At 35.1% G+C, this 71867-nt stretch overlaps 3 protein-coding genes across 4 annotated transcripts; 2 read left to right on the plus strand and 1 right to left on the minus strand.

Moving 5' to 3' along the window:
* Window positions 1-2009: 2009 nt before the first annotated feature.
* On the plus strand, window positions 2010-46684 carry CEP290 (centrosomal protein 290). Of its 2 annotated transcripts, XM_066549628.1 has the most exons (53): window positions 2010-2059; window positions 2585-2710; window positions 2849-2926; window positions 3384-3453; window positions 3648-3694; window positions 3980-4123; window positions 4314-4367; window positions 5036-5188; window positions 5527-5709; window positions 6067-6156; window positions 6232-6354; window positions 8188-8311; window positions 8843-9015; window positions 9433-9595; window positions 10242-10342; window positions 10435-10522; window positions 10992-11104; window positions 11828-11912; window positions 13056-13198; window positions 13371-13535; window positions 14456-14605; window positions 15628-15743; window positions 17217-17319; window positions 18617-18847; window positions 19985-20158; window positions 21350-21461; window positions 22241-22446; window positions 23940-24091; window positions 25058-25169; window positions 25932-26387; window positions 27460-27624; window positions 27848-27955; window positions 28034-28168; window positions 28843-29106; window positions 30213-30320; window positions 30903-31093; window positions 31835-32048; window positions 32238-32375; window positions 32485-32706; window positions 33259-33375; window positions 34771-34916; window positions 35767-35922; window positions 36507-36630; window positions 38858-38986; window positions 39266-39352; window positions 40288-40452; window positions 40776-40898; window positions 41195-41355; window positions 43007-43148; window positions 44790-44863; window positions 45009-45100; window positions 45508-45611; window positions 45896-46684. In XM_066549628.1, the coding sequence occupies exons 2-53, from the start codon at window positions 2609-2611 to the stop codon at window positions 46079-46081; spliced, it is 7362 nt and encodes a 2453-aa protein (XP_066405725.1). In that variant the 5' UTR covers window positions 2010-2059; window positions 2585-2608; the 3' UTR covers window positions 46082-46684. The 2 variants fall into 2 exon arrangements, with proteins under 2 accessions (XP_066405725.1, XP_066405724.1); XM_066549627.1 differs by lacking the exons at window positions 2010-2059; window positions 2585-2710; window positions 2849-2926; ... (5 more) ...; window positions 5527-5709; window positions 6067-6156 and having other exon boundaries at window positions 6279-6354; window positions 45009-45112.
* Window positions 46679-53246, minus strand: RLIG1 (RNA 5'-phosphate and 3'-OH ligase 1). The gene is made up of 7 exons (XM_066549629.1): window positions 53118-53246; window positions 51266-51383; window positions 50513-50608; window positions 50008-50124; window positions 49450-49644; window positions 48187-48356; window positions 46679-47630 (listed from the first exon to the last, which is right to left on the minus strand). The coding sequence occupies exons 1-7, from the start codon at window positions 53205-53207 to the stop codon at window positions 47442-47444; spliced, it is 975 nt and encodes a 324-aa protein (XP_066405726.1). The 5' UTR covers window positions 53208-53246; the 3' UTR covers window positions 46679-47441.
* Window positions 53247-55547: 2301 nt separating this feature from the next.
* C5H12orf50 (chromosome 5 C12orf50 homolog) lies at window positions 55548-66768 on the plus strand (the record flags this gene model as incomplete). The annotated part of the gene is made up of 8 exons (XM_066550703.1): window positions 55548-55680; window positions 57762-57938; window positions 59133-59210; window positions 59304-59417; window positions 60704-60823; window positions 63753-63950; window positions 66047-66138; window positions 66709-66768. Coding segments are annotated over 8 exons (972 nt in total), but the record flags the coding sequence as incomplete, so codon positions are not given.
* Between the last annotated feature and the right edge of the window lie 5099 nt (window positions 66769-71867).

Consider the following 71867-nt stretch of genomic DNA (forward strand, 5'->3'; position numbering starts at 1 on the left):
GCCTCCGGCCGGAGCGGCTCCCCCGGGAGCAGCCGGGCTAGGGGCGGCGGCAGGCCGGCCGCGGGTCCCGGGCAGGCGCGTCCGGCGCAGGCTGAGCCCGGGGATAGGGCGACCCGGTTTGCTCTCGGCTGCTGCCTCTGCTGCGCCTCCTTGGGAAGGCGGCTGCAGAATAAGGCAGGTTGTTAGTTCAGCAGAGCTGGAATGAAACGGGGACAAAATTGTCTCAGCAGCATCCTGGAGGGATCCTGGGCTGACACTGTATCCTGTGTCTGGGATATGCCAAAGAGGAGAGAATAGGAACCTGCGAAGTTCCTCTCTTGGTTGGGGCTTTGTAACTAAGATCTTGTGCTTCTCAGAGCTACTCCGGGTAAATGCAATTTGAAAGTCAAAAGTAGCTTACACTGGGTTACGGCATGTAATAAATGCGGAGTTAGCAGAGCACATCTCCCGCGTGGCTGTGGTGCTTCTTGATGCTCCGTCCCCCTCGTGTGCAGGGGACTCTATGCTGCCCATTACACACACCCTGGTGGGAAAAGATCTGCTCTTCCCAGTGGTGCGTGACCTCCCTGTGATGGCAAGGTGTCACCACATGAACTTGGCTGCCTCTGCGTGGTTTCCTGTAGTCAGACCAGGGCATTGATGTTCTGGTAGTACTTGAGCATACCCTCCAGACTTCCTTTTCCATCTGAGACTGCTGAACTTTACGACATCTGAACGTTTTATGTGTGCTTTATACCCTGAGTAAGTCCAGAAAATCTTGTGGTAACTAATACCAAATCCCCATCTATTTCACACATTTTGTAGACCCATGAGTTCAGCGTCTCACCACACAGATCATCTGTTTACTAAAACCACGGGTTTTACTTGACAACAACAGACGAGTGAAGATTGAAAAAAAAAAAAAACCAACAACTTTTAAATTAAATAAATTTTCTCACGGTATGTACATACTGTGGACCATACTCTGTGCATGGGTTGTGCCCCCCTACCTTACTGTAGCTGGTCTCCCAACAAGTTGGATTCAGTTGTTTATGTACAATCCAGTTATGTTTTATCCTTTTGGATAAAATTTTAGGACTGATATTTTCTTAGGTCATTATTTTTTAAGTTAAGGGAAAAAGATACATGAGAGATGGAAGGTGGGAAAGTATTGACAGTAGTAAGTTTGTGTATTTGCTTTCAGAATAGTTTTGATTGTTGAGCATTTAAAACTTCTAAATTTTACATCTCATTGCTTAAGAAAAAATAAATATGTTTAAGAACTCTGATCCTTAAAAAAGTATGTTGCTGAAATCAAGTAGTATTTAGTTAACTGAGTAAGTCAAAGTGCCAGCATTCTCTTTGTGTTATCCTTTGCCATTACAACAAAACAGAAAAGCAATAATGCATATATTGCGAAGTCATGGATTGAATGTAATGCCTGTTTTATGGTTAGCAAACATTGAAGAAATATAGTAAATATAGGGGACCTTTCAAGTAGTTCACATATTCAGAAAGGATGAAGATCATTTTTATCCTTCCTTAAGCATACAGTTGTATTTCTGAGTCTGAAAGCTCTTCTTTCAGAATGCTTAGGCATATTAGTTTTGGAAAGTAATACCGGTTTCAGCCTTTTATTAACGAAGGAGATTTCAGTTGTTGAGTCTTTAAACTGCTGAAGGGGGAACAGGGTGCATGATGGATCAGATCTCAAAATATTGTGCTCAGCATAAAGTATTGCTGAAATTACTGATTGAGCTTGATTTTTTTTCTATAAAATACATACCACTGTGCCATTAGTTTTTTGAATAATACTGCATTTACTATTCTAGCTAGCTTTATTTCTTTCTTATTTTTTCTTAATCATTTGTGCTATATTCATAATTTAGGGCAATAAGTAGATTAAAAATATTCTGTTCTAAACTTGGTAGAATTTACTTTTTGAAATATTGATCAGAAAGTCTAGAGACAGCTCCAAAGAACAGAATAATCCAAGATTTCCAATCCCTTCTGCCTTTTTCAGATACTGCATTGACTTTCAGGTATGTGAGAAATCACTGTGGCCCACAACAACCAGTAGGTAAGCAGTAGAAAAATGTTTCCGTCACTTTCTGATGAGATTTTTCTCAGTTTCCAGGTTGATTAATGTCCTTTGTCAATTCAAGTATTCTAATCAAAGAGAAATGATGTTTAATAGAATGCCAAGAAGTTGGTGTTCACAGTATGAAACTGAAAGTGTTGGTTGTGTTTTAAATATTAGAAATAATGATTTTTGTGTTTGTTCATTGGCATAAAAATACCATATTAAGAGATGGGGAAGAAAATAAGGATATTGAAATTAAAGTACAGGTTTCATGAGCGTCCTGATCTTCACTGATAGTTCTAAGAATTCATTGAGTCTGCATGGTGTAATTCTTAAAGAAAAACTGGTTTTATTATAGACTCCAAGTTTGCAATAGATCAAAACATGAACAGAATGTTAATCAGTGTTACAGTTATTAGAATCATCTGCTGTGTTCAGTGGCCAGCCTCCATTAAATCATTTGACTTAAAATTGGTTTGCACTGATAATACCTGATAACTGTTATTTTAATCTTTGTTCCAGGAAAAAAAAAGTCACACCTTCAATATGGCACCTGTTTTAGATTGGAAGAAGCTCATGAAAGTTGATCCAGATACTCTGCCTCGTCAAGAGGAGCTAGCGGACAGGTTGCTGGATATGATGATCAAGGTGCTTGACAAAAAGGGAACATGAGGGTTCTGTCACACCTTCTTCCCTAAGCCATCTCTGCTCCTTCACATACATGAAAGATTTATTTTGTGTATTACATTTATATTAGTGTAAAACCACTTTTGTCTCTTTCGTTAGGTTGATGGGAAAGACTTAAAAACTGAAACTCCAGAAAAAATGATACACCTTTTTAAAATTACTCAGTCACTGCTGAAGGTTTGTATTAACGCTTACTTTCTTCAATTCTGCAAATGCATTTGTTTTGTTTTGTGTGTTTTTGTTTGTTTTTTGTGTTTTGTTTTGGTTTGGGGTTTTTGGTTTGTTTTTTTGTTTTGTTTTTGTTTGTTTGTTTTGTTTTTTTGTTTTGTTTTTTTTTGTGTTTTTGGTTTTTTTGTTTAAATTGAAGCATCTTTTTTTCTCCTGTTCCTGAAAATACTGCTTACTCCTAAGGTAATTTATATGCCAAATGTGTGCTTGCACCAGAGTACTTTCTTGTGTTGCTGCTGGAATTTAGTAATTGGAAGTGAAGTGAATTGGAATAACATAGATAGATGGAAAATGCAAATAAATTTCTCAAAAGAAATATGTTCTAAACATAACGTCTATGGAACAATCTTTTAATTTATGGTAGTAGTAAATATTTCTTCTTTGCTTGCTATGTTTCTTTTCTCAGATGAAAGCTCAAGAGGTAGAACTTGCACTAGAAGAAGTTGAAAAAGCTGGGGAGGAGCAAGCCAAATATGGTAAGCAAGCTTTTTTATGCTGTTCCTAAAAGATTTGTTAAATATGTTATTAGGTTTTTGTTCTTGCTGTTTTGTGGGTTTTTTTAAGGTTTAGAGAGCTGGACAAAATACCAACTGCTCTGAAGTCAGTTGCTTTAATGTATTGTTTTTTTTACCTTATTGGGTAATTCACTGTATCTGTTCTATTTTAACAGAAAATAATTTTAAAACCAAGCTGGTGAAACTTCAAAATGAATTAGAGGTATGTTTTAAAATTTTGTTAGTGTACAGAGTGCTCTGGTGGGGTCTTTTAATTATTTTATTTTAGACTAGTATTTAGTCTTGTAAAGTCATGAAATAGCCCTACATTTTAGCAAATGCTTTTTATTGTTTTTTGAATATGCACTGGTCTTGGATGAACGATTACTTGAGTTTTTTATGCTTGAAAAACCCCATTTATTTTAGTCTTAGTATCTGTTTTGGTTTTTTTAGTTCTTTCTACTTTGAATATCTACTGTATTTATAATGTTATTTTAATGTTCATAAGATGGCACAAAAGTCTGCTGGTGGGCGTGATACTCGTTTTTTGCGTGATGAGATCCACCAACTGGAGAAGCAATTGGAACAAAAAGAGAGACTGTTAACAGATACAGAAAAAGAGTTGGAAAAGGAGAAGAAAGTGAATGAACAGGTATGAAGGACTTGAGCTTGACATCTCTAGAAGCTGTTCTGTCAAATATTTTGAAAAGTTGATGTTCTGAAAAAAGCATCTGAAAAAAAAAAACAAAGCACTAATGACACAGGATTGCTGTGCATTTGTTTTTTTGTTTCTGGAGTTCTTTGTGGTGTCAGTGATGCTTATAAAGTTTTCCGTTTTGTAGCTTGCTCTTCGAATTGAAGATGCTGAAAATGAAAACATCAGATTCAGGAAAGAGGTTAGCAAAAATTATTGCTGATTTACTGTATTTTCAAATTTTTTATAAATATACTACTATATTTTTGTATTTATAATTTTTTGTGTGATATTTAATTTTGGAACATTTCCTGTGTACTACTGCAAAGTAAATATGTTGTACATCTGCTCCAATGAAACATAGCTAATTGAGGTCAGGAAGTCTGACCTCAATTTGAATACTTCTACTGTGCATTGGCTTGGCCTGGATTTTGGGTTTTGAATTTTTAAGATTTTTGTTAAATATTGTTTCCAAGTAAATTTGTTTAACTATTGTCCTGGGGGTAAAACCTTGATAGTCATTTGTCAATATACCCTTCTATATATGTGTGTGTGTATGTATATGCCTGCAGAGGTATAACAAAAGCTATTTTATTTTGTCTCTATATTGATTAATATTTGGTCTTTCAAAAGCAGAGCTAATTTCTAATATTTTTCATGCTTTGTTCTCTTGGTCTTGTTTTCTCCTTTTTAATATGAAGAAAAAGCGCATAAAGAAAAAGGTGAGGCTTCTAAGACTTCTAAAAGCAGACTGTAGGAATTTGGATGGGTTTTGCGTGTCTTAGCTCTTTGTGTTAGCTTGCTAGAAATGCAACAACTTTGTCTTCAACTCTTAGAAATTGATTTAAGTTTGGATTGCTTTTTGTGCAGAATGAGCAATTGCGTCAGGATGTGGTTGACTATCAGAGGCAAATAGATTCTCAAAAAGAAGCAATTCCATTACGAAGAGGAGAGGTATCTGATTACACATCACAGCTGTCCAAAAGAAGCTCTGAGCTTGTCCAGTATTTGGATGAAATTCAGGTAAAAATCTATGAATTCTATTGAATAACTATTGGAGTTTTACTGACCATAGTGTCTTTCATGACACTATGTCAATTTACAGATAAAGTCATGTGGAGTAAGGGAATTCATAATAAGGATTCAGTCATACATACAATCTGCATCTCTGAATTTGCTAGAGGTAATGAAGTTACTGACGGGGAGAGAGATTTGTCTTACTTGCTGTTTGGATTTGTTAAACTCAATAACCTAGAGGGAAAATACTCTATTTTGTGCTAATTTTGTATAAGACTTTCAAGTTCTTATTCAGGTTTTAAAACAGGCACTTTCTAAAAGCAGTTTTTTCTTTATTTTTGCAGAATTTGACTGAAGCTAATGAGAAGTTAGAGATTCAAAACCAAGAAATGAGGAAAAACCTTGAGGAATCAGTGCAAGAAATGGAGAAGATGACTGATGAATATAGCAAAATGAAACTAATTGTGCAACAGTCTGATATTATTATGGATGAGTTAAGAAAAGAGAAAGATCGATACAAATTTCAAGTAAGAAATGACTCATTATTTAGTATAATTCTTTTTTAGGTTTCTACTCTGTTTTCATATTTTAGCTTAAGTTAAAACCTTCTATCTATGCAGTTAAAACCTTACGCTCCTCTAGAGCAATGCTCTTTAAAAATAGTGTGATCTTTGAATATGGTACAGATTGTAAAATTTTACTACAGACCACAACATTTTTTTTTGTATAGTATGTTAGTCATGCACTGTTATCAAAAGTCATTCCCTTGCTGTTGTAATACTGATCTGTTAAGTTTCATGACCTTGATGTGTTTGTACATAATAATATATATATTAGTTCCAAACCTTTTTGTAATGTGATGTTCATCCAAATGGCATGTCTAGGTTCAGGATCTTTCAGACCAGTTGAAAGCAAAGAATGAGGAAGATGATCCGCTCATGGCAGCTGTAAATGCAAAAGTTGAAGAATGGAAGGTATTTTTTAGTACTTTTAAAATCCTTTCTAGGAATTACTTCAAGTGTTCTGATGGTATTTTATCTTCTTTTCAGAAAATCTTAGCTTCAAAAGATGATGAACTGCTAGAGTATCAGCAAATGTTACTTAACTTGGAAGAGAAAATGAAAATGCTCCAACTTGATGTAGACAGAAACAGTATACTGTCCCTTCAGCAGGTACAGTTCATGTGAGACATTGCACACATAGAAATCACCATTAACTACATATGCTATTGACCAAATATGTATTTATTCTTTCGTAGTTTGCAAATACAAAATAGTCATTTTTGAGAATTAAGAGACAGGTCGATTCATTCCACTGCAAAGTTAGCTTAATAGACAATGTACAAAGGAAACTTCTCTGTATGTATGTGTGTATGACCTGAACTCTTGGTAGCTGACTCTATTAATTTCATATTAATCTATTATGTAGTGTTTCTAAAATATGGCTTTAGCTTCCACTAAATTCGTTAGTTAAGGAATGGTCTTACCTAGTACATTATTTTTTGTGTTCATTTATCTCATCTCGTTAATTCTGTGGTTCATCGTATGACAGAACTGTCTGAATTGTGTATCTCTCATATTCAGGCAAAGTTACATAGTTCCTCATGATTCTAAATGTCTCCACTTTCTTAAAAAACATAACCCCCTCCCCGTTCCCCCAAAATAATGGCCCATTAGGAATCCTGAAATAGTCTCTATGGAAAGCATACTCTCTGATTCCTGAATGATTTCCTGCCTTGCTTCAAGTTTTTTAAGCAAATGTGTAATGACATTTATGTTACATTTTGTGTTCTTGTAAACTGAGCAGTATGGTGAGACATATTTATGTCATCTTCCAAACCTGGTGACAGATAGCTTCTCAAGAGAAAAACACTCTAAATTACAAATCAGCCTTAAGTATCAGAAGAGGAAAGCAGCTGAAAGTAACTTTGATAAGCAGTTGTTTGGTTTTAGCTGATTAGATGGCTATAGAGGTTGCTTTTTTGGGGGGGCTGGGGGAAGGAGAGGGCATTATTAGCATGGCATTTTGAAATGTTTTGTGTAAATAAGCATGCATTTTAAGCAGACATTTAAAAATTAATCAAGTTACTGTTCAGGTTTTCACTCAAAATGGACTGAGCTTGCTATCCTTCAATGTGTGTTCATATTCTAATGGGTTGTATCTAGGTTTTTACAACTTTGCCAAGCTCTGTACTTTTAGGTTTCAAATGTGGTTATATTTGTAAGAAATTCTGTAAGTTGTTTTTCAGAGCATTGGTATAAAGTAAGGACCTTGTGATTTTTGTGGTTTTTATTATTAAAATATTATTATTTTACATTTTATTATTATTAATTCCTGTAAATTTTTAAGTCTCTTTTTTTATCTTTTAGCACTTTTTATTAGTCACAGAAAAAGTAATGTTAAGATTTCTCTATTGTTTCTGAAGTTCATGTACAAGTACAGAAATAGGGTAGTATACACAGAAGTAAGTCACTTCCACAGTCTGTATGTACCTATGAATGTATATGCATCCAAAACAAGATAGGATATGAATTTTGAAAAGTTAGATGGCTTGCTGAAAGGCTGTCTGCAATTCATGTGTCAGGTATGATGGATTGTTAGTCCTTGCTATCTTGAACTTGTATCTCTTAGTTCCCAATGGCAATTGTTTATGAGGAAGCTGCCAAGAAACCTGTATTATCCAAAACTTTTCTTCTGACACTGGCAAACTCTGAGAGTATTGTTTCTATTTAAAGTCATTATGCTAAAATGGTGCTTATTTTTCTGTGTTTGAGTGCTTTATTTTTACTTTCTTTTTTATTTTTCCTGCTTTGCATTTATATACCAAACTTCTAGATAATATCTGAACTCTCTGTTGTAAGTATAGTATATTTAATGTTCTATAAATTGTTTTGTATTAGCTGCATGTAATTTCTTCATTTCCCTTGTGGTGTTCTTCATTGGTAGTTTGCCTGTCAGTAAAGAAGGATCCTTTAATGGAGTTTCTTTTTTTTTTGCATGCATAGGGTGTGCAAGAGCGAGATGCTCAGATAAGATTGCTCACTGAGCAAGTTGAACAGTATACCAAAGAAATGGAGAAAAATGCCTTCCTTATTGAGAAATTAAAAGATGATCTCCAAAAAGATAAAGGTAACATGACTGTTTTGTATTAATGTCAAAATCAGGAAAATCAGAAACCGCAAATTTACTTTGCCTTCTTTTTTTTTTTTTAGAAATACAGGAAAAAAATTGCAGTATTTGAGTAATTTTAGTCTCTGATATTTTTTCTTAATTTTCTTTTTTAAACATTCATGAAGAGTTTAAATTTTTCCAGATTACCTCAGTGGGCTTTATGGGTAAAATAATTATACCTGATCTGTAAAAGAGCATAAAATATAAGATCTCAGCTCCATGAAGAATTGAAAGGGAGTAATAGCTTGCAATTCCAAATAAATTCTGATGTCCTTTCTGTGCACTCAGTTATGATAAATATTGTTTGAAGGAAATTTTAGGTGGAAAAGAACCAAACCTCTTATATGGAGTGTCTTGTAATTTCCTAATTAACAAGAGCACGAAATGAAAATCTCCTTTATAATGTTTTCTGAAGTGTTTCTGTCTTGATTAATGACAGATAGCAAGAATTCTTAGTTGAATTGTAAACATCAAAGTTTTTCTTTCCAGGTCACTCATTTCTTGCTCAGCAGAACCAAATTGGGGATATGCAAGAAAAGTTTAAAATGCTAGAAGAGAGAACTATGGAGGCTGAGAAATCAGCAGAATTGGCAGAAGCACATGCTAGAGAAAAAGACAAAGAGCTTGTTGAGACTTTGAAAAGAATGAGAGACTATGAGCTGGTAAACAGTTTGTCAGAGTGGAGAGGGTATTAATCATATTTTTAGGAGATTGTTTTGTCGTCCCATATTTATTTAATTGATGTAATTAAAACTTAAATAACTAACTTTGGTGCTCTTCCCCTTCATTCTTCCCTTCCCTATTGAACAGTAGTTGAATGCTCAAGATACAATTCTTCAAAGGATCATGTAGTTGGGGGACTCACTTTTGAAATATGCAGGCTCCTCTGTAGTCAGGGACAGATTTACAGGATCTGCTTTTTATTCAGTAACTATTTTCACTAAGCATAGTGCAGAAGAGTGAGAGGTTGAAAAACATTTTTTCTTGTCTGTGTAATGATGAAAGAAAGATTCATTATCTATTTTAGTAAGTCTTCTATTGGTTGTTTAGTTCTTACTTTCTGTGTGGGGTTTTTACAGGGAATATATGGCTTAGAAGAAGCTGTTGCTGAAATCAAAGATTTAAGAAAGCAAGTCAAAATGCGAGAACATGAGATTGAGTCATTAATTAAGGAAGTCAATAAACTTGAACTTAAAATAAATGACCTTCTTGATGAAAATGAAGAACTCAGAGAGCGCTTAGGTATGCTATATCCAGTACATGTTCAATTATTTGTTGTGTAAAAATTGAAATAGGATTCTGTAATAGAAATTTTTTACTGTACCAAGTCACTGGAAATAGCTGGTTATATTCTGCTAATATTTCCAAGTAGTTTTAATTAGTTTGGACAAACTGCATGAATGGACTTGGCTTATAGGTTCCTTTGAGTGAACAAAGTAGGAGAATAGGTTCTCTACTCTTTTTTGGTTTTGATTCCTCTTTGGTCATGCATTGCCTAATAAACTTCATAATATTGCATCTGGAAACCATAGCGTCCTGAAGTTATAATGTTAGATGAAACACACAGAGAAAACTTCAGATAGGCTTCTTTTTAAATAGAAGAATTTAAATGTAAATAAATTTAATTTTAGGTGCCACTTTATTTTATTTTAGGTTTTGAGTAACTGTGGTAAATTAAGCTTTCTTCTGCTCTTAATACATGGAGTATAAGATGTGTATTTATGTTATATAGATAGTTATATATTTTTATAGATAGTTGAAATACAATCAACTACCCACCAATTATTTTTTAACTCTACTTCTCTAGTTATGTTCTTACATAAATTAACTTCATTAACTAACATTAATGTTCCTCCTTAATAAATGACTGTCATCTATTTTGTTTTAGGTCTTGAGCCAAAGACAATGATTGATTTAAATGAATTCAGAAACAGCAAAGCACTGAAGCAGCAGCAATATAGAGCTGAAAACCAGATTCTTTTGCAAGAGGTAAGTGACAAATCCTATTTTTGTGTAAAAGCTACATAATAAAAATGCATTTGAACAAAATGGAATACTGATCTGTGAATAATAATATGCAGATTGAAAGACTAGAAGAGGAAAGAATTGAACTGAAAAAACACATTCGTAAGTTGGCTCAGGAGAAAGGAAGAAGAGTTGCAACAATAGGTAGGATGTTTTTGATATAAACTGTCATTTCAAAAATGTTCTGCTTATACATAAACATAAAAATTCTGTTTATAGTTAATGTAGTTATGTTATACTTGCTCGTTTGTTTAAATTAGAGGGCTTGATACATTGCATTGAATCTGTTGGGAGAGGTGAGTGGTTTTGGATTTCCTGATCTTACAGCCCAGTATCTTCTTGAGTTGTGATGACTTGTAATGCACCTCTGGGCCTTCTGTCTTTGCTTTGCAATAGGCGTAGGATCATCTTCCCAAAATTTCCAGTAAATCAACATAATTCATGTGTTTCAATATTCTTAAAATTTCAATTCCATTCCACTCATGGTACCATAATGCTCAGATGGAAAGGTAGAAACCTAGAACTCAGATACAATAAATGGAGTGTATTCTTTTGGTTGAAGACCAGTTAAAATTTCCTAATAATGTATTACTTTTACATCTGCTTGCATTAGGATCGGATGCTGATAATATGCCAATGACTGATAGCTTTACTGAAGAGAAGGGAAAGAATATGAGGAAGTTGGATTTCTTGAAGAGACATGACATTGCTGAAGTAGAAGCAAAAGTAGGTTCATAAAGCAAGTTTATGAACATTTCTTGTATTTCTCTTTCAAAAACTAAAACCACCTATTTTGTAAATATTTGTTAAAATACTTATCTAGGGGCATTTACTAACTGCTTTTAAAAAATCCCAGAATGAATAATTTGTAATATTTTTTAGAAGACAAGTGAATATTCTATATTTTTTGTAAATACATGCTAGCACCTCATGTAATGTGCAATGGAGAAACACGCTTGCAGATAGAATAGCACCAGCTGAAGTTCTGAAGAGAAAAATAAATCTGAAAACAGAAAGGCGTGGGAAATCTTAGAAAAACTTGTGGCATACACGAGAATTCAGGTCACTTGGAAAAAACCACTTTTTCGGTTCATTTAGGTTCTAAGTCTATGAGATAGAGTGGCAACTAGTTAAACACAAGTGTAATTTTGAAGCTCTTGGTATTTTCATATCACTAGAGCTACAACTTACAAGGCTCCACAGACTTGTGTTTTGTACCAGACCACTATTCCAGCTGCTGCATGACCCAAGAGTACATATTTCGCTGTGGACAGTGTTATATGGGATACACCTCATGTAACTATTCCAGTGAATCCATTTGTGTTCCTATTTAGGCAAGAAATCAGTATGTGGATGGGGAAATTTTCATGAATTCCTATTTCAAATTTGAAAAAGTCTGGGACTAAAATATTAAACTGCTAAAATGAGATTCTGTGTTTTTTTCTTTAGAATGAATATCTTGCAACTGAATTACGTGAGAGAGAGAGAGATTTGGAGAAGAACAGGACTGTAATGGCCAAATTTCAGTCTAAATGTGAGTTGCAGCCTGTTTTAAAACTAGGGAACATTATCAGGTACTTATAGATGGTTTGCTTATATAGTTGTTCTGTTTCTGTAATTGTGATCATAAATATCTGACTTGTAAAAAAAATCTTGTGTTTATATTAGTGTATATCCTTGTGTCAATGTGTAAATATACATTTATGGTGTTACCAAAGCAGTGATAGTACATGAAACATAGTTTATTCACAGTAAATACATTAAAATGTTATCTCTCGTGCTTTTCCTTATTGATTCAGACCTAGTAAAGTCTTTAGGTGTGTGAGTAATCCCACTTGTAACAATTATACAACTTGTGTAGTAGCTGTAGGGCTTTTCTGGCTGAAAGGAAGTATTGGGGAATTAGAGCCACTTGCTGCTTACATATATATCTATGTTAGCTGAAGTGCACTGTTTGAAAACACAGAAATAAAATTAATTCTAATTTCTTCTGGATAAGAAGCTTAATTTTTTTCCCCAGAAAATGTGAATTCTTAAAATTCTTTTTGAATTTCAAAATAGACTTGGTGAAACTACTCAAGTTTTTGCAGCTCACTCCTGGGTGTTCAGGATGAGTAGCGATATTTTTTGAATGCAGAGAATGTCTTGACAGGTTTGTTGTGGTTTTTTCAGTTTTAACACTTCTCATTTTTGCTGGAAATTGGAATTTCATTGAGAAACTACAGGTGGTAGAAGTCTTGAGACTCCTTGACAGCCACATAATTTAAATGCACCTTTTGTCTTATTCTGGAGAAGGAATTCAGGCAATTCCTAGGTAGCTCATTGTTACACCCAGACATTTCCAACACAGCTGTGTTTCTGAGCTGGCAAAAGTCAGACAGGCTACTAAAGAAGTTTAAAGTGAAATAAACATTGAAGACTGGAAGGTTCAGTAAAGTCACTTGTGTCCCATGAAGCTTTTTTTTTTTTGATATTTTGTCATGAAAATACATCTCCCAGATATTCCTAGCAGCTCTTGATTTTCATTTCATAATTGCTTATGCCTATGTATGTGTAACATGAATAACATGAACATTCTTTTGATTTTTCAAATCAACAAGAATCATGATGAAATGTCCTAGGAAACCTTAAATCATTTTTTCAGTGCTTTTTGACAGATTTACGACTTTTATTGCAGTAAAAGAATTATCAGAAGAGAATAAACAACTTGAACAAGGAATGAAAGAAATATTGCAAGCCATCAAGGAAATGCAGAAGGATACTAGTATGAAGGGAGGAGAAACAGCCTTAATAATCCCTAGTCTGGATCGCTTAGTTCATGTAAGCTTGCCTTCTAAATTATGATTTAGCTTTGTAGGATTTACAGGGATAACATGTTATGCTTTTTGCTGATTTCATGTAGTCTAAACTTGAGGGCTCCAGTTTACTCTGAAAAAATTAAAGCTTTCTACACTTTTTCTTTGTTATGTTAATTAACTGTTTACTGCATTAGGCAATGGAGTCGAAGAATTCAGAGGGGATCTTTGATGCTAGTGTACACTTGAAAGCCCAGGTTGACCAGCTTACAGGAAGAAATGAGGAATTGAGACACGAGCTGAAAGAGACTCAGAAGGAAGCAACAAGTTTGTCTAATCAGCTGGCAAGTGCCAATGAAAAGGTATATAGTTTATTTTATATAATTTATTTCCAACTTCAAAAGTGACTGTTCTGATAATTTAGAACAATCCACATGATCTATAAGACACTGAATTCAGCTTATTGAGCAATGTCATTGTACAAATCTAACTGAAATTTATGTAGTGGACCAACTAATTTGTCCTTTTTAACTTCAGATCTTACTCTTAATGTTACTTTATCCTTGCAATATTCCATCATGTTAAACACCAAGCATGCCTGTCTTCTGGGGAGAGCTGTGTCCAAAAAAGCTCACAGATCTATTTCTTCAAAAAAACCAGGAGTCTTACATTTTTTATTTATAAATATGTAACAGAAATTCAGTGATTAAAATGATGAGTCATTCTTTAAAGTCCTATATCTTGTTTTAAGTTGTACAATTCATTCTGTGCAATGGTTCTTCCAGGGAAGGAATGATGAATGAAATATTATCTTACAAGAAGCTAAATTTAAATTTGCTTTTTATCACAGCTTTGGTGATAAACGAATCCTTTAAAATAGTGTTAGAAGACCAGAAAGCTTTTAAATTAAATGAAAATGCAAAGATTTATTTAGAAAAAACTATCAAATAACCAATGCAATAATTCTTTCCAAAACTTAATCTTACTAAAGGAGTAGGAATGCACCATGTTTTAAACAATTGGAATAAAACTGTGATTATATGTGTAGTTGCCCTGATTGCTGGAGTAGTTTGATAAATTTGGATTAATTTATTATGCATTTATTGATTTATGAAATCATAGCATTTTAAAGGATATTTTAAGGAGTATTAGAGTGTTTTAGAATATAAGTGAAATTATTAGGTTGTTAATAACAACTGATGTACCAGTATATTTGTCATCATTTTTTTTAATCTAATAGCAAGAGCTACTTCTTTATGAGAATTTTGTATCCTGTCTTTAGATTGAACAAATGAAAAATGAAATTTGCTTACTACATCAGTCAGAAGGTGCCAATATTGTCTTCCAAACAGTGAATCTTCCAGAAGGAATGGCTCCTTCAAGTGTTAATACAATTAATTCTCTGAATGAATATTTAATACATCTTACACAGGTAACTCATATATTCCTTGAAATAAAGAGTATTTGTAACATGTATCTAATTCCTTTCAAGTCCAGTAGAATGCTATGTGTGGACATGAAAGATGTCTCCAAAATTATTTTGGTGTTCTAACATCTACTAAACTCTTTGGGATATTCTGTAATTTAAAGTTGTAAGTATTGTGCTGTGCTGTAAGCCTGAAAGGTAATAGCTAACTAAATGGACAGCAATTCAGATTTTTTATGTTTTAAATCTGAATTTTGATCTAAATATTTGCCCACTCTTCCTTCTACTTCCAAAGTTACACTCTTTCTATGAGAACCTCTCTCTTACTGCTGTCTGGATTCCACACCTGAGTCTGCATGTGCAAATCCTACTTGAACAGTTTTTCCCTATAGAGCCAAGGTCTCTAGTAATTTACTATATGATTTTTCATTCCGTGATTTGTCAAAAATACATTGACAATTGTAAATAAAGGCATGAATATATTGAAACCAAGTCCAGTGATTCCCATGAGAAGCATAGCAAACAGGCATATAGTAATGAAGAACTATTTCAGAATTGGAGTAAAAAAAGAAAGTTACCTTTTTATTATTGTTAATTTATCTTTTTCTGTCTTTGATAGTTTTTTTTATTTTTTCATTAGAAAATATTTTTCAACTCTGTATGCTTATAAAGTAGAAGACTATTTGAGAAAATGAGAGGAAAAAGCCCCTTGCCAGTAAGACATTGAGTTAGTTTTCTTTGTGAGCTAGCTACAGGTCATAGTGTTTTGAACTTTGAGGGCTGAAACCTGCAGTGCAGGCTTTGTGCTCTTTTTCAGACCGATTAATGTGAATGCTGAAACTCATTGGATTTTTTTCATCTATTGCTTCTAAAGAAAATGCATATTTCATATTCATAGTTCACACAGTTCATGGCAGAAGCATCTATCATGAAAGCACAAAGAACTGCCATTTTGATTAAATTGCTAGTTTCATGTTTAAAACTTACAGTAATAATTTTTGTATTTTTATTTGGAAAACAATAACTAGGAACTGGAAAACAAAGAAAAGTTGCTTAAACAATTAGAAGATGCAGTGGAGGACTACAAGCAAAAATTTGCAGTGATTCGTCATCAACAAGGCTTGCTGTATAAAGAATATCAAAGGTATTGCTCTTTTTTCTGAATTATGAAAGTTCAATTATCTAAATATTTAACAGTCTTGAAACAAGATCTGCTGTTGTGTTGAATTTCTTTGGTTAATGTTGTAAGTGCTGCCATGTTTGGATATGGACTCCATACATTTTCTTTAGTCCTGTAGAGATTCAGGAAACTCCAACAAAACCATCTTCTGTTGGACTCTTCTCATTTTGCATGTTTTATCATGAGGATTTCATTGTGCTTTCTGCTTCTGATACCTTGCACTTACTAGAACCTGGTATGATGGTTGTTAGCCTCATTTTCTTTTGCTTTCAGGGATGGGTTCTAATAGGTTTTTGGGAGTGGAGAGGAGGGGAGGGAAAAAAGCAAACTGCTGTCCAAATACAGTCAGAGATCTCTGAAAATTTCAGGTTGTCAGGATTTTGTGGTTGCTTTTCTTTTGGACTCCTAGTTCTTTTATATGCTTCAGTGAACCTAAATTCCATAAAATTATTCTTATGGTCAAAAAAATTTAAAAAGTGTTTTCATCTGTTGGGAGGATAGGGATGAATATGATAATTTGGATTTTTCAATTAACAAACTCTTAGTTGGATACTCTCTGGATTGGGATGAACAGTTACCCAGATGGCTTCTGTAATAAGGGTTTAACCTTTCAGAAATTTCTGTTTCTTCTTTGAATCAGTTAAGATTCCCAGACAATGTTATCTCTTTTTTAAGCATTAAAGAGACAGTTTTTAGTGAAGGCTGTAATATACTGCCTCATTTACTACTAGGTGAGATATCTCCAATATCCAATGGGGATAAAATGATGATTCAAGCTTTTTTCTCTAAAGCTGGTAGAGATTGAAGTTACAGAAGGAGATTCTTTGACTTGACATCCCATTAAATTGACTTTCAAAGAATTTTCTTTAATTCTCCTCCATTTTACTCCATTATTTAAGAAACTTAGATACCTCTTTGGGAAGAAAATACCACTTCTAAAATATCCTTGATGAACCATTTTTTAAACTATCCTAAACTGTGCCATATTGTCTATAGGAACTTCCTTATTAGACATGTATGAAAGATCATAGTTTGTTTTTTTTTTTTCTCCCAAATAAATAAATAAAAATGAACAGAGGAGAGTAGTTTGGGCCAAATGAAGCTGAATTAGCTGAATCTTTTTATGTTTTGGGTGTGGTTTTCACTGAAATAACAAAACAGTGGTGGGAAATTACATCCTTTAAGCAAACGTAATATACGTTTGAAGAACAAATAAGACACTGAAGAATTATTTTCATCATTTAACTGGCTGTGGGCTAAACAGAGGGTATTGTTTTTCAGTAATCCATCTACAATTTATTATGTGCTTTTCAAATTATATTACTGCTAAAAGTAAGTACCTTGGTTTGCAATATTTTTGGAATTGCTTTTGAAGTTACAGTTTTAAAAATCATCATCTCTTTCATTATAATAAATTAAAATTTGGTACTGTTTTAGTCAAAAAGAAAGCTGGCAAAAAGAATCAGAAAATATTAAAAAGGAAATGAAAAAACTAGAAGAGCAAAAAGAAGAAGATGCTATGAAGATAAAGGCATATTCTGTAAGTAATTTTGTTACTTTCAATTTTCAAAAAGATTTTAGGACATAGAACCGAGGTTTTAATACACTACTCTAGTTTGTTAGATGGGGAAAATATGTACACACACCTCTTGTGCCTGTCCCAGGGTGCTGTGTATGCATGGGGGTGCTCCAGTCTTGCCTGTGCCTGTTGGCCTTCCTGCAGTCTGCTAATCCATACACTGGTGAGAAACCACCCCAAGAGGTCACATCACTCACCTGATGAGGTGTGGGTCCCTAATTGTTGCACTTAGTACCCCCAGACCATTATCTGGAGTGCTGAGGTGTGGTGTCCACCAGGGAAGAGTCACTCACAAATGTGTAGAAGATACAGGGACAGTGGAGAGGCTTCTGAAGCTGAACTAGGTTATGAGTGCTGCATTATAACCCTTTCTGCCCTTGCTGTTAGAAGTTTTTATGCTTTTTTAATGCCAGTTTTTAAGCTGACAACTTCAAATAAAGAAGTCTCTAATTTTATGGTTACCCTTCAGTCTGGTTAATGGTGATCTTTCTCTTCAACATTATCAGTTTTGAGGAAGTGCCTTCTAAGGCAGGTATTCTGTTCACACACACACTCTTTACAGCCACACTGCTCTCTGAACAGCAGTTGTTACCCAGGCTGTTTGGTTGGGAGGAGGAGCAAGCAAACAAGCCCTTTGAAAACACATTGGTTTACACTAAGAATTAAGGTTATTACTTTCAGTTGTGTCATTATATATAACTGTTAATGTATATGAATCAGTGTTTCAGAAAACCAGGAAACAATTCATCCTTTTACACATGCATGCAAACACGTGTGTCACACATACACATAGATGTTACTATGGGAGGAATCCTGTGTTTTTTTACTTTACAAGTACGGGTTTTATCTTCAAAGTAGGAGGTTATTAGGGTTTGTTTGGAGCCACAGGACTTCTATTTTGTTTAGAAAATTGTTCCAATGCATTTTTTTTATTCTAGTATAAATGGGAAGACTGATGACAGTGAATGCAGAGAACCATTCTTGTTCTAAATTTTGAAAGTGTCAGCATTAATTAAAATTCCAGTTGGTCAGTCAAATGTACTTAGCTACTTGTTTTGAAGATTCATCTTTTTCTTAGAATGCTGTATGTTTGAGCATATCTTGAGTCTGTGTATATATTTTATTAGCAAAAAGAAATTATTTCAGACAAATTAATGGAATTTTTCCATTTAGATTTAAAAATATACAAGAAATCTTGTATGTAGTTGTGCTTTACCATATTTCTGTACAAGGCTCTTGTTAAAAAAATGTTTTGCAGAATTTACTCGATGCACTTCAGATGGATTCTGATGAAACAAAGAAAGTACTTGCAGAAAATAATAGAAAAATAACTGTTTTACGAGTTAATGAAAAATCACTAACAAGGCAGTGTACCACTTTACTTGAAATGGAGCGGCACCTCAGAAAAGAGAATGATAAACTAAAGGGTGAAATAACACATATGGAGACTGCAGTTACAGGGAAGATTGGAAACTTGCAGCGATTCAAGGTATAGTTTATGGTAGTAATAGCACACATTTTTTATTTTTACAGTTGGGAAAGAAATACCCTTTATTTTTAAATGTAGTTATTACTAGTTTCTTGAATGCACTTTCCAAAAGCTTTCTAATTGGTGTTACAAATCTTGTAGAAATATTCTTTGTATTTATATAAGTACTGTGACCTGGACAAGCTCAGTATGTGGGTCCATGTGAATCTCATATTCACAGTGCAAGGTGCTGCACTTGGGTCCAGGCAACCCCTGGTACCAACCCAGACTGGGGAATGAATAGATGGAGAGCAGCCCTGCTGAGAAGGACTTGAGAGTGCTGGTGGATGGGAGGCTGGACATGACCCAGCCATGTGCACTTTCAGCTTGGAAAGCCAAACACATCCTGGGCTGCATCAAAAGCAGTGTGACTGCTGTGAGGAAAGGCTGAGAGAATTGAGATTATTCAGACTGGAAATGAGGAAGCCTCTGTGGTGACCTAAATCTGGCCTTCCAGTATCTGGAGGGAGCCTACAAGAAATATTGAGAGAGACATTTCACAATGGTGTATGGTAACAGGACAAGGGGGAGGGGCTTCAAACCGAAGGAGAGTAGATTTAGATTAGATATAACGAAGAAATTATTAGCTATGAGGGTGGTGAGGCACTGGCACAGGTTGCCAAGAGAAGTTGTGAATGCCCTCTCCCTGAAAGCATTCAAGGCCAGGTCAGATGGGGCTCTGAACAACCTGGTGTAGTGGAAGGTGTCCCTGCCCATGGCAGAGTGGTTTGGAACTAGATGATCTTCAAGGTGCCCTTCCAACCCAAACCATTCTATGATTCTATGATCATCATATGAAACTGAATCTTACCTTTTGGTCTTGCAAGTTTCTAGGACCTGTATTCATTTTACAAGATATGTTTTGACAGTGCCTTGAGAGGCAACTGTTGATAAAATTACCCAGAGAGTTGGAATATCAGAGAAGTTTTGTCAATGTGTATTGCAGGTGATTTTTGAAGATGAACAATAATTTAGAAAAATAAACTAATATCTAAAGCACTCAATTATTATTCTTCTTACATGGAGTAGTTTTGGAGTAGTTTTATGTTTAAATTTCTAGGTGACCTTAGTAACCTATTGTGTTGATTATTTTCATAGGAAATGGCTTGCTTTAAGATTGCAGTTCTGCAAAAAGTGCTAGACAATAGTGTGCCATTGTCTGAGCTAGAAGTGGCCAATAAGCAGTACAATGCATTAACTGCTAAATACAGAGAGATGTTACAAAAAGATAATTTGCTTGTGCAACGGACAACAAACATGGAACACATGGAGGTAATGTTTGTGTTACATTTTAACCCTAAGAGGAAAAAATGGGCAGACAGAAACGCATTTCCTTTTGGTTCTTTGTTTATTTGTTTGTTTGCTCTTCAAACTAAGCTTTGGATATGTTCTCACAGAAATTATTTTTAGTTCTTTGATTACTAAAATCAGACAGGCAGGAGGAATGTTTGCTATCATCTTCAGTTTTGGAGGTCATAAGGAAAGTAGAATGAATGTAAGCACTTTGAAAGCTTACTCTCAAAGTATGTGCTCTTACTACTTTCCAGCTTTCCCAGGAATGAAATGTTTAGTTCCAAAAAGAGTAAAGCATTTAATTTCACTTCATAAAAGATGCCAAAGATTGTTCATAATGTACTTGCAAAATATTGTAGGTACTGCAAATATTTAACTCTTCTTGTGAAACTTTTATTCTGAAGTAAAAAGGAGTTTCTTCTCAAGAACTGTGAAGTTTACTTCAAAGATATGTTACTTCCTCTCACTTTTCACGGGTGGTAAAGAATGAAGGACTCCTATGTCTATTTTATGGAATTTTGTGCATATGAAAACTTGCATTACCTATTTCAGCATCTTCCTAGAGCTAGAGAATAATATATCAACTAAAAATGTGTCCAGAAAACTAAAATTGAAAATTATTATGAAGTATTCAATTTGTTTTACTGGTTCATGTACTTGTATTTGGTTAATTTGTTGTACTGGTTAATGAAATTTGTATTTCTATTTGGAGTAGTGAAGGAACGTTTACAAAAGTAACATTTGGCGTCAGATGCCTAAAAGAACTAAAGAAATGTGATCTGTCTCAAAGAGGTATTTGTGTGCAAGATGAAGTATTCTTTGTGGGATGAAGTACTCCAGAAGTATTTCTTTCCCACTGCTAATGAGGTGCTCAGTATGACAAAGATTTTCTCATCTAATTCTAGCCACTGTAGGAATCACAGTTGCTGGTAATAAATACTCACACTATTGACTAGCTGTGACAGGAAGATACAGAGGACAAAGACTAGTATTTTTACACTTGACAAGCATATTACACTTTACAACATACAGTCTTCTGTTGCTATATATGTAGCTTATAGGTCACACAAAAGTAAAGTCTGTTAATCTAAAAGATTTCGTAGATACTAAAGATGAAATCTGCTACAATGAAATAGTTTGCTGTTCTGTTGTAACTTTTCTGTCATATAGCGTGAGAATGAATCCTTGAAAGCACAGATAACTGCACTGAATAAGGAACTGGAGATCACAAAAGAAAAACTTCACACTGTAGAACAAGCTTGGGAGCAGATGACTAAACTGGGCAAGTATGAAAGTTATATTGCAACATTAAACACCAAATGGTATATCCTGTATAAAAGTAATACTTTAAAATATTATAAAATAGATGTGTCTTAAAATAATAAAAATAAAAAAAATCATAATTATTTTATGTCTTTCAGTAGTGATGTCCATTTTCGTGCTGAATTTTTTTTGTTTGTAAGTTTCATTTCACTAAAAGCAAGTTCAGTATTTTTCTAATGAAACTCTTCCACTTTGACTTTCTTAGGTTATTGAGTCAAGAGTTTAAAAGCTTTTAATGCAACATCACCTGATTTTTTTTTTCTTAATATTGTCTAACTTGATTGTCAGTCATGGTGTTTCAGAGTTTGTTAAGACAGTTGAGTTCATTTTGCTGGTTTCATGCCTTGTAACAAAGTATTCTTTCCTAATGGGTGGGGTTTCTTTGTGTAGATTTCATTCCCATTATTCAGCCCTGTTTCTTCTACAGATTTTAAATTAAATTTCCTGAAGGTTTGCCAGTTGTATTAAGCATAAGGTGAAAGACTACATTAAAAATAGCTATCAGTCTCAGTAACCATGGTTGCAAATACATGCATTCATAATTGGTAGTAGTATTTTATTCAAATTACGTACTTTTTAAACATGAAGTAAGGCAAGATAACCATGCATCCAGATGCACAGATGTTAAAGTTTACTTGACACAGATAAAGCAAAACTCCTTTTTGGTTTCATGGTGGAAATAATTTTCATAGTTGAATCAGTTTGTGTATGTCTAAATTTAAATATTTTTTCTTGTAGGGGATGACAATGCCATGGACAACGTCACAAAAGCAATAACCAACAATGAGATTTTGTCCATTTCTAAGAAAATCACAATGTTGGAAATGAAGGAGCTAAATGAAAGACAGAGAGCAGAGCATTCACAACGCATGTATGAACACTTAAGGAGTACTGTAAAGCAAATAGAAGAACGTAATTTTGAATTGGAAACAAAATTTGCTGAGGTAAATCTGCTGAGATTTAGCAACCTAATTTGATACATCTTAAAAACATATTTTTGAGCTTTTCAAAAATTATTTATATCAATTTGTGTCAATAAATTAAGTGTATAAATAAACTTATGATGCAAAACATGGTTTTGTAGCCTTTAAGAGCTGCAATTTTGCATATGAGAGACATTGGTAAAAATAGAACTAATTATTTTGTCAGTAGTTTATTTTAAAATTTAGTTGATAATACAACACATGATGAGCATCTTGACAGATAGTTTCCTAGTTTTGTCAGTGGACTGCAAGAAAAAAGTCTGTTTCAACCTTGTTATTTGTTTTGTCTAATCCATATGATCTCTTTTCCTTATAATTTTTTCATTATAATTACCAATTATTCAAAAAAAGGTTAGAACTTTACATCACTTGTGCAAATGATAGTGTTGTGATTCTTTTACAGACTGGCTACATCCTATGCCACACATTGTCTATAGTACAGAAATAGAAGTCATGTGCCATTGAAGCTAATGAAGCTCAGTATTCCTGGCCTATCGGTCTTAAACTTGTTAGGTTTTTTCATCTGCACTGTTCATTTTTGAATTTTTTATAGAAATTTATTTTTTGCTAGCAGGAGACTTTATTATAGTTACTACAATAAATTTATTTATAGCAATTGTACAGATTTGTTCTTGTGACACTACTGGTCTATAATTTAAGCACAAGGGCTGAAAGAGAATAATTGATAGGAATGAAGATAGATTGTATTAATTTCCACTCCTTGTCCTTTGCTAGAGTGTAGTCTATTTTAGATTGCTGTTGGGTGACTCCCTGTTTCTCTGTTGTTTTAGTTATGTTTGTTACATTGTTTTGATTTGATTTAATCTGGGAGATGGAGTAACTGAAAGTGTATAAAGCTTTTCAGCAGCAGCATCGCTGAAGCTTTTCTGATGGGATGAGTTATTTTATTTCTATAAGGAATGCTTTAGGTGATGCACCCTAGTGTCACATTTTTCATATTCTTTTTTGTATATATTATTTGTCTTGTGATAGTTTTATACTTTAGGTCTGATGGTCTTCCTCCATTCTGAGGAGAGTAAGACAGTAAAAGACAGTATATAAATATATAGGACTGTTCATTTCCCAAAGTGTTTAAAGTCTTTTTTTAAAATTTGTTTTTATTTTTCATTTTAGTTTAGGAGCAAGTTGCAGTAATCGTTTTAAGAAAATTCACTAATAAAAATTGTATTTAGTTTAGAATCCTTTTCTGTGCCAAACTGTGTATCCATTGCTATGTGCATGAAATCCTGCAAACAAAAAAGATGTTTAAGCAGAGAGTAAGGGAAACTGGTTTTTGAACACAACCTCATCACAGTTTAACTGTGTTTTGTAATGAAAAATTGTAATGAAAAAGAAAAAATACTTTTGGTGCTCCTATTTCATTGCTGAGTTTGAGCAGTTATGTGCTTAGGATACCATTTTGTTCGTTTGTTTTTGGTTTTGATTTTTTTAAGCTCACCAAAATCAATCTTGAGGCACAGAAAGTGGAACAGGAATTAAGGGATGAACTGTCAAAGAGTGTAAGTAAGGCAGTAAGTGATGCAGATAGACGACAAATTATGGACCTAGAGAAGCGTGAGATGGAGCTCAAGATTGAAGTATCAAAGTAAGTCTTGCATTTACAAATTTTGAATTAAGTAGGTTCAGAAATGTGTGAAAATTCGGGCATACTAGCCTTACATGATACACTACTTGTGTATGACTTACATGCAGTTTTCAATGCATATATACATGCCAAATTTAGTGTTGAAAATGAAACATTTAATTCCTGACTATAAAGAATGCAATTTGTTTCACTTTAATTTGAACAAGGAATTAAGTGCTGGCTGGGATAGATAGGGTAAGCATGCAAGTACATACTTATACTAGTATTTTTACACTAATTAAAGTTGATTTTGTTTCTGTGCCACAACCCCCGTTCTGTATATGAAAATCTCGTAGAACTAATTGGAAAGCAGTTCTTTCTTTGAAAGACTCATATCTCAAACATTAAGGTACCATAGGAGGGAGGATTTCCATTTACTTAGAAGAGATTAACTTTGCAGAAATTGGAGCTTTTTAGCTATGTTGGTATGAACATTTGTCTTTGAGTAATTAATGTAATCCTGTTATATGCCTAAACCAGAAAAATCTATTGGGATACTTGCAGTGATTTTTGGCACTGCAAGTAAGTTATTAAATTTGGGGAAGCAGAGAAGGGAATTGAGAATGAAATGTTTTGAGCATTTATAAAATGTTGAGTATTTATATCCTGAAGTAGGAGAGAAATAGAGGACAGAGATGATTAGGTCAGGTAAAAAACCCATGTCATTATTTTCCTCGAATAGGTTACTGCTAGTAAACTTCTGTATAGTGTATAAGAAAATGTCCTGTGAAAAAGTTGAGAGGCAACACAGAAGAATTTTCTTAAACAGAACTCTTAAGTAGTAGAGAAGAGTATGCTGAAATGAATGAAATCCAAATATGTTTTGATATGAGGAAACATAACTTTTCTTAGTATCTTCTATGTAGAAAAACATAATAGGTTATTCACTGGTTTCAAGTGACACAATACTCTTGTTTTCCCTGGAAGGTTAAGAGAACTGTCTGATGTAGCACAAACACAAGTTGAAGCTCTGGAGGCACGCCAGCAATACAGAGATAAAGAAGTGGAATATCTTAGAATGCAAATTTTAGATTATCAGGTAAAATTTAACCTTTATTAAAACTGCACTTTGGATTCTTTTTTCCCTGGAGTGAGAAGAAATGAAGTAATTTTGCAATGAATTAGAAAACATCAAAAGTATTTCAGAAGAATCTTAGCAAGCTAGTCCTTGTAGTGCCCATACCCTTTCAAAAGTTCCATATTACATTAATTATTCCCTTCTCTATTTACTGCATTCTAGCTGTGCAGCTATTACAGATGCTGACCTTTTTCCATATTGTTTACATAATATTCATTCTTGTATCATCAATAGCTCATGGTCAAGGAAAAACTCATGGTGAGGAAAGTCTGATCATTTTTCACAAGCAAGAAAGTACTTGTAAATATTGAAGGTTTGCAACAGGTTTACTGTTTTGTTGTTAGCTAAAACAATTTATTGGAATTTGGTTTCACATTATAAAATGGTTTGAGACCTTAAATCCAATACTTGTGTCAGGTTTAACATTATCATATTTTCTAAGTTTAGGTACATATTTCTTCCTCAGTTTCTGGTATTTTGGAAAGACACCATTCTTAAGATAAGTATCTGAAAAGGTGTACTTCTAAAATGTGGCTGTAGAAGCAATAGTGGAAAAATTAAAAGCCTGTTAGAGGCTGATTCTTACTCTTCTCTGTGGAATAATACACACAATATATAACACATATATATTAAAAATAGCTTGTTTTTGTTTATGTATAAACTGGGTTAACATATTCTGCATTAAAATGAAAAATAAATTTGTTCTATCAATTTTGTTCTTAGGCACAGTCAGATGAAAAAGCAATTATTGCAAAACTGCATCAAGATATTGTAGCTCTTCAAGGTAGTCAATCTGTTGCTGTAGACCAGTTGGAGAAGTTTAAGTTGAAACTCCAGAAGATGGAGATCCATAATCTACGTTTGGAGCAGAAGCTTGATGAGAGAGATCAAGCCTTATATTTTGCCCGACTTGAAGGAAGAAATAGAGCCAAACATCTCCAACAGACAGTTCAGTCTTTGCGGCGACAGTTTAGTGGTGCTCTGCCTTTAGCACAGCAAGAAAAATTCTCTAAAACAATGATTCAGCTACAGAATGACAAACTGAAGATCTTGGAAGAAGTTCAGTATGCCCAGCAGGAGCGTAGAAATGCAGAAAACAGAGCTTTAGAGCTGGAGTTGAAACTGAAAAGTTTAGAAGAATTAGTAAGCGCATTGAAGGATAGCAGAGGAGCTCAAAAGGTTTGTGATTTTATAGCTTTGAATAGCTTTGCTTATCTGATCTGCATTTAAATTTAGTTTCAGTTTAGTTTGTTTTCTAAATATATGTTTTAATGTAAAACTTACTGATTTCAAAATACACTGTTAGAATATGGGAATTGTCATATTTTGTTTTCTGTCAAAGTCAGTGGAGGTATATATACTAATTATCTGCTTTTGTGCCCAATTAAGGCACATAGGAACTAGATGCTAACTATAATTGCAGTTATATTAAATTGAATTAAATTATGAATCTAATTAAATAATGAAATAAATGAAATACAAACTAGCATTCTGAAGTTTTGTCCCATAAGCTTGCAGTGAAATCTTCACTTCAGATCCATGTGTTTTTTAAAAAAATCCAGAGGCAGTAATTTAGACAGTATGGTTAGAAATGTTACTATGCTTATGTAAATTTTGCTTAAGTTTATTTTGCAACTGTAAGCAATGCCGCCCTGAAATCTTAAGAATGTTTTCTCACTTCTCTTCAAGATCACTGTATGTTAGATATTATGGTTCTATCTGTTTTGACTAAAGTTGTCTGCATGTAAGCAATGCTTGTAATGCTCTGGGCATGTTATAGTTTTAAGTCAGTTTTCAAATATTTTTCTAGAGCATTTTGACAAAAGTATATCTGTTATTTTTAGTACATGTACATTTTTTTGAATACATACAGTTTTTAATGATTTTGAATTCTCTTGCTCTTTTAGAAAATACAAACCAAACTTCTTGCATACTTTTTTTTTTGTTCAGTCTGGACAGATACATAAGGTATAACTTCAATCATTTGAAAATTGTTTGCAATGCACTTTTGTCAGTGTAAGGGAAACCTGTTGCCTCTCCAGTTGGCTGCTGCACTTATCAGTCATTCCCCTTGCTGTTTCATACTCTTGTCATGCTTCCTCTCTCAAGACAAGCAAAGAAGCTTAAAAAGGCAGAGCATGTGTCTTCCAGTTAGTTTGAGAAGTTCCATCCTGCCTCAAAGCCAACGAGTGAAGCCAAATCTAGTTGGCCTGTGGTAAATTATAATATATTGTGTGTTATTCATTGCAAGGTAATTGTATGGCACATGAAAATGGAGGAACTCCATCTGCAGGAACTTAAACTCAGTCGAGAATTAGTCAAGCAAAAAGAAGAGGTGAAGTATTTGCGTAATATAATTTCTGAATATGAATGTACAATCAGTAACCTGGAAGAAGAAATTGTACAGCAGAACAAGGTATATATTCCTGCATGCTATTGAAAAAATATACTATTCCTTATTTTACTAATTGATTTTCTAATAGCTTTTTAACACAGGTGTTTATATCTTAGGTTTATAATCGTTTTAATAGCTTATTTGAATGTTTTACTTTTTGGTAACTCTTTTTTCAGTTGAAGTTTTCTATAAAATTCCCATTGCCTTCAATAAATAAACTACCTCTATCAAACATTTGTTACAGTTTCATGAAGAAAGGCAAATGGCTTGGGACCAGAGAGAAGTAGAACTGCAGCGCCAGTTAGACCAGTATGACCATCAACAAACTGAAATACTTAGCACAGCTTTAAAGGTACATGCACTAAAAGTAGGCACATAAGCATGTTTTTCAGAGCTGTCAGATTACATAAATATGAATCTTTCTGTGCAGTTTGAAGATGCTACAGGCTCAGTTCCAGACCCCAGTTTGCCAATCCCACAACAACTTGAGTTGGCTTTAAGAAAGATACAGGAATATATTCGAACAATACTGGAAACTAGGGCAACCTGCAGATCACTGGAAGAGGTAATTTAATGTATAAATTATAATTCAACGTGACAAAGTTTGTGTTTCCATATGCCTTTACTTTTTTTTCCCATGAAAAATATCCTTTTTAAAATGTCATTTAGACATGCTTAACACTCAGAAAATGTAAATAATATAATCATACCATGAGTAAAATGAAATATTTTTTCCATTGGAAAAAATCATACAGGAGAATTTTATAATGTTTTTATTAATCCATTTAGTAGGTTTTATTAATCCATTTAGTCTTTAGAATTTTATAATGTTTTATTAATACATTTAGTCTTGCTGTACAAAATTCAGTTGACTATGCATAGTTAAGTTTAGCAAGTGCTACAAAATACTTTTATCTTGGGTTGTTAAATTGCTACTCTGCTACACAAGAGACTTTGTGGTTCCTAAATAATTTGTAAAACACCAGCTTCTTCATTTGGTAGGACAAAAGGAGTTGTTTGAGTGTCATGTGCCAAGCAAATAATACATAATAATGATACATAGTAATGATATTCTAGGACATTTTAATCTAATAGTAATCCCATACAGACAGATCCCAGGACAAAGTGTTTTGTGTTTATAAGTATATTTAGAGAAATCTTTCTGGTACATTTCTTGAAAAGTGAGATCTTTTTGCAGTGTTTGAATTCTGGAAATGCAGAAATTGCCTTTTGTTATAGAAATTAGAAGAAAAGGAGACGGCTCTGTGGAAAGCTGAACAAAATGTTATATCAAGAGACAAAGTTATAAATGAATTAAGACTTCGATTACCTGCAACATCAGGAGAGAAAATAATTTCTGAATTAAGCAAACAAGAAGATGACCCAGAGTACCATCATGCCATTAAAATTGCTCATCAAACCATTGCAAATATGCAAGCAAGATTAAATCAAAAGGAGGAAGTGTTAAAAAGATACCAATATATGCTTGCCAAAGCAAGAGAGGTAGTTAAACCTTTTTTCTGAAATTTCTTCCATTTTCAAGTTGTTTTAGTTGATTCTTTTTTTCTCCTTGCTAGTGAAATCTAAAAATAAAAGTTTCTGATCTCACACAGAACAGAGACAATTACTTACTTTATAGGTTGAAAGTTCATATAGAATTTTTTTGCTTTTTAGAAATGTAAGTTTACTTAGTCAAGAGGCTATGTATATAATGTCTGTCTAGGATTTAAAGTAGTGTGACATGAAGAAAATTAAATTTCTGCTGAAGTGGTCTCAGTCTATTTTGTATATTTCTTTGGGATTTTTCAGTATTTGCAGCAAATCTCTGGATTGCATTGGCAGTGAATTTCAGAAGTACAAGAAAGACATACATTTATGTGTAACATTGTTCTTAAAGCATATTTTAAACAAAAGCATTTTTTAAAAGCATAAAAAGTGTATCTAAGAATACTTTATATTATTTAAGTATAATTCATATTGTTTTTTCTTTATATCCATAAAGTGTATTTTAAAACATAAATGTTTTGTCAAAGAGGTACTTCAAGACCAAACATGCATTGGTTTTAGATCAGAAGCACATTTCCAAAGCAGATTTTATCATCTTCACTTAGTGTACTTTGGTTAACACATGGAGCTATTTCTTTTGGGAGAAATCAAGGGGTTTTGTTTGGAAAACACCCAGAAGATGCAGTCTTAAAATGAGCCTGTTGTGCTCTGTGTGCTAGCATTCCATCCATGGGATCACACTATATTCCAAGGTACCTAAACTCAAAATGTACCTGGTATGGAAATTACTATCCGTACTGATAGTCACAGTTGGTGAAGACCAGCACCAACTGTTTTGTTCTTCAGCTTCTGTGCTGTTACACCACACTACTTGCTACTTAGTTTAAAACTCCAAGAGTTGATGTTTTTCCCCCAATAGTGTAAAAAGGAAAAAAGAAAATAATTTATTATAGTTAGAAGAAAAGAATTTAAAAACTTGCAGAATTAGAGGAAAATCTGGGGAGCATTATTGAGCAATGAGTGAGCAAACAACGTGAAGGCACTGCAGTTTCATAACTTTCTGTGATAATGTCCATCACTAGAGTTTTATTTTGAACTACCAGGAACAAGAGGAAATAGCAAAGAAGCATGAGGAAGACCTAAGAATTCTACACCAGAAGTTAGATTTGTACACTGAAAATTCCCTTAATAACTTCAAAGCGGCTGCTTTGGTGAGTCGTGTATTTGTAGAATTTGTGAAGTTGTTCCTATATTTTTTGCTTTGTTGCTGGAAAAAACAGTTTGGCAGTCAAAAGTGAGTAATAACAGGTGACAGGAAAAATAAAATGGTGATTGATTTATAATTGTTGCATTGTTTTTGAGAGATTTCACATGAGAGGCATTAGAAGTCAACTGTAACAAAACAGAGTTACGACCTCAGTATATATGGGCCCTTTGCATATCATTCTAATTTATAGAGAATTCTAGGGGAGGAAGTTATATATTGCTTTGTATTCTTCTCATTCAATGTGTGGTTATATTAAGCTAGTCCATTTCAATTCAAAATTCCTCTCTGCCCCTTATGATAAGGTGAAGCTTGTATTCTGCTGTATTCTGTTGATCATTAGATGTACAAAGCTCTTTTCAAACCAGCCTGACCCATTTCTCTGTGAACTAAGAATCACATCCCAGTAAATAAATGGTAGCTATTAATTCTTGATTATATTCAGGAATGAGTTAAAAATGCATCACTAATGCTAATATTTTGCTTAAAGCTTAAAATGTTTATCATTTGCATTTGTTGTGTTTTACAGGAATTAGGGAAAAAGACTTCTATGTCCCTATCCAACAGCAAATATTTTCATCACTTAGAGCAAACTGTAGCAGAACAGGATAATTCTCTTGCTTCACTTGTTGGAAAATTAAAGAAAACATCATCTGATTTGGAGAAACAAAAACAAATCACTATATTGAAAATCAATGAGTTTGAGACAATCAGAGCCCAGTAAGTTTTTTAACTATTAATATAAGGCACATTGGAGTGGTTCAAGTCAATTATGTATTGCTGCTTCAGGACTGATCTATCAAAATGAACGTGTTTTTGCTGACTTTAGGATTTAGCTGAAAAAAAAATCTCAAATGCATTAGTATAGTTGGCATTTGTGAGTTATTTTTAATCTCTAGCCCTTCACTGGGGCTAATACTGTGGCTTGGAAAAATGCTGTTTAGTTGTAAGCTTTGTGCCATTTAATGAAAAAGAAAGTTGTGTTTAAGGTACTGCATTACTTGCTGGCTTGTGTTCTGTCATTTTTCTCCCCATGACACATCCATTTGGGTTTACTGCTGAGCAAGTTTAAACTCATGAAAGTTTAACCCATGTTTAAAAGGAAAAAAAATATGATGCTTTCTTTACCTGTAAGGGCCAGGAATACAAATTAACAACGCTCTAATGTAATTTTGCTGACCTTCATGAATAATTCTCTTATTAAATGGGGGCTGCCTTTGTTGAGTCAGTCTTTCTTTGCTGTTTCCAAATCCAAGTGTCTTTTTCTTTAATAATAGTAATAATAATAATAGTAGTAGTAGTAATAATAATAATAATAATAATAATAATAATAATAATAATAATAATAATAATAATAATAATAATAATTGCTGTTGTTGTTGTTGTGTCCTTTGTGATTTATTTAGAGTTTGCTAACTTAATTATTACACTGTACCTTATTCATGCTTATTTTTTTATTAGGCTTCAAGAAAAGCACACAGTTGATGTGGAACAAATCAAAGAAGAAGCAAATGAACTGAGGAACATATTATCTCAGAAGGAGAAGGAATTGGCAAATGTTAAAGCTGAACTAGAGGTCCAAAAAGAAGCAAATAATAGAGCGCCCACAGCAACAATGAAAAACCTGGTGGAACAGTTGAAGAGGCAGTTAGCCATAAAAGAGAACCAGCACAAAGTTAGTCAACAAAAATTAATCTCTATGTCACTTAACGACTAAATTTTTCATAATGCTTAAGAATTCTTTGTATAGCTGAGCAGGAGATACAATATAACTGCATAACATGTCAGAGTAAAATATAACTGCCTTTTCTTGTTTTGTAGCAGCATCTTCACTTACAAAAAAACTTGAATTAATTATTTTCAGGCTTTGAGTAGAGCACTTCTAGAGCTCCGAGCAGAAATGACTGCCAATGCTGAACAGCAAATTATTTCTGCTGCGTCACAAAAAGAGGCATATATGAATGTGCAGGAGATTGTTGACAGAGAAACCAAGGGGCTTATGGTGAGTACTAGGTAATGCCATTGTACTGCTTTGTTGTGTTTTACAGCAGTTAGGGAAAAGGACTTCAACCTGAACTGGGGCCTTTGCTGACTTTTTTGTTTCCTTCCAGACACAGATAGAGGAACTGAATAATCAGATTACAAAACTTACAGAGAACCTTAAAATAAGTAAAAACAAGGAAGCTTTGTTATCTGATGAAAGGGATGAGTTAAACCAAGAGTTTCAGAAGAAAGAAAAAGCACTTGCTAAAATATTGAGGGAAAAAAAGGAAATAGACAAAGAAAATGAAGAACTGAAGAACCGGATTAGGAGGCTAAGCAGTAGCATTCAGGTAGAAGTGACTTTTCAAAGTATGTTTGATCTTGGTCAAGTTTCTGTATAGATGAACTGGTCTGGAGGGATGAAAGATTTAAGTATCTTATACTTGATTAAAAAATTTATTTTTTTTCCTAATCAGCCAGATTACATGTAAGCTGTTAGCTTGTTTCTTTGCCTCAGCTAAAAAAAAAAAAGAAATTATGTACTTCTTGAAATATGTTTGAAAGAGTCTGAGGAGTTGAATAACCACTTTCATAGCTTCTTGGAAAAATGATATTTTGTCTTCTTCCTGGCTCTCCTTATTTCTCCTTTTAGAAGAAAAATAAAGGATTTACGAAAGAGTCATCTATCTATTTTTTAAAATTCAGTTACTTGCTGCTGATTATTCAATTCAGAGGGAAAAGTTACATTCCAATATTTTAATAATTTAAAGATAATTTTAAAAATATCATTTAGGTTTTAAACTAATTTTAACAATTTGGAATAAAAATCCTTATTTTTTGCTTGGAGAAAAAAATCTCAGTAGTCACTAAACTTGAAGCTGTAAAAATTTGTAATTTTTCAGAGCAAAGCAGATGAACAAAATCTGATAGATGTGCTTCAAAAAAAAATTAAAAAGTTGGAAAGTGAACTTGAGAAAAAGTGTGAAGAAACAGAAAAAAAGGGTCTAAGAGAGGACAAGGTATGTGATATTTATATCATGGCTTTGAAAGAGCTGATCAGCTGAGGTCAAGGTTGTTCACCTCTCCCTATTTCTTCTAAAACCTACCAGCCAAACTTGATTAAAAAAAAGCAGTTTCATGGCTGCAACTTCTCATGTTTCCCATGCTCTTTGTTACTGCTCTTGTTACTTAGTATCTTAATGTTTTCCTGCCTTTTTCTAATGGATGTTTAATTCTACAAAATCTCAGAAAACTAAGATTTTTTTAGGTAGCGGTGAAATTGATTACATGAGTTCTGCCAAATGTCTTTTGTGAAATCAATGCAATAGTAAAAGCATAAAATACTGAGGAGCAAAAAAGTGAATCTTAAAAGGGATGGTGTCTCTATAAGTGATTGTTCTTGACAATTGGGATCTTCACATACAAGAAGTCTGAGTGATTAGAGTTAATTAATTAATTTATGTTAATTTATAAGTTTTTTGCTGGTTTCTTGCTGGTTACTATGTCAGTAACTAATTAGTGGCTGCTCATATTAGTTATTAAGTATGCTGGAATATTATATTATACTTGTGTAATGAGAGACTATTGATGTATGATGTGAAATATTACTCTACAACTGCACGTATGCTTTCAATTAATTTGAAATGTTTTAAATACCTGTTGCTTTGTGTCTTGAGGTATTTTTCTCAGATTTGGCATGCATTTTTCCTTTTTTCCATGATTTTCCTTTCATTCCATCGCTTCATAGCAGCAACTGTTTAGAACAAAACCAGAAAATGAAGTACAGGGAATAACCAGAGAAAGAAAAATTCCAACTAAAAATAAACAAAGAAAACCCCAAACCAAACCAAAAATTTCGTACAGGAATATTGACTGTGATTTTTCAGTAGCCATTTGTGATTCTATTGGTTCAGGTTTTAACCAATGTATAATTTATAGTTACTGACTTATTAACTCTAAGTAGAGATTACATTTCTTGTAGGAAAAAAAAAAGTTCTGCAGCAGGGGCAAGCAAGCCCTTGGTGAGTTGTAGAAGACAGATCTGTTGTAAATTGCCATACAAAAAACCTACTTTGTCTTAAATCTAATGTGTAATTTGAAGTAAAAGGACACATTGCAGTAGCACCTCTAATTTCATGAAATGCTTCACTTATTTTTTTGTAAAATGAATATTAAAATCCAAGTACAAATTTGGTAGGAGCAATCAACTGCAGTAGCTTTATCCACCAATCACAGCAATGTATCCAGCTGAACCTGCTACTTAACTATGGCAAATAAAATATGCCTGCTATGGCTTCCTGGTTTGATCTGATAAATGAAGAATATATCATTCTTAGTTTTCTAATGTGTTTGCTTGTTTTGCTGTAAGAGAAGAAATCAAAGGGGAATACAGAATCTCTTTATGTTCTTCACAGACATCCAAGGAGGAAATAATTAGATGGGATGAAGGTAAAAAATGGCAAATCAAAATGGAAGGATTGCGGAACAAACTGAGGGAAAAGGAAAAAGAAGCAGATGCTTTATCCAAACAGTTGAATACATTGAAGGAAATTTATACCAAGTGAGTTGGTTTTAATTGATTCAGCTACAAAATAATGACATAAGAGAAATCCAGACATGTTTGACATACAGTAATTATTGCAGTTTGTTACGTTTATAAGATTGATGGCGAGAATTTGACACTGCTGTTGAGACTAAAAGGATTAGTTAATTTTCAAGCAGCAGGCTGCTGACTCTTCTAGTACCCTTTCCCTTTTGGAAGCCAACTACCTTCATTTGAAGAAAGTGTCCTGAGATAAAATTAATTAAGTCCTTTATTAAGCTTCCTGGTTTGGCATTCTATGATTCTCATAAAGGAAATAACAGCTTTATCAAGACAGTCTGTTTCTCACAGTGGTGTTATTTAATCAGGTTGCTAGGACTGGATACTTGCAGTGTTACTGCAGTAATGACAGTTCTAGGAGTGTGAGGTGGAAGCCTTTTCAGGAAACAACCATATGTCCATATGCTCTGCAGATGTTTACTTCAGTGAAGTAATGGCAAGATTTTACTGATAGAAGATGTGGTGGTGGTGATTGTAGCTGTTTGTAAATTGTGATTTGAAACTGCTTCAAAATGGCTCTTATTCTTAGCAAGCCTTGCCTGAATTTCACATAGAACAAGGCAAGAATAACAAGTGGTTTATGACGGGCATGATACTGACTTAACGTCCATTGGTTTTTTTTGGGCTTTGAGTTGAGATTTTGGTAAGGCTTTAGTGTCTATACAGTAACCTTATTAAATAGAAAAGGGGGTGTGGTTCAGTTGGCAGATAAAATGCAAATGTGATTCTTTAAGACAGAAAATATTTTCTATTTAAGAGAGCAGTTTAGCAAATAAGCTTTAAAATGTAAATTTACTGGATGTTGCAGGAGTGAAAAAGAGAAAGTTGCTCTGCAGAAGAAACTGAAAACTACTGGTGTTACTGTTGACCGTGTTGTTGGAGTAAGAGCCACAGAAACTGAAAGAGAAGTGGAAGAACTAAGAAAACGGAATCTAGAGTTAGAAAATGAAGTTGCACACTTGAGGTGGGAGACTTTTTAAAAGAATATAAAATGTGAGAAGTCTAAATTAGTAAAAAAATTTGTGGAATGAGATAGTTTCTAATAAGCAAACTGTAATTCAAGAAAGAAGAAAGAAATAGGAATTTTAAAATTTCTTCTTAGAGTCCATGATGAGCAAACTTAAAAGTATTTGGGAGCAGTTGTGCATGTTCAGAGAATATGCAGCATTGGCTCATTATTCTAAAAAGCTAAATAATATGAAAAACATATGGCTTGTATTGTGAAAAAAATTAACTGCAGTTTAGAGTTGGTGAAAGTTACTGGAACTGCTAAGTGCAGTTAGGAAGTGCTTAACCAGTTGTCCACTATCACAGTGGATAATGTACCTGAGTAATAGAAACTGTATACATCTGAAAAGAGTGGATTCCTTTTGCCAAAGCAAGTATCTTCCATTCATTAGGATTAGTTGAAATATGGCCAATGTTGATTCAGAATAACTAGCTTAGAAACATCGGGAAAATCCGGTGTAGAAATCCAGAATTTCACAATGCTTTTACATTAAGGGGTGTTTTTCTATTTGTTTTGGCTTGATTCATTTTTTGATGTAGAACACTGCAAGCAATCCCACGAGACTCTGTTATAGAAGATTTACACTTCAAAAATCAATACCTGCAGGAAAAACTTCATGCATTGCAGAAACAGTGTTCAAGAGAGACGTTTTTGAAACCATCGGTAAGTTAATTATGTAACCATAGTACACAGAATACTACTTAGGAAAAGTTTTTGTTTTCTATTTGGTATTCTATGTCATTTAGCTGGTTTTATTTAAACGACAGTATCCTACAGCAGGATATGATATACTCAACTTCTAGTGGTTTAAAAGAAACCCAACAAACCAAACACACAAAAAAAAAACCCAAATCCCCAAAATTTAAAGTTTCTGTGTCCTACAGGTGGAAGATGAAATATTCAGCATCCTAGCATATGTGGAGAAATAAAAAAATAGCTTTTTAAACATGAGTCTGCAACTGAGAGACTACTTTTATATTACATACTGATTTAAAATTAATGATGCACAGAGTTTGGGGAAATACTGATCTTCATTTCAGTTGCATTAGGTGGTTTTGTCCCACTTTGATTTTTACAAGGCTGCTTACATTGCAAATTTTGCATTATTAAGTTTTCCGAATCTTTCAAGAATAGACTTAATAGATTTAACTAGTACATTCTAGTTTCCTTTATTTCCTGTTTTCTTTTACTATGTTCTGCTTTTCTTTCATGCTTCACTCTGTCTTCAACTTGACTCAGAGTACATGTGACCAAACTGAACTGACCAAGTCTGTTCCTATCACTGTCAGTAAACAAAAGTATCTGAATTTCCTTCACAAGAAATCTATTTCAAATAGGGCTGAAATCAAACATCAGACTAATAATAGAGTTACTGATGGCAGTGAAGTAGATGAGGACACAGGGATGCAAGCATGCATCCTGCCTAATGAAGTCCAGGAGGCTGCTGCAGATGTAAGCAGAGGAGGGTCTCCTGAAGAGCACCCTGAAGATGGTGAGAAATGCAAGGACACAGAGATTTCTAGGGAAGGACTGAAAACCAAAATTATAGCTGAAGCTGGTAAAGAGAACTGTGGTGAAAAAGAAGAAAATATAACCCAGCCTGAAAATGGAAAAGTTAATGAGAAACATGAAGAAGAAGAGCAGAAGCAAGAAATCTTCAAGCAGTCAAATGTCGATGAAGAAGAATGTATAGAGGAGCCTGATGCTGACAAAATGAGCTGCAATCAGTCTGATTCAGGGCAACCTCCTAATCAAGCTAATGACTGTGAAGCAGAGAAAATAAATATGAATAATGAAATGAATCAACACACTGCAGAGAATAAACAGGAAAATGACCCAAGCTGTACAGAAGGGATTGAAACTACCCCAGAATTTTGTGAAATGCCCGAGGTTTGATACTGTAGTGGCCCTCTAGCATTTCTTCAGTACAAATGATGTAGAAGTAGAATAGTTTGATCTTGATAATGCAGTGCTTTCCTATGCATGGTCTGCAGGGATATTGAAGTACTCACCAAATGGTCCATAAAGCAAATTTTATAACTTTCATGATAGCATGCATGTCAGCTTGCAAGTAAGCTACTGTCAATTCTAAAATTTTGATTCAGAGTTTACAAATAACCCTAAAGATACATGGAGCTAATTGATGTCTTTCATTCTTTAAGAGAGTTATGTTATTATTTACACTAAAAAAATGCTTTAATGAAGCAAATACTTGATTGCTATAGTTAGTGATAAAGAAATGAATCCAAACCACTGATTATTAAGTTATTAAAAGGTTTTACTCTTTACTAGTCAGGCATAATAATTTACTGTATCACAATGATTTCATTTGGCACTATTAAGTATGCAAAGCTGTCTTTGTGTAGTTGAAATCACTATCCTCCATGGATAGACTTAAGATTTTGGGAACTAACAGATTCAATGAGAGTTACATACTACTATTCCTGGCTTGCTCTCTGATCCGTTTGACATAATTGAAATTTCTTATGACATATGCACTATTTATTTACAAAACTATCAGAGTATACCCTTAAAATTAGGTGCTATTCCCAGGTAGAGTGTCACAGCTTACTTCATTCAGTATCTTCTTTATCTTTTAGTCTTTGAGGTTTACTTCTGCAGAATAGTTTGAGAAGTAATTTTGGTTTGACAAAATGTTTACTGATTTATACTGATCTGTAAACTTCCCTTAAAGGTTAAGCAAGTTTAAGAAATGTAGGAGAAGTTGGTAAAGACAAAGCAGATTAGATCAAAACTGGTAATAATGCTTTCTTTTTTAATTTCTGTGAAAAATACTAGTTTTCTGTTGCTCTTAATCAGCTACAACTGATAGTTGTATTGAATTAGTACATTACCACTTAATAATAATTTTTCCCCCTCTTTTCTCAAGACATCAGGAACAGGATCAAGTGATCAGTATCGAAGAGAAAAAGAAAAGGAAAATATAAGATTGTCATCTGAAAACATTGAGCTAAGATTCCAACTAGAGCAGGCCAATAAAGATTTGCCAAGACTAAAGGTAACATCTTCTTACTTTAGTCCCCTTTACCCTCACACTGGTCAGGGAATTGCTTACAAAGACATGGATATTTTTTCTGTATGTACTGTAAATTTTTCATGTGTTTACAGAAGATGAGATGGTTGAATAGCTAGTAGAAATAATGGAAAATGTCATTGAGATGGGAAATTGCTTTCGCTTAAATTTTTCCAAGTAAAACCACTGCAATTTTGTTCACCAGTTTTTCACCTCAATTTGAGATCTAAGTTGCTTATTACTTTTTTTTTTGTTTCTTTGTAGGACCAAGTAGACGACTTAAAAGAAATGTGTGAACTTCTCAAAAAAGAGAAAGCAGAAGCTGAACGAAAGCTGAACAGCATTAGAGGGGTGAGTGTTCTAACTTTCATCATAAGTAAATGAAAAAAAAAGCAGCTAAGTATTATTGAAGTGAAATAATTTGGAATCAACCAAAACGAAACAGGAATTGTTCTTGTTTATTTTATTGACAAAATGCTATAATGAATTAATGACATTAAGTTAACAGGACCATTAGAATGACTATTAAATATTTGCATTATCATGGCCTTATTTTGTCATTTGCATTAGTTACCTTCAGAAGCATATTTGTACAATAAATAGCAGTTACAACCATAATAATGAAAATTATATTCATGTATTTATGTAAATGATTTGATGCAGGTGTAGAAAGGGTAAGTTACTGTTAACGAAGGGTTTTGTTTCTTGTGCTACAGAAGGTGACACAGCTAAATTTTACCCTAGCTATTGTCAACTCCCCTAATAGAATAGTATTTCCAAAGTTAAAGGGAAAAATATATAGTTCTTTTGTCACGTTAATTCAGCAGAAGGAGGGTTGCTAAAAAGGGCCCTCTTTTCTTTCCTCAAGCTTCCAGCCCAGCATTTTTCCCCAATGCCCCCAACAGTAATTGCATGGTCTGTTGGATTGGGGAATTTTTCTAAAGAAAAGCTAAATAAATTAAGTAGTTCTTTGATTTATTTTCCTAATGTTTCAGTTTAGCTCACAAGTACAGCAGATTTTGACACTTAACTGCAGCCCTTTAGGGTAAGGTAGAAAATGAAGGAGTTCATTTGTTGATTTGAGGAATGAATAAATCATTAGATATTTTGGAGAGGTAAGTATGCTGGAAATTCTAGGGTTCAAGTCATATCAAAATAAAGCATCTTTTTTCCTATAAATGTGAATTGCAATGGGAAAATTAGCAATAAGGTAAGATTTGGAGTATCTCAGAATGTTAAGATGAACTATTTTCTCACTTTTACTTTTTTCATTCCCTCCTCTGTAGGGTGGTAGAAGTGGAAAGACAGTCCCAGAACTGGAAAAAACAATTGGCTTAATGAAAAAGGTTGTAGAGAGAGTCCAAAGAGAAAATGAAGAACTGAAAAAAGCTCCAGCTGTGGTTTCTAATGAGAAATTACTTGGTCTTGAGCAGGAAAATGAGAGGCTAAAGGTACAGATTTAGTAACTATATTTAGGTAACAGTTTATATGCAAGTTAGTAACAAAATGGAGTAGCAAGCCTGTTGATACTGACTGGCACAAAACTGTTTTGAAAATACCAGTTATGAAATATATAGAACAGAAAGGCAAAACTTCATATTAGCGTAATATACTGCACAGTTAAGGGTACTTTGTACCTTAAGGATATATTTAACTGTGTGATAAAATGTTCACTGTGCTAAGTAGCTGTAACTGTGCTGTGCTTTAAAAATGGAAATCTGAAGTCTTCTACTAAGTTATGTAAATGTGTTTTAACAAATTGTTTGATCTTTAGTCTGAAATGGAAAAAACGAAACTTGATCTGGAGGGCCAGCTGAATGTGCGTTATGAATCTAAAACCAAAGGAATGGAAAAACTCATTACTGAAAATGAGAGACTGCGTAAAGAACTGAAAAAGGTATGATCATTTTAATCCATCCCCTTATTTCCACTAGGCACTGGTTATGGTAAGTATACGTTTTTTATTTTCCTTAATGGTTGATATAACACTGATATTGCCATGACAGTTTTATCTCACTATATGTGGAGAGGAGATATCCAAGGACAAGCCCAAGACCAAATCTGGAAGTTGTAGTGCTAGTAATCTTGGATGCAATTTTCCTCTACATCAGCACTGACCCTCTCTCACCGTCGTTTGAGATGCTTCCTGTGAGGTTAAGTATTCCATAAAGCTTTGCTTTTATTGAACAATAGGAAGCTGACAGTGGAGAGAAGCTACGGATAGAGAAGAATAACTTGGAGATATTAAATGGGAAGTTAAATGTTCAGCTGGAGGAAACCATTAAGAAGCTAAATTTGGCTGAGAGCCAGTTTGATGGAGCTGACAGCAGAAACTGGAAGTCCATTGTAACAAGGTAGGAATTGAGAATGTAATAAGAGGACAGAAAAATGATACAATGCTTATGCTATTGAGAGAAATAAAGAACCTGTGTTCTGTGTAAGGATGGCAGAGAGCAAATTTTTGGTAAGAAATACTTAGTCCTGGACTCCTGGATGACTTCAGGGTGAAGTAAGTTGATGTGTTGCAAAGTACTCTTTAATAAACGGAAATGGAAGGTATCTACAAAATCAGAACCTCTGACAGTAAACTTGTTAGGACATAATATCAGCTGGACAGGAGAGAGACTTGTCTAATTTCATCTTAGGTCAGATCACTGTTGATGTCCAAGATTTTACTCCCTTCCCGATCTTGCACTCCCACAGGATCCCTTGGAGGGTCTAGTGCTACTCTGACATATTGCTGAGCCATTTCTTGAGACTTCAAAAAACCATTTGGTTGGTTTTAAGCTTCCCCCGAACTATCCAGTGAGGTAAAATGTCTCTATGCAAGGCCAGATGACAACCGTATTTTGTCTAAGGAGGGCAAAACCGACTGCAGGATAGGACAGAAGTAGCTAATGACTACAGCTAGAGAGGATATGAGCATGCAGTGAAGATCACAGGCCCTTAACAGCTGGCATATCGGCACAGCAGCATTCATACATTTATTCTTTTTGTTCTTCACCTCTTTTGAAAAACATTTCTACTTGGTTCTATTTAGTTGAGAGATACATAGTTATGTATAGGTACAAAATACATGGTCATGTTTAATTGTACTTGCCTATTTCAACTCATGTGAATAAAGCCATCTATTTGCATTTACTTTAACATGAATTTAAAGTAAGTTAATAACATAAGGACCTTACTAACCTAGAGAAGCTGCTTGGAGAACTTTAACATGCAATCCACCTCACCAGCACATCTACCAATGCATATACATGGTAACAATAAGTGTTTCTTAGGGCAGACAAAGGGGTGTCATCCCAGTGACCCTTCAGAAGACTCTGGCAGGTAGCAAGGTGTTGGACATTGTATTGCTATCTGAAAATCCAGATGGATTCAGATGGGAGATTGGGCTGTGTGACCTCTAGAGGTACCTTACAACATTTCAAATTCTACACAAACCTTTTGGAGCTTTGTAAAGCTCAAAGCAAAATGGAATCTTCCTCAGACAGCTCTTCCTCCAGGGTAAACAATTTACTGCAGAATAGTTTTGGCCTTGGAGTCTTCATCTTCTCCATCTGTATTAACCCTTTTCTCAGTACATTTTCCATAAATTACTAAATCATTGAAAAAATACTTTCAAAGTTATAACACTGAAGTAAGATCCAACTAGTGTATATACTGAACCAGTATGTACACTTTTAGCAGCAGGTGTTTGGGGTTTATGTGCAATAGCATAAAAAGATTCCTGTCCCTTTTAATAAAGTGTAGGCACAAAAAGAGAACTACAGAAGTGTAACATCTAGAAAAGCCTTTATTTATTCAAGGATTAAAGGCGTGTTTCTCATAATGCTTATTTCAGAAAACTGTTTTTATAAGGCCAGTGGTTATTTCAAGGCCAATGCCCCAAATATATTTTAGGGTGTATTTTACAGCATTTATTCTCCTAAAGATATTTTAATCTCTGTTTCTGCGTAAGTATTAACTTTTGCTCTTATTCTTTCTAAATAAAAATACTGCCAGAATGCAGGAAACTAAGTTGAAGGAAATGGAAATAGATATTGCTAAAAAAACCCAAAGCATTGCTAACCTTAAACGGCTGCTTCAGGAAGCAACAGAACGTGAACACAATGCTGATAAAAATTTACAAGATCTAAAAGAACAGGTGAGTAAAATTAAGCTAGATAACTGTAAAAGTAGAATGCTTGTCTTTGTAATGTCTGTAGTGGCAGAATACTTGTTTTTTCTCCAATCCTTTACTTTTTAGGTTTTTTCAGTCATTGTTGCTATATTTACATATTTTAGCCAATTAATAAGGTTTACCATATATTGTCAATATATATTCTTGACTTGCAGTCAACTATTATTTTTCTACTGAGTTCTTCTGTTGGGTTTTTTACTATAGTTTCAGTGATCATATGAAAGCCTGTAGATGGATGCTTCAAAAGGTCTTACAATCTTTCCAGCTTGTTCTGCAGTGAGGTTGCTGCAGAGATATCCCTATTCCCTCGTTTGGTTTTTTGGTGGGGGGCAGGAGCATATTGAGTTCGCTATCCCAAACAGGATCCTCATTTCTCTTTCCAGTCTGCCCTCTCATGAGCAGTCTCTAGTAGTCTTACAAGTACTATTGTACATGTGGAGGAGTTAATGAATTTTGAACTCAGTAACCTTTGAACAAATGCATCACGTTTTGGCTTTTAAGTACAGAGGTGCAGTGCTAGAATTGCCCCTACATCAGCTTTCTTCTCCTTTACTTATATGCAGATGATTTACTTCCCCAGGCACCTGGTACTGGCCCTTCTCAGTGTAAGGTATCAAATACAAAACTTCCAATTTGTGAAGTCATATATATATATTATGTGAGGAAGTAGATGTGTTCAATAAATAGAACTTGGAATTGATTCCTGTAAAACCATTACTTTGTTAATTTTTCCCTGGTTTTCCTTTTCTAACATCAGTGTTATTAACATGAAGTGTATACCAGCAGCAAATTTAACAGAGATAGAAGTATTACTCTGGGAGCAACACAGTTTCCAGTTTCTTTCATGTCTCAAGTACTGATGAAGTGATGAAATCAAAGTTAACTACATTTCAAAAAACAGAGCCTGACTGTGTAGAAAAAAATAACCCAAATCCTTACCATGTTAGGTAGTAACAGAACAAAAACCTGTAATTGCCAGTAGCCTCATGCACGTTCATGAACTGTCACTGCATCTATTACCTGTATATAATCATATATTTAAACCACTATTGTGCTCCTGCATCTTCACCAGGCATCTCTTTCAGAGGCTCCCTCCCTCTCTGGTCATGGACCTCTTATAACTTAACTGCAGGTCACCCCTAGTCAGTGTACCCTCATTGGGGTTGGCATTGCAAATCACAGGCTTTTCATACAGTTTTTCAAAATGAACTGGGACAAACATGTGCAAATAAGCACATCAGTAATATTTTTAAAGCATTTAAATTATTTAGACATATAAATTCCTTATGCATATGTGTACAGTATGTTGGTGTAGCTATGTATCCAACTTTTTTGTAAATCTAATTTCTAAATACTTATTTCTTCACCCTTCATGAAATATGTAGCAATGATCTTTACTAACTTTGGAAAGGCTGTCAAGAATGAGCTTTGGGTGCAGAAACTGTACAGGAACAATTAATTTTTTTTCTGATAGCTTAACGTTTGGTTACATCCTTAGTATTATTTTCATTCTTTTTTAATCTTGTATTCAAGAGAACTCTATCTGAACTGCACTGCCATGGATATTGTTTTCAACAATAAAATGTCCTTAATTTTTCTTTTAAGATTGAGCATCTTAAACATCTTCCTGAAGCTGCAGGGACAGAGCAAAACATCATGAAGGAGCTTCAGCTTTTAAGGTAATGTACTTCTAAACTAACTAAACACCTCAGCCAATGTACATGAAATAAGATCAGGAAATGGTCACTGCAATTTTTAGTTAAATATTTTATGGTTTAAAATGCTCTAATAATTAAAAAAAATCTGTTTTTTTCTATATTCCAGATTAACTAATAATCAATTAGAGAAAGAAAAAGCAGAACTAGTGCATCAGATGAACGCTTATAAGAATGAAAGACACACCTCTACAAGTGAAGGTCCTGCAGCTGGTAGTAATTTTCAATACCTTAAAACAATTATCTTCTTCTATTTAGGGTCTGAAACTACTTAACATGTGTGCAAAGTGATAATAAATCTACAGAATTATTTGAAGTAGATGAATACTGAAGTAGTGTAAACTCAGGCAGATTAAGGTCTTGGATTTTTGAGTACATGTACAAGCTTTTTAAAGAGAATTTTCAGTAAAAATCTCCATAATAAAATATTTTGAGCAACAGGCTGTAAACTTTGTATGATTTTCCCCAGGTGACTTGTTTGGTGATCTCAATTGGTTTTATTTACCTGTTTCATCTTTCAGGAGATGCAGAATTATTGAAACAAGATTATTTGTGCCAGGGGTTTTCACTACTTAATATTTCATTTAAAAAAATCTTTATTTTTGCAGGACACGATAAAACTGTGGAGGATAAAATTGACAAACTACTGAAAGAAATGGATGATCTCCAGTCACAGCTGGAGGCTTCAGAGCTCGAAAAACAGAAATTAAAGGTGAGCTGCAAGGATCATCCTAGGCAAGATAACAAGCAAAACTATGGTTAGCTAGAAAGAGCTGTTTAATAGCTGAATTAATATTTAATGACAAAGTCAATTTTTAAACATTGTTTACAAAGCCTATTTTGTTTTTATGAAGAGTAGAGTTTTTTGCTTCTAGACAAGATTGTTATTCTCTTATCATATATAATTTTTTGCCCTCAAGAAAAAGGCAAAAAAGGTGTTGTGTAGTATTATCAAAGTTCTGGATAAAGGTGGTACTCCTTCATTCTTTTCAATAGGAAGAGACAAAAGAGCTGAGAAGAGAACTAGAAACCTATAATCCTTCCTTTTTCGAAGAACTTGAGGATCTAAAATATAACTACAAAGAAGAAGTTAAAAAAAATGTTATCTTGGAAGAGAGATTGCAGCAGCTTTGTGAAGAGTTTGGCATTCAGGATAGTCCAGGCAATATTTCTGTCGATTAGGGTAGTGTTCAGTATCCTCATCATTGATACAAAAAATAAAATTGTCTGTGTTTATCTTGGAATTATACAAGTCTCTTAAAGTTATGTTAGTTTGCACACACCTAAGAGGGCAGACTTGGATTATTCAACAATTCATTGTCAGTATTTATATACAACAGTCAAAATAAAAGGGAGTTTTACCTCTCCCAGCTCTTGTGCAATAATATATTTTGATTCAGAACAGTTAATTTGAGTAATAAGGCGTCAGGTAAAATTGAAACTTTGGGCTTCTCTTAAAAGTTAATAAGCATTTAAACTGTCAGCATACTAAGTATGCTAAGTCCCAGATCACTAACAATATGTAATTTGCTCTTGTTGTCTTGTGCAACCATAATGTTTAACTCTGAACTCAGGGTGAATGTGCTGGATGTCTTTTCTTACATTCCTGGTTACTTTTACCTCAATGTTAAAAATTCCAAGAACAAAGAACTGAAAATGAAGCTGTAGTATCTCAGCCAAACCACTGGTATTTTTGTACATAATTGATCTTTCATTTTGTTTATTTTATATTGCTAGATGTATACTTTTATAGCAGAGATGAAATAAAACCAACTCAAATGATCATTCAGTCTCACCTTTATTATTTATATACCTTATCTTACTTAATATGCCTGTGATGAAGTTTTGTAATTGAGACACAGTTGTAAATGGGAATTACTAAGCCAAGTCATGTCTCTCCCTACTTACTAGGCTCTCCAAAATAAAACTATTTTCTATTATTTACTCTTTTTGTCCCAAAATAGTGCAAGTGCCTCTGAGATATAGGTTAACTGGGTTTTTATAATAGTATAATGCTGCAGATGTACAGTTAAGTGATACCAGGAAGTTTTCCCCCGTAAGAAACAGTTACAACTTCAAAAAAAATTATCAAATTTTAAGACTAATTCTGGTCCCAACTGAAATATGTCTTTTCACTGTTACGAAGCTTTATGCTAAGTCTCAAATCTACATACAACAGTGTCAAAATAATTACATTTGTAGAAGCATAACCTATGTAACTTTTCCAGTTGATTGCATTCATTAGTAAAGCTTATAGGACCAGCGAGTGGTAGAAAAACATACTTCCTACACTTAATGCTAACAGTTTCCAGGAATGTGTTCAAAAGTCAAGGATTTTTCATAAAATAAACATGCTGGAAGCTAGATCTCTGCTCTGGCTGTCATATCTCTGTTATTTAGTCATTTAGGATAAACTTAAAATGATACAGTAGTACCTGGGCTGTTGCCTAAGCTAGAAGAGTATTCATGAAGAATTCTGTGGTAGACACAAGTAAGAGGAATGCAGAACATACAAAAATTAACTTAAAACAAAAAAATAATTTCAAGCATCAAACTTGATATCTTTGAGTCTGTCAAATTTTTGTCCATCCAACATTGAAAAATGGTGAAACAAACTCTTTGGTTCAAAGTCATAGTCACATTTAGTTCCATTAAAAGAAATTACAACAGGCTGAGAATTCAGGTAAGTCTCTGCAAGTGGCCAAGGTAAACCAAGATGATGGCGATGGAGCTAAAAGAAAAGGAAAGAAGATCAGTTCAGCCATTTTGATAGAGTAGTGCAAAAATTCCCAGCTTGGGAAGTGTGTGGGTGGCTGTGGATTCTAGGATCCTCAGGGATTAAGTGCATCAGGGCACTTAAAATCATTAATAAGTTATCTCTATAACATGAACAACAAAGTGCAAAAGGCAAACTAGAACCAAGGTGTCCTCCACAGTTTCAGAAATAATACAAACCTCCTAATTAATCAGAAATCACATTCTTATTAAATAATACTTGTTCTATTAGTCAACATTATGAGAACCTCATTTTTAAATAGAGGAATTAAGCTTTAATGATTTCTATACAGAGAGGCAAGAAAATACGTTTTCAATTACTTTATAAGCATGTTGGGAATGAAAAAGTTCAAGTTATGTTGTTGTTCAGTGGCTTTACTAATTGTACTGTCATCTCGTTTGTTGAAGAAAATTCACTAATAAAGAATTTGGAAAAAAAGACAAAAAATGAATACAGTACATCACATTTTATATTCTTACAGTGCTTTCCACATGTCCATCCACATACTTACCTTGATTAAACATCCATCATGGCAGTGCCACACAATTCCTTCAACTTTACCCTCCGTACAGCTTTCAAACCAAGACAGTATGTCATTTTGCTTCAAGGCAGGTGGATTCTTTATTTCAAAAGCTCCATGTGGGACCAGAAGATGTACAGGGTGCTTCTTGCTTCCCAATCCTACATTTAAAGAAACAAATACCTTCCTCCTAGTTAAGAGTGTTTCCTCAGTTTTGTTATTGCAGATATCTTAAAAGCACTCTGTAAAGGTAAACTTCTGTTAGATACTACAATATTGTCCTGCCTTTAACAGAACACTTAATTAAATTTTTAACTACCAAATGCAGCTGTCTCTCCTCACATTTTAATTTATATTTATTAAAACATCCTCCTCCTCTGTATAAAATAAACATGACACAGATTTATACAGTTGTCTGTTTTCCATTGTGGTCACCTCCTCAGTCACCATAAAGCTAGCAGCTAAATCCTCCACGCTTCAGATCATGATCAATGGCACAAACATCTTAGTTCCTGAAAATCTGGCATATCTTCACATGAATACTTAAAACTGGGCTGTTAACCACTGCATTGCCTTTTCCTGTTAACATAAATCTTCATTTAAGAACACAGCTATTAGAACTTTTTGTTGCAATTCTTGTACATACTGAGGAAGTGCGTAGGACTGTTTTTCCCATCCATCCTTGCAAGTTATCCTAACAGCAAAGCACAGAAGTTAGAACTCACTTGTGCTCATATGTAATTGGTTTCTCATTATAAGGCCTTTAAATGAAGAAGCCACAACTGAAATTTAGGCTAAATTACATTTCCTTAAAAAAAATCCTATTTTATCATCTAAGAATTGCAACTTGTGGAGGCTCCAAAAGCTAACTTTAGGGGCTCCAAAAAATGGCTGAATAAAGTTTTCTACTTCATCAAAAGAGTATGCAAAAAACTGAAGGCTCCAAGAAACAAACTTAAAAAATTCTACTAGTATTTTAACAGTAATATTTACAACAGTTTTGCCAGTTTTTTGGAAGACAAAAGCAATGCATTTTTACAGTAACTGAGGTTTAATAGACATAACTAGTCCCATGACAACTCAGCTTTCTAAGGTATTTCTGGGTGAGAGGTCCTTGAGCCAGCCCTTTCTCTCCTTTCTAAGAAGGTTGCTACTGGAAAACGCTTAAAAAACTAACACAAAGAAAACGCATTGATTTCACTCAAAAATACCACTTAAGAAAAAAGTATTTAAGAACAGACCATATAAACTTACCATATGGATTTGCATTGATATTAGTTCCAATCAGCTCCAATGTTTGTTCTAAAATTTCTGATAATGGCACGGGACTGATTTCCAAGAGCCCTGGGTCAGCATGGTGTTTCAATACCAGTGCTACTCCAGCCTCATAATTTACAACAGATGAGTGCCAGCAATACTGCTTACTGTTCTTCTCCACAGGCACCCAACCTATGAGAAAACACATTTTACCAAAGTAAATAGTTGAAGTTATTAAATGCATACTAGAAGCTTTTACAGGCATTATAAAAAACCCTACAGCTAACTACAAAGAGTAAAAACTGTTGTATCTTAGAAGAATGCAAATGTGACAATTATGCCTTCAGCTGAAGGCCTGTAAGTTTGTACAGCAAACTGCAATTATTTCCATGTGTCAGAAAAACAAAGCCTTTCTGGATAGTGAATGAATGACATTCCAATTTTATTTTTTCTGAATATGTTAACTACTATTTTTAACTCTGGAATTAGTTCTAATTCACTTCAGAAATTCACACACATCTTTCCCCAGTTTTACCTGTGCTGCATCATAGGTACCTGGCATATGTCCATTTTCATCAGGCAAAGGATTGCCATTAGAGAACTCTATGTCCTTTGCTGGAATCCAGGTATCCGGAACAGGCTTGAAATCCTCTTCAATATTCCAAACAAATTCTAAACATATAAATGCAACACTTTGTTTTTGATAAACTGTTAACCAACTTTGCTTTAGTCGTCTTTCAATGCAATTATCAAAATACAATTGATTTAAACCTTGTTTGTTACAGACAGTAGTCCCAGTTACTTTGTACAAACACCAACATCTGTCACACTCAAGTGGTTTACCATTAGGATAGTTTAAAGATGCATTTAGCCTTTAAGAAGTTTAAAAATTCAAAAATTAGGATTAAAAATTGAGCTACCTATTCCAGTTTAAAGCTCTTCAATGTAAAGGGTGATGTTAAAAAAACTGGAGCAGGATAACTGATTATTTGTTAGCCTAGCTGTTTTTCTAACTGGATACCTCACATTGTCAAAAAGAAGGAAAGAAATCTTCACTAACCTTTGCAATCTTCCAATGAATACAAGAATCGCTTAAACCTTTTTTCACCTTGTTTGGAGGGTTTTCGATCCAACCTTGCCCATAGGTAGGGTTGTCCTAGGAGTTTCCAAAGACAAAACCAGCACTTTACTGAGGTGACCATATCCTGCAGAGTACTGAAACCAGCTACATAACAGGCAAGATAGGAATTCCCATTTGCCACTAGAGAAATTTTATAAGCAAAGCCATCCACTCTAAATTCAAAGTACACTATGTGAATTTCCAAATCTATTTTGGATTCTATGTACAGTCCTGCCTCGTGTAATACAGAGTTTATTCACAACTGCAGGTGAAGGCATGAGCCCCAGTGAGTCAATGAACCACAGTCTTCCCATTTCCTCCCAACCTCTCTACTTCTATAAATCTCCCCAAAGAAATGAGACACTATATTATACATGACCCAGTTTGCAAGGAAGACTTACTAACAGGAAGTTTAAAAACTGGAATAGTTCCTGGATGTTGATAGTCACTTAAATCATACTTCACATATTTTAGAGAGTAAATGCTAAAACAACTTTAGAAGTTCCAAGTCTATGGTAACTATTACTTTGTGGTGTAATAGTTACATTTTGGAATTACAAAATCTTGTGGTGAAGATGCTTAATGACACCTGAGTTCACAACAGCTGTAATTAAATCCTACAAAAAAAGGGAAAATTAAGTAAAACAAGTTCTAGTCAGCGTAAGAAATCTGCAAATGGATCTTCCTTATTACCTTTATACGTTGTTACATAACAGCAGGTTCCATCCACCTTTTCAGTAGGAACTGCATTGTGTACATCTGCCTCTAATGCCTTTCCAGTTATAGTGTCAGTTGCCAAAACTTTAAATGGCTGAAAAGAAGACAAAAGGCTATGTTACTGCCTTGCTCTCATAGGGATTCTTGCTCCTTTTTCAGTTGGCCTCTATAAATCCAGCTCTTTAAGTATTACACATTATAGGGCTGATTTCTAATAATTTCTTCAAAACTTGATAGTTTGCAAGGTACTCTAAGACAGAAGAACTAGGGCAATCTGTTTGTAAAGTCTCTCCCTCTTTCCCATTTTTGATTATTGTTTAAAGATGATTTTGCTTTCCCCTTTAAACAGGGCATATTAACTACAAGGGTTGCACTCCAACACAGCAACATTTTGAGATCCACCTTCCTGCATTAAGGTTGCAATAGAAATTCCTCCTGACTAGCTCACCCCAGCTTTCAGTTTGGAGATGAAAGTCAATAGCACCATGTTAGTGCAATACACAGAGCAGGTGTGCTTCTGCAAGGTAGCAAAAGCATCCTGGTATTAAATACTTAGTATCAGCAATGTCAGTTAAACACTTTCGCGCTCTGAAAGAGAAAGAAATACATGACCTGTGGATCTTAAACAAACAGCCAACTAGTACAAATTTGTAGGACTTCTGTACAGCTTCTCTAAGAGTTTCACTGCAAACATGCAATCAGTGGTGGTCGGATTCAAATATTTTTCTCTATAATTATCATACCTCCCTCTTCTCTCCCCAGTCAACTTTGTCTTTTAATCTGGACTCTCTCTGCTAGCAAAACACAAAGCAAGTCCTTGTCTTGCAGAAGTCTTGAAACAGAATGTGGAGTTCATAAAATGAGAACCTGTGTTACATGACATGACTGTTTCATATTATAAGGTGTGTAATCATAACAAATAGCATATATCAAGATTACATTAAAAATTTCAGGGTAGTGACAAAACATTCCCATTGGTTTTACCACCAGTACCACCCCCTTTCTTCCCTACCAGTCATAACCACGTTTTATTCTTGCCTGAACTTTAAAAACACAACAAAAACAAATCAAAGCAACAACAAAAAATATTAAAAAATCCAAGCCAAAATCAGCCAAACAAAAATAGCACATGCCAGTTCCAGATCTATTACCCTGTTAGGTTTTTCTGTGAGAACAATCACCAGTGTAGGAAGGTACCCTTATATTAGCATTATTGAGATGGTTTAAGTTGAACAATTATGTTACTCTTGTTTTGGCAACCATTTCAGCTCTTTCATCCAGAAGCCAATCACCAAGGGGAGAAGATCACCCGCAGCTGCATTCCATCCCACTACACAGCTGCTACTAAAATCAGGGAACACAAGCTGGAGGTCTGCAGCTAGACAGGTGAGTGAGCCGCCCCAGTTTGTCCACATCTCACGGCCTCATTTTTCCTCCTACGAGGCTCACAGGCGGCAATGGCAGGACGGTTTCACACAGGCTCCCCGTGCGGCCATGCTGGAGTGGCCTTCACTTAGAAAAAGCAAACACAGCATCAGGGTGAACACCTGTATGCACTTGCCAGGAAAAGCGTGGGGCTGAGCTGGCACAGCTCTCAGACAGGCCTTCCTCTCTGCATTTCAGCGGGAGACCCTACACAAGCCTGTCCCGTGAGGTTCCCTTAACTCTGCAGCCGACCTTCTTGGCCACTCGGCCGTGGCTGGCGGCTCCGGCACGGTCCGTGCTGTTGTGAGCCGCGGCCCAGCGGTTTCCCCTGCTCTCGGGCACGGCACAGCCCAGCCCCACATGCCTGCCCCCCGTCCTCCCGTCCCGGTGCTGCCCCAGCCACCTGTCGCTCCCGCTTGGCCGAGGGCTCGTCCTTCACCTCGGTGACGAACAGACACGGCACCTTGCGCTGCACCGCGCCCCGCCGCCTCATGGCCCCGGCCGGCCGTCCGCGCCCGCCGCCGTGCCTGCGCCTGCCCGCCCGCGCTGCGCCACGGGAAATGGAGTCCGGCGCGGCCGGGGCGCTGCTGCCGCTGCGCAGGGCGGGGCCGCCTCCCGTCTAACATCGGGCCCAGCGGCGCCCGGCTCCGCTCGCCCGGCCCGGCACGGCTCGGCCGGGGGCAGCTGCGCTTTGTCCAGCGCCGGCTCCTGCGAGAGTAGACACCTATGGACTCCTGGGTCTATAGGTTCTGCCAGGAACTTACTCCAGCGCGGGCTTCTCATAGGCTCACAGCCCCCCTACCCACCTGCCCTGGCGTGGGGCCCTGCGCAGGCTGCAGCTCCACGTCTGCCGCACCGTGGAACTCCATGGGCTGCAGGGGCACAGCTGCCTCACCATGGCCTTCACCACGGGCTGCAGGAAACACTCTCTGCCCGGCATCTGGAGCACCTTCTCCCCCTTCTTCTTCCCCGACCTTGGTGGCCGAGGGTTCTTTCTCCCACGCATATTCTCACTCCTCCCTCTGACTGTTGTTGCCCAGCAGGCTGTGGTATCTTTGTGGTATCAGAGATTTGTTTTTAAGACCACAGTTGCATCAGCAAGAAGTTGGGTATTATTTAACCTTCACTAAATTGGTTTGTTCCACTTCACATTAGAAAAGTACCAGAATGGGCGACTCTTTGAAACAACATGATATTCTATATTTTACTTGGATGCAGTAGAGAGAAAGGAAGGTGTTCAGCCTGGACAGGTCATGTAGCAGCATCATGCTGGTGTCCCAAGCTGGAAGAGCAGTTGGCAACTGTTAAAATGTAACATTCCATCCTGGCTAACAACTGCTCTCAGTTCAGTTCAACAGTTCAGCCACATGGAGAAGGTACCACATGCTTCCTTCAACTATTTTTTGTTTTAGCTACACTATCCACTGAGTTTATTGTTGTCTGAAGGTTTGGCATTTGGAAAAAAAACTGTTTTCAGGATAAGATGATTTGCCTGACTGCTGATAGCTTTAATTCAAAGTACTTACATTCCACCTGGTAAAAATCCAGGGATGGTTTTAGGGCTCTTGGTTATTCCATCCATTTTTAAGGGTCAGGGAGTTAGGGGTTAATGCCTGGGAGATGGGCTTTGTGTCTCAGGGAGTGGCCCAATTGTACTGACTACAATCCAAAAGTTTTTGGAGATGCTGCTCTTAGACTTAGCTGTTAATGTCTGGACCTGGGAGAAACCTGCTTCCAAACATTCCAATATTTTCAAGTAGGGCCTTGTTTTCATTTAAAAAATTACTCAGAAACTCATTCTGAAATAACCCCCAACCTGACATTTACAGTTTTCAGGTGAGATGCCATTTACATTCAGGATATAAGCCTGAGTTTACGTATTCAGGGTGAATCTTGTGAGCCCTTGCCTCTTTGGAATTACAAGTTTATCATACGTTTGAGACAGATACCTCCGGTTATAAGGAGAAGTGAATTGCATAATCAGACATGGTGCTAAAAACTGCAAACTCTGCTAAGAATGAGATGTGGAACAACAATTTTATGTATGACTAACAGGAATGACTCGTGTTGTGAAAGTACTATCTCTGCAATATTGTGCAGACTTTTTAACTGTTGCCACATTGATCAATAGAGGGACAGCTGCAGTATGAGCATATGTATGAGTAAAGAAACAATTAAATAATTAAACAAATCCATGTAGACAATCTGTTGTTCCCATTAGGTTTTTGTTTGTCATCTTTAAAACAGCTGAAGCTGAAAGATGGTGTGAGCAGTGTAATAGCAGTAGTGCCAACATCAAATGCCAAATGTATTTAGTTTTGTCAGGAATCTTTCTGGGTTTTGTTTCTTACCACGTGTTTTCCCATTGATTGATGTCCTTTAATAGTGAGACAGTACAAGTGCAAGATTTGCACTTGTACAGCACATTTAATTGGAGATTTATCTGATTTTTCAATGGTACAGAAAAGTAAACTCAGCCACGTCAGTTAAATGACTTAAGAGATTTTTTTTTCCTTCCCACCAGCTCATGAAAAGTCTGCAGTAAACTAAGTAGACTGTCTTACCCCTATTGTAATCTAGAAACAATTTTACATCACCAAACACCATTGACTTAACTCAGTAACTTTAGAGCCATCTAGACCTTATGACAAAAGTCATAAAAGATAATTTGAAATGTTGTAAACTATGTGGTAAGAATGTGGTCCCACAAAATCTTGATCATACATTTATAGCAGTGTGAACTCTCATATATTCAATCCTCTGTTCACACAGCATGTACTAATCCATTTATTCCATTTTGATTGTTATATTTACAACACCTGAAAACTGTTTTCTCCTGCAGCAAAACTACAGCAAGTTTTCCTGTTTCTGGGAGACAGAGCCCGTAGGCTGTAGGAGGATAAGCTGTGACTTCTTTCACAGAAAACCCCGTAATATAAATGGACTTTATTTGCCACCTAGTAACAGTGAGTAAAAATATTTTCTAAACAATTTGTTCACTTGAGTAATGAAATAGACAAAAATATCCTTCCAGTGCTTATGTAATATATAGTAAGGTCAAGAAATGCACCATGATGAATCAATCAGGTATGATCTGCTAGCCCAGCAAGTTTAAGGGAAAGAAAGGAATTTGAATAAGATTGCCTCATGAATTATTTTAGCTGTCATATTATGAATCTTCATACCTATTAGTGATATAAATGATGAAGTCACATTTAGGTTGCTGAGATCCATGGAATAAAAATGTTGCTTAACTTGAATTTCTGATAGATTAAATCTCTCTGGTAATTCAAATGCTTAGTATGCAGGTAATAATTTAAGAGAAATCAAAAGCAATGTGTGTGGTGGGATGAGGAGGGACACCAATCAATATCTGTTGATAGAGCACAACATGTATGGATGAGACACCCCTTGCAGAGATAACATCAGATCACAGAGCTGTTTGTGCAGATGTATTTCCAGTTTGTAGTTTTGAATAAAAATTTGGGGCTTGAACATTGGTTAAATATTACTGAAGTACAGTAATAGTGTATAAAGCAGCACTCTTATTTGTGGAAAACTCCACCATTACAAGTCCAGTTTTTTCCTCATCCATTTCTAAGAGGAGCTCTTAAATACCAGAAATCGTGGTAGACAGTTGGAACCTGGAACAGGGTAATAGTCCAGGGCAAACAACAAAGACAGCTGTCAGAAGCAGGAGTGAGGAGAGCAAGTCACCATGAAACCTGATGTTCCTGAAATTGCCCCAGGAAAATGTAGCCTGTGGTATCTGGGCATGTGGAGCCTAACTAAGCACACAGGATCAAGGCAAGACCTGGAGTGCTGTTTTTCCTAGTGCCCATTCTGCCTTCAGCACAGCTCCCCCTTACACAGCACACTTTTGGCTGTGGTGCAAGTCAGAGACTGTGCCCAAAAGACACTGTGGGCAAGGGTATCCTGTACCAGAGCAATGTCTGACAATCACAGCTGGAAAACAGACCAAACCCTTTTACTTTTTACTGAAATATGTACAAGTTCAAAGCCTCTGTGTGCCACATTGCAGATAGTAAGTGTGCTTTCTTTGTTGTTCTTATACTCAAAAATCTTGTTAAACTAATTTAAGTTTAATTTAGCTTATTCTACATGGGGCTAAAAATAGCCTGTTGTGAACACTGAAAAAGGCTCCGTCAAGTTAGTGTTGTATCTTACACATCTCTTACATGAGGTGCAGCAAATCTTATTTGCAATCATGTTATGAGAATAGGTTTAACATTATATACATGCTGCTCATAGGCAAGCAAGAGATGCACAAGAATAAAAACAACTGGAATAATAGAAAAATGCCCACTCTTTCTTTTAGACTGGAAAATATATCAAATTTCACTATTTTTAATATAATGCACAGAATACTGTGGTTGAAAATCAGTCAGCTTGAACAATACCCGTAGACTCACCATCTTTCATAATTTTTCTTTTTAGTCCATTGTATTTCCTGGCTCTTGGAATGTGTTGTCCCAGTACTAAAGCCATTTTGCTGGAAATATTATGTGTGGAGATAAATTCCTTAGCAAATTAATATATAAATTCCTTAGGAAAATTATATATATTCTGATTTTTTCTCTGATTAAGTGTAAATTATTTTTGTGTGCTTTACATTTCTTCACAAAATCTACATTTTGTACCTAGTAATGAGAGTTGAGATTTAGTTTGATATAAAAAAAAGGTCTTCAAATTTAAAATGAGCAATCCTGTGCTTAGCATTGCTAAATTCTTCAAAATGGGTGCTGTAGGGATTGCTACAGCATGTTTGCAACTTTTTAAAATAGTGCAGTGATGAAAATGTTCCACATTTCAAAAGTCTGTACTCAGCAGTGCCTGTGTCTGTTCAGAGGACCTGGCACCTGTGTTTTTCATACTTTCTGGAGTTGGAAGGTACTCTCTTGCCAGCGTCTGCACAAGATAATGCCTAATCTTGATAATGTTTTCAGAAGTATGCCTGCTGCTGTCAGTCTGGATGTGAAACTTTAGTTTCCTTCTACCAAATGAAGTTTAATGTTCTTGTCTGCAGATGTCCCATTGAAACAGGATGTCCAAGGAGGCATTCTGCATCCAACCCATCGTCAGGACTCACTCAGAAATCAAGACAATGTTTTAGTACCAATTCATCCTCCACTGATTATAAACCTCAGTGATGAAGAGGATGATGAAGAGGATGATGAAGATGATGATGATGAGGAAGACAGCTGTAAACAGTTTTTTTCTTTTATAAGCAAGTTGTATGGGTTTTGTCAGCTCTTGCAATGTACCTCACAACTGGCTTATTATAATAACCATGAAATTTTTAGGAAAGACTTGTTGAAAAGTTTTTTGAGATAGTTTTCAGCTGATCTTTAAAATGTTGGAACTGGTAGTCACCAGATGTGAGCAGGCAGTATTTTCTAAAGCCTGCAATCCAATTCAAATGGCCATCAAAAACTCTTCAAAATTCTGGGATAAAATGACAAGTTTGGGAGGTATTTGTTTCTGAGAAATAAATTTTTGAACAAGGGCTGTATGTGCTCGTCAGTGAAAGCGAAGTCACAAGTTTTTTACAAAAGATAATTGTGACTTAAGTAATTTTTTCAGCTGATTTACCAAACTCTGTAGGCAGTAATTTTTTTAGAGAAAGTTATTCTTAAATCTAGCAAAGAGAGTTGATGCGGAACTCTCCAGTAGTTGAACTGAATGTTTTTACATTTATATATACATATATGTTAAAACAGTTAAACCATTGACCATATCTCACTTAGAGATAAGAGACTCATAGGGATGGAACAAATGACACATTCCTGGAGAGTGAAAAGTGAAAGAATGACCTACTTTCGGGCATGCATTCAGCAAATTGCTGTGCTGCCCCAACCCAGTTTTCACTTTCCCACTGCCCATCAGGTTGTCTGGTAGACCAGCCTGTTAGTGCCTCCTAACTTGGCCTCAGCCTGAGTATGCCACTTAAACAGTATAGAAAGCAGGGCTTTGCTAATCCTCATAGCCTTAACTGAGAGAGATCCAGAGCACTCACTTCACCAGCTCTGCCAGCAGGCATTACAGAGCTTTGTAACTTTGGGCAGAGGTTTTGTGACAAGCACTCTCTGGTGACACATTGAATCCGATTTCCTTGTGGGAATAAATGAAAGATTATTTTGAAAATTAATATTAAATATATTTTGAATCCTTTTGAATTAACAAATGTTTGCTTTTAAAAATGTGTTTTAACTGCAATCCCATTGCACATGAAAATACCTATATTAAGTAATCATTTTTCAGTCCAGAAGCACAGGTTGCAGTCAAAACCTAAAATAACCAATGACAAAAATTAAAGTCATTATCATATTTTATTATTAAGAATTATCGAAGGTCTTTGTATAGTTATCTTGTAATCTTTTACAAATATTTCCTGCAGATGTTTCTAGCTGGATGCCTAAGACTGTTATAGATATTGAAGAGGAAAGAGCAATAAGGGATATATGCTATAAATCTGGTAAATATGAAATTAATAATTCTTTCCTTAAAGCAGTGCTTCCAATACAGTAAACTTTAGGGTTTTTTTTTCCCCTTCTTGGGGCATGTGTAGGAGAGTACTATGGGATTCAGAACCCTTACAAACACCAATCAACAAAAACTGTGTCTTCACCGTGGCAAGATGAGTTATTACCCTTGGAAACTACTGAGCAAAACTTGCAGAAAGGCAAGTATTTTGATTTCTTTGGATTGTATTTACCACTTCTAAAACTGCTGTGACAGGAGAAACTATTACATAGTTTGCACTTCCTCCCTGCTTTTTAAATTAGGTGAAAATAAAATATTGCAGAAACATATTTTCATTTGTCAGCAAATTGCACAAACACTTCATTCTTTTTTGCCATATATAGTCACACTTGTGCTGATGACCTGCATCAATTGTGGACGGAAAAGGTAGAAATGGGCTATTAACACAATCTTTTCTGACATACACAACATCGATTTTTCATATAATTTCATGATAAAGATTTATGTAGTCTAATTTTAACCATCCTAAGGTTAGGAATGTAGTTTGAATTTCTCATCTAGGCTCTCTGGTGAAAATGAAGAGAGACAGGAATTCCAATGATTCTTCTTTTTATTGAATCACCAGGCAGTGCCAAAGGGTGAAATGGGCCACTTTTCCAGAGATGCTCCTGGACCTCTGCTGGCTCTCTTGGGTGTCTTGATGTCAAAATGTAGTGTTAAATCAAACTTTTCTATTACTAAATTTAGATTAAATGCCTCCTTCAACTGTCTTGTAAAAGAGAAGAACAAAACAGTTACATTTTGTTTTGAATTCTGGACTATCCAACATAATTAGGGTCAAAGGAATACGAATTTATAAACATTTACCTCAATTCTTATTGTTTATCATTTACTGTTCTCTTCTAATTTCTAAATTTGAAATGTTTGTTATTAAAATAGTTTTGATAATTCTTTCTAACAAATACACAGATATATTTAGTGTATAGATGAGGGAATCAGTGACAGATGTGTGAACATACCTTTTAAGAAGTGTCTTTATTTAGTGTCATCTATCATTAGATGCATTAATAGAAAAAGATTGATTTGCTTCTCTAAAACAGTTTTTCAATTGAGTTCTCTGAGGCTTCAGGTACTATGATGACATGCATTCTGGAAATGCCATAAATTCCATTAGATAGGATTAATAAATATAATTCATGGGTAGAGAAAAGCTCATCAATAAACAGGTAATTTATAGCTAGGTCTTTACTTTGGAGCCATAGTCTTCTTTAGTCTATGAGTTATTTTATAGAGCATAAAAGATAGACATCAGTTACACTAGACAGGATTCAAATAATTAATAAAAGAGAAAGAAGGTTATGAAATGAGAGGTTAAGAGAAATTGCACTAAACTAATCAATGGCTTATAGGGGTAGGAGGAAGAGAATGTCAGTGCCATTACCTGTGCTTACACACAGCTAAACATTCTTTCTGTTACCTTTCCAGGTGATGGTAACACGATTCCTACCAGATTTAATAATACAAGAAAAGAAAAGGAGAGTTCAGAAAGAAGATTATCAATAGAGAGTATTCCCAGAACAGACCATAAATCTTTTGACAGTGGAGGTAATATACTGTAGCATCAGCTTCTCATTGCTGAATGTCATGTGATAAATAAAATAACTAAATATGCACGCATTAAACTTCCACATTTTGCATTTGAGTTATTATATGTTCTTTATGTTCTAGACACTCTTTCTCATGCTGAATCATTAATTATAACAATAAATCATAAACATTGTTTACAATTATATATTATGCTTATTTTAGGACTGCAGTGGAAAAAATCCTTTATGCAGATTACAGTAGATTTTGGGAAAGAAAGGGTTCTGTGGAGTTATGAAAAAGCAGGCATAGAGATGCAGACAAAGTGGTTAGATCCTGGTGCTAGTAACACCAAGGACATGTGTTTGATCCCTGTATGGGCCATTCATTTAAGAGATGGCTTAGGTGATCCTTGAGTCCCTTCCCACTGAGAATATACTGTGACTGTGATTCTGGGACTGTCTGAAGTCTAAATGCTTTCAAAAACTTACTTTTGTGAGACTATCCATAGTTAAGATGAAAAAGCTTTGTATTTTTCAGTTATCCTACAGAAAAATAACAAAGCTGTAATCCTGCAACTTGTGTAACAGGATCCGATCCCTCTGCATAAACATGGTTGACCTTAATGAAGACACACTGTTTTGACCAGTTGAGTTCAGTATTGAATCATGTTAATAGAGTTGAAGAATGCCACATTCTCCTTGAATTTGCTTAATGCTTAGTGATATTCAATCCTTTTTTCATAAATATTTATTAATGATAAAAATAGTAATAATTGTAGTATTCTTTTTTCCCCCCTTAGTTTGTCAATACAAAATAGTGCAATACCATGCTAGGGCTGTTTCCTCTAGCTTGAAGCAAACTGGTGTGTGTCTTCTAGCTCCAGAACTATTGCACAGTAGAAATGAATCTTACATTCTACATCTTTTCCTGTCACCTTTATGTACAAAAGTATCTTTCTTTTTGGATATTCTTTATGTCTGTATAAACAGTTAACACTGAGCCACAATTCAATAATTGAATCTCTGTTCACAATTATATGTATTTAAAGCTTTTAACAGACTATTTAACAGCTCTGCTTACCAGATTATTTTCTCTAATTTTTGTGGGCCTTTTTAAATCAGCTATTTGGTTTCTATTCACTTCAGCTAAAAACATGCCATTTAAATGGCAGACTCTTTGTGTTGTTCACCTTTCTCAGGGTGCTCTCAAGTATAGATAACTATGAAACTCCTTTCCTGCAGGAGGTGGTGGTTCTGTGATACAGAGGAGCACATTTGTTGATGGAAATGGACTTGAGGCACTACCTAGGGAAAAAGAACCAATTACATCAAAGTATTCCAATGTGAAAGGTACTTCATTCCTATATATTTGCAAATTTTTAGATTAGATTAATTTTGTTCCTCTGCAAGTGTGTTGAACATTATACATTTTGTGTAAAACCAATCGGAAGTGAAATTTCCATTAACAGTGTGAATTCTTTCACTGCAAGATGACAGCAGTTGTTGTATGTTATGGTTTAATTCTGCTTCTTTCAGCCAGTTTGCATACTCTGATGGATTCTTTTATGAGTCCCTGAGTTACTAAAATCTTTGATGCACACGTTAGATCATGGGGAATGCTGTGCACTTTCCACTTTGGACAAGTAAAACAGATTTGATTGTAGGTAGTATCTCAAGGAACACAGGACTTAATAAAACCAGTAAAAATAGAGTTAAGGAAAGAACATAACACTTGTGATAGAGTATGTTTATCAAAAACTAGTCATGTAAGCAAATTAAAATACCTACACTAAAGTACCTTAATGATAAGTTTCATCCTTTTCACAGGAGAGTTCCAGAGTATATTTGTCAATTTACAAAATATTATTGTGAGTAGATTGTTATCCAGTCATTTCTTTGCAGTTTTAGAATAAAAGAAAAAGAAAGGACAGATTTTGGTCTTTGAACTACCCCATAAACTGAAGCAGAAGTAGAGCATTCCTGCCTCATTTTGGCCTGAAATGGCAGGAACCAAAAGTGCTTATTTACATTAGCTGGAAAAGAGGGAGAACAAAGCCCCATCTTCCCAAAGAGTAGCAGGGCCAGAAGAGTCCTGTGGCTACTTTGCAATGCAACTTTCCCTGTGAAGTTCAGTTTGTAGTTTGAAGTGGACTTACCTATGCAACCAGTGCTGTTGCAAATTTACCTCCATCATTTGTAGTATTTTGTTATGTTCCTGCACTGCACATGTCCAGGGTGTATCCAGATGCTGCAGGCTGAAGTCATTCATGGTTCAGCCTGGTATCCTTTGAAGTGCATGGGTTGTCCTCCATGGGCTCAGCCATGGATGTTCTAGAGGTCCACACCTATGCAGTGTAGAGAAAGGATGATCTGATTTTGCATTTAGAGTTAATTTTTAAGTTGGTCTTTAAGATTTCTTCTGCTAGAGGAAATATAGACACTGTTGCTTTCCTTCTGGGGAATGACATTTTTAGTATAATTAACATGTGAAACCATGTTCCATCCAAAGGGACCTATTATCAATTAGGAGATTATAAAATAAAAATACCACAGTATTTTCGGCTATGAACATTTTTTGTGCTTTCTAAAAAGTGAATACATGTTATTTTAATCCCTCAGAAACAAACAACACTGAACTGGTGAAGAACCACCACTTTAAGGAAGTAAAGGAAAATAAAAGGATTTCTGAGGAGCGAAGAAATTCAGCTAATGCAGTAACTGGCAAAGGTATTTTGAAAAAATCATCAGCTTATTAATTTCTATTTACTAAACTGTGAGATGTTTTAGCACTATCTAGTAAATTTCTGTTCTTAGTGTCAAATATGGGCAGCCTTGGATTGGTCTATCTACAAAGAGCAGTTTTTTAATCTTGCTTGGTCTCCAGTTGCATGCACTCTGTGAAATTTTGAATAATAGGACAACCATTTTGGTTGTATTTTCACTTTTAGGAATTCATACTCCAGACCCCAAAGGAAAACCAGGTTATCAACAAAGGGGTCAAAGTAAGGAGGATGACACTGCTTCTTCCAGTCCATATGGGAGAGACACTGGAAGATACACTCATTTAAATTCTCCAGAACCTCGACGATCAGCTTATGTCGTCTACCGGACTGTCACTCAAAAACCAAAATTCAATGGACCTACAGGTGGGTTCCTTCCTACACAGAATTCTTAAAAGGCCTGTCTATATTGTGCTGCTCTCAATTGGGTCCCTGCAGCTGAATAATAAGTTATTTATGCTTAAATACAGGCATGAGTAAATTTGATCAAGCATAATTTTCACAAGTTGATTTTAGCCATGTCCATAGACAGAAACGAAAAGATTTATAAAGCTTTACAGTTTGTCAGACAGAATGTTCACGAAAAATAATTGAGCCATCTCTACAGTAGGAATTCATGGATGCAATGAAGTGGTGATGTGCACAAATATAGTGATCCCCACTTCATACAGCATGTCTTCTGTGATTTATTCTCTTCAAATATTTAATAAACCTTGAAAAATCCACCTTTAAGCTCTTATTTTATTCCAACTACTTACAGTAGAAGTATGTTTCGCAGTAGAATTTCAGTCGTGTCTCGAGAAATGTTTCTTGTTCAACCTTATTTTTCCCAGTAGGAAATATGCTGCTTGCTTTGCAGCATATATTTCCATAACTGGGATTTCACTGGAGATTTCATGATTATGAATTTGTATTTACTTTCATTATTTAGGATTATTTTTTGTCTTGAATAAACACGGGTTTTGGTCATATTCACAATTCTGTTATCAATTTAAATGCAGTGTAAATCTTTGTGTTTAACATTAGTATTATTTTTTTCACATTAATTATGTCGGACAGAGGACTGAATCTATTCTTTCTGCTGCTCATAAAGGATGGTACTTTCCTTCATCTTACTCTACTGTCTTCTTGATGGTACATGCTATGTCATTAATTTGACAAGAAGCCTACAGGTGGGATTCTGAGTCTTGCATCTTTCTTTCTGACAATCTGCTTCAGATTTATTACACCTTTCACTTTATTTTAATCTTGCTAATATATATATAGCCTCACCCAATCTAGTACATCATTTGGGCTTAATTTGAATTTTCAGTTTCTCTGTTCATGGTTTCTGTGGCTTATTTGTTTTTCTATTTGTCACTTTGTCAACAGATTTTGTGGTAAATTATTTAAATAATCAGAAATCAAAAAAGTGATTTCGTCTTGGCAGTTTCAGTCATCTCTCTTAAGCTGGGTTCATTCTCCATTTTGAGGTGCCTCCCTGTCATAATTTCTAATAACAAGGACCTCCTTCAGACAGAGTAATGCCTACTTTAAAGTGAATAAACCGAAACAAATTCCAACATTGGTGCTTTGTTTTGAGGACAAATAGTTGTGTCTTTTCTTTTTTTCTTTGAATGTTTGCTTTCATTAAATGTGAACAAGGTGGTATAGAGATTATGTAGAAAGAACATTCTTTATGTGAAGAATGCATTTTATTAAATTTCCAGGTTAAAAAATGATGGAACATTTTTGAAAAAATGGGAATCAGCATTTTTCTTTAAAAACAATCATTTATATTTTTGTTGCCTTTCTTTTCAGCAGTACCTGAGTCCTATGGTCAGAAAGGCTCCAAACAAAAGAATCAGCCTGACACCAATAGGAGATTTTGGACACAAACAGAAAACTATGGTAACATTTACACATTGTGCATCAACAGAAAATTGTAGGATTTTTACAAAATTATAATTTTAATTACTTGCATTAAGATGGAATTAAAAGAAGGATATTAATAATATTAATTTTTAATCGATTTTTTTAGAAAATGGTTTGTGATTAGGCAGCATATTCTGAGGCACAATTGAATGTCTAGCAAAAAGCCATAATATAGCCTTCTGTATATATATATTCTGTATATATATCCCTTTCACAAGCAGGGATAAAACAGAAGCTGTGGATGTCTTTGGGAAGGTCTTTAGCCCAGGAACATTCCCTTGGTTGAAACCAAGGATGTTCATAGCAGAATCTCCTTGTTTGGAAGATCACATGATCCTCATGGAAATGCTACAATGTTGCAAATTATCTTTAGAGTTCTAGAGAGCCTGCCTTTAGTACTAGCTTGTGTTTCAGAGGCAAATCTGACTGATCTGCTACATTCATTGAAACTTCAGTCAATGCATTATTTAATTCACATATCAGACTAAGGGACTCTTTCTTGAAATTGTGGCTGAAATTAGGAAACAATGTGTATGTTTTTCCTACAGGCAAATATACTTCAGGATCTTCTAATTCACCAGCTTGGAGGAAAAGAAATCCACAAGCAAAACCATTCTCTAAATTTAAAATAACTACTCAGGTAACTGATAGAAATGGTTACAATTCAGCCTTTTTAGGAGAAATGGCACGTCTCTGCCCACCTAGAAAATGTAAAACTGCTTGTAAAACTTCCTCATTCAAAACTTGCAAGATTCTGATCAATGTTGAGTAGCTGAAAGAGCAGTTAATAGTTTTGTTTACAGTCATGTACCTTTGCCTGAATAACTAATCTGTGATTTCTATTTCTTTTACCAATAACACTTAAATGAAAGCAGAGTGCATACGCTAAAATAAAGTGCTACAAAAGGCAAGTGTTGGATTCTATCACCAGACAAACAGTAGAGACCATATAAGTTTGATCTGTTTCTCTGCTGGATTGTTTGTGAAGCTTCAGCTGAACTGCAATAACTAGCTGAAGTCTGAAGCCATGAAAGGACTCAGGCTACAAATGTTTGCAAGATACCCTAAAGACCATTCATACATTTTACAGCTGAGATTAGAATGTCTATCTCATGCTTAATTTTACTTCTTAAAATGTTTCTGAAGGAGCATGTAGTTTTACTGTAAGAAATTATGCACAGAATTTTGTGTATATCTGTTTTGACAGCAGAGTAAAGAAGACATGGAAGTGAATAAAAAAGGAGAAAAAGAAACATCTAAAGGGAAATAAGGAAATTATCAACTTGGATGTGATAGACAATGAAGAAAGATGAAGAAACTGCAAATTCCAAAAAGAAGGTGCAGGAAGGAAGCACACTATAGTGTTTCAAAACTGGTTAAAAATTCTTAAAAGTATGCTCTGCATGGTGACATATAAAGATCTATATCCACTATGTTTAATCTACTATAAAATTTTGACACTTGAAGTTATTTTTACAGACTACGGCTCTACACCATAGACTGATAGTTCATAGAGAAAAAAATCCTTAAGCAGATCCTTCCCCTATTTTATTTGATAGATTTTTAAGGCATAATTCCTAATATGAATAAATACTATTAGTTATACTTAGCAGTTTCAGAGGACTTTTAATGTAAACAGCAATAGTGTAATGCATTCTAGAATGTGGTTTCCTGGTACAAAAGCCAGATTCCTACATGGTTTATCTGCTTTGTCACATGTTTGGGGACTCACTCTGAATTTGATCTTGAGATTTTGCAATTTTAACGGAGGAGCAGTTCATAATGTGTTATGAACTAAAGAAATTCACAAGAAAACTCAGAATTAATTGAGATATGTATTTAAATGCATTTCAAACTGAAATTTGAAGAGTTATATAAAGACTGATAAGAAGGATACTTTAATATTCCTTTCTGGGGAAACAAACCTCTTAATGAAGTGTTACATATACATGATTTCATACCTTTTTCTCAGATGTTTCTTCAGTTTTTTGCATTTACCTGACCTTTGGCCATTCTTAGAACACAATCAGTTTTTGTAGAGAGCCCTTCAAACTTCTTTCTGTAACACTAGGATCCAGTTATTGTCTTGGTGGCACATATAACTGAGAATGAAAACATTTTACCACCTTGGAGCCTTTTCTTCTGTGACTGCTTAGAACATGAGGCTGGATCAGATACCTTCCAGGGTACTTCTAGCTGAAATAATTCTATTGTTCTATGAGAAATATAGTGGTATGTTTCTCTGCCCTACTTGATTATCTCAATAGTGATGTAATTTTTATTTTATTTTGAAATTTAATTTTTAATCATTTAAGTTAGAACATGCTGTACTGATTATAGACATGTATGCAGTTATGCATCACTGTCCTTAACTAAGAGAGGAAAAGAAAAACCTAGAGGATTTGGTTTATCTAAGTAATAATGTACAAAACAAGAAGCATCTTTTTAAAATCAAATACTAGGTGTGTTGAAAATATTCCTTCCACCTCTCATTAGACATTGGTGTTTCAAATTGTAGCACATGATGCCTTGAAGCAACATTTCACATGTTGTCTGCCTGAGGCAATTTATAATCTCAATTCAGAGGGCTGTTGTGTCAAGTTATTTTTTAATATCTCGATAAAGCCTTTTAATTCCATTTTTTTTCACATAAAAGTAATAGAAATGTTACATTTGCTATTTGTCTGGTGTCTCCACAATTTAGAGTATTAAATTTGATAAGACCAAAAATAGGCACGGGCAAATGTTATTATGCTGGTCTGATTTTAGCATTCCGTTAAAAAGAATTTCAATATTCAATTTGTGCAAGTATTTAATATTGTTACTATGTGGATCTATAAGTGCAGCACAGGCTGCCTGTGGACTTGTGCCACACAGATCCCTTACCACAGGAGAAAATCAGCAGCTCCTGCTTGGTAGAGGTGATTACACTCCCTGCTGGGCCTCACCTTTATTTAGCAGGGCAGCAGGTGGACATCCTTTCTGTTTGACAGTAGAAATAAGGAATAGAGTTGGCCTCTTTGGGAAAATCCTGTAAGTGACCAAAATAAGGTAATTTCCCATGGGTGAAATCTGCAGGGTTTCACCCATGGTGCTGGGCTGTGGTTAGAGGCCCTATTTGACTTGGGGCTCCCAGCATATGGTTAATTCCACTATCTTCCTTTTCTTTTTAGTGTGGTCTCAAAAAATCATGATCATAAGAGGTCTTTTATCGAATCTGAGCACCTTTCTGACTGGGATCACAAAGAACAAGGCACCTCCTTATACAATTTAACCCACCTCCCCACCCTGAAAAAGCAACCCAACAAACCAAAGCCAAAAGAAAATAATTTTCTAGCATCTTAAGATGCTAATATCCCAGCAGATGGTTGGGCTAAGTGTCAGACTCTTCTCAAGGGAAACACAAGGAAATGCAGGAAGAAAAGGATGTGGCCATGAGGGTAATACTGGGCTGATCCTCAATTTTTGTGGAATCACAGCTTCAGTTCTCTTTTCACTGGAGCTTCCTGTAGAGAAAATACAAATACCGTTCTTTTTAGTTATAGCTTGATCAACCCAGGAATTCACAGATACCAAAAAATATCTCAGCATTGCACATTAAATATATGGCTCAACAAGATATTTAAAGTTCCTGTGAGGTGTTAGCTGCTCTTGACAGAAATGAGAGGAACATTAAGGGATCAAGTGGTTTGTGTGATCAAACACTTAATTAAGATTTTCCTTTTACAGCTTCAAAGACATTAAGATTCTCTAAAATAATAAAAATACTTGTTTGTTTTCCAGATCACAGACACTTTCCCTGTTATATTTTTTAATCTTGCCTGGGTTTCTCTGTCATTAAAACCCCAGAGAGGAGCCAAAGGAAACTGAGAATATTCAGGATTTCATGCAGTGAGGCCCTAAAGATTGATTGCATTTCTGTACTTCCACATAATCACTGCATGACAGACCCCCCCACTGATTTACACTCACAGTGGTTGAAAATAAGCTCTGAGATAATGAGCTAAAAATCAGAGGCAGAGGGCCACTGAAGCAGAGTTGAACTTGCCCTGGTATTAAGGATGCATAGCCATAATCTGCTGCTGAATTGGAAGGCCCAGGGGAAATAAGTGATTTGTTGATTTCAACCTAGATGTGTTAAAATATGCTAATGTTTTTCCAGATGGTACTTATAAAAGCACATCAGACATCTCATCTAGGTGAAACATATTCCTTAGTAAATAGAATAACACTGCTACCACCTGTATTTTGACAAAAGTTTGCAAAGCTTCCAGTCTGAGATCCTGCATTCCTTAACAAACCTATATGCCTAAATTAACACCATTGACTCCCAGCATCTCAACAGCACTGATGTTTTAAATATTCTGTTTATTAATTAAGGTAGGAAAGTCCATCTCAAGTTAGCACCTGAACAAGAAAAACATTGGTTGTTGTAAAATAAAAATGAAGTAAAATGTCCCTGGGAATTGTAGACGTTGTTTAAAAAGAAGTATTTTGACATTTTTTAGCCAATAAAGATATTTTCTGTGAAAGCTCCCTTGTACAGCAATTAATTATGTAAATATATAAATTTATTTTAAAAACCAACCGAGTCTGTCGATTATTTAACTGTGCCTGTGGCCACCAGGGTGCGGTGCAGTCCTAGGAATGGGTTTGAACAACGCTTAGCAGAACCCTCCCTTCCTTGGCGTGCGCTGGGTTCGCTCCCTCCGGAGCTAAAGCCTCCCCGCCGTGTCGTGCAAGGGCTTTGCATTCAGAGAAAAGGCCACAATAGCCTTAATGGCCACTTACTGGCCAGCTTGGGGGAGAACTACAACAACCTACATTCAAAATTGCTAAATAGCAATTTTTTTTTTCATAAAACAGAGTGGTGATATAACCCTACTTATCTCTCATTCTACACACTTTCCAAAAGGTGTTTTCTGTTATCTCCTGTTTTGGACAGTTGTCACCACAAGTTTCTCAGGGAAACTGAGAAGTCTTTGAAAAGAGATGTTCAAGACTGAGTCTCCTTTAATCTTTCTTGTCAGGAAACATTTTAGATGTTTTTAAATTACTTTCATTTGTATTTGGGGTATTTTACAAGTAGAAATAATTATAGAAACATGCTACTGTGATATGTAAGATTTGAAGCAGATGAGAGCACAACCATTCTGCTTAAAATCCTACTCCCTCTTTCCTTTTTTTACTTCCTAAGAAAAAGGATGTTATGCAAGTTTACATATTAACAGGGCCATTTGAAAAGGTAAGATGGACCAAAGCTTGCCCAATTGATCCTCATTGTAATTGCAAGATTTCAGTCCTTCTCCTGAAAGAAAATTCTTGAATCAAAACTGAAATTGAAAAATCCCAAAAATTTGAAATGGAGTGACTACAACCAATTGTACTGAGATACTGAGATGAAATTGTGTGCAGTGAAACAGACCAAAACTTGCCAAAGTTATTCCCATTGAAATCCCTAAAATCTGTGAAGAAAGGGAAACAAAGAGACAGAGGAGGGACTGAAAAAATTAAATTTCAAAAAAAACCCCCAACGTGATAAAACATTAAAACAAGGAAAGCCAATGGGATGACATGAAGTACAGGAATATGGAGCGAAGCTTGCCCAATTTATCCTCATTTAAATCTCAAGATTTCATTCCCTCTCCTGAAAGGAAATTCTTCCTTTTGGGCATCCTTCCTTTCAACAGCCACAAAGTTTTCGAGATTAAAATCTCTTTAGACAGGAGGAAACATGCCAGGAAAACTTCAACCCTGCACTTGTATATGAAGGGAACTGCCTTGAGTCTGCTCAGAGGATTAGTGGGTGAAATCCTCTGGGAAAATATTTTTGCTGGTGCTGGCATTCATCAGTGCTGCTCACTTTTTAGACATCACCTCCTAAGATCCCAGGAGAAAGCAATTCCCAAGTGTCGTAAGTCAAGCAGATGAGGCAGAAGGCCAGCTTGGCTGAACAGAGATTTCATTTGGAAATTAAAGAAGGTATATACCCAGGCCAGGTGACATGGGAAGAATACAGAGATGCTGTTTGCCACTGTAGGGAAAAAAATTGTAGGGAAATAGCCAAAGTTCAGTTGGAGATGAAGCTAGCTAGAACTGTGGGGGACAATAAAAAAAAAACGGTTTTTTGCAAATATATTATTGTCAAAAGGCAGTGTAAAAATAACATCATGATGTTACAGGATGAGGATGGTTGTCTTACAAAGAGGGACAGAGACAAGGCAGAGGTGTTTAATGCATTCTTTGCCTCTGTCTTCAACATGGATGATGGACCAAGGGAGTGTCAGTGGCTTGAGCTGAGATTTTTGAGCAATCTTGGGAATATGGAAAAGACCCAGCTGACAGGAAGCTGGAAAATGTTGTCCTGAT

The sequence above is a fragment of the Molothrus aeneus genome, chromosome 5, assembly GCF_037042795.1.
Source record: "Molothrus aeneus isolate 106 chromosome 5, BPBGC_Maene_1.0, whole genome shotgun sequence".
NCBI classification, from domain to species: Eukaryota; Metazoa; Chordata; class Aves; order Passeriformes; family Icteridae; genus Molothrus; species Molothrus aeneus.

Excerpts from the sequence above, each read along its gene's own strand:
- CEP290 (XM_066549628.1), top strand. The coding sequence starts at position 2,609 with ATGGCACCTGTTTTAGATTGGAAGAAGCTCATGAAAGTTGATCCAGAT. Across the intron at positions 5,189-5,526 it reads AGTATTTGGATGAAATTCAG|AATTTGACTGAAGCTAATGA; the intron begins GTAAAAATCTAT and ends TTATTTTTGCAG. Across the intron at positions 21,462-22,240 it reads GGAGCAGATGACTAAACTGG|GGGATGACAATGCCATGGAC; the intron begins GCAAGTATGAAA and ends TTTTTCTTGTAG.
- RLIG1 (XM_066549629.1), bottom strand. The coding sequence starts at position 53,207 with ATGAGGCGGCGGGGCGCGGTGCAGCGCAAGGTGCCGTGTCTGTTCGTC. Across the intron at positions 49,645-50,007 it reads TGAAAATGGACATATGCCAG|GTTGGGTGCCTGTGGAGAAG; the intron begins GTACCTATGATG and ends GTTTTCTCATAG. Across the intron at positions 47,631-48,186 it reads ATGATGGATGTTTAATCAAG|CTCCATCGCCATCATCTTGG; the intron begins GTAAGTATGTGG and ends CTTTTCTTTTAG.